At 41.6% G+C, this 72,089-nt stretch overlaps 1 protein-coding gene across 5 annotated transcripts; it reads left to right on the forward strand.

Moving 5' to 3' along the window:
* Positions 1–14,175: 14,175 nt before the first annotated feature.
* On the forward strand, positions 14,176–38,521 carry LOC147689627 (uncharacterized). 5 transcript variants are annotated; one of them, XM_086937062.1, is made up of 8 exons: positions 14,847–15,036; positions 15,153–15,201; positions 15,512–18,817; positions 20,599–20,669; positions 26,651–26,717; positions 34,995–35,432; positions 36,699–36,914; positions 37,351–38,521. In XM_086937062.1, exons 6-8 carry the CDS (start codon positions 34,995–34,997, stop codon positions 37,609–37,611), a joined length of 915 nt encoding a protein of 304 aa, XP_086793188.1. In that variant the 5' UTR covers positions 14,847–15,036; positions 15,153–15,201; positions 15,512–18,817; positions 20,599–20,669; positions 26,651–26,717; the 3' UTR covers positions 37,612–38,521. The 5 variants fall into 5 exon arrangements, with proteins under 5 accessions (XP_086793189.1, XP_086793185.1, XP_086793188.1 ...); XM_086937063.1 differs by having other exon boundaries at positions 14,176–16,228; positions 18,748–18,817; XM_086937061.1 differs by having other exon boundaries at positions 14,847–15,201.
* Positions 38,522–72,089: the final 33,568 nt, after the last annotated feature.

Here is a 72,089-nt window from a genome sequence, read left to right on the forward strand (position 1 = left end):
TCATGGCTCTTACTGGGTCATTTTAACCAGTAGCCTTTCCAAACATCTAAATTGTACTAAAAGAAGACATTTTCCAAATATTTCTTCCTGTAAAACTTCTGGAATCTGTGGGGAGCCACACATTCCCTACCACCCAGCATTCACCTAAGTCTTCAGATGCCAATGTTACCTCGCTTGTGTGGGTGGGCCTATTAACTAGACACATCACATTTTATGCTTAAAAAGAACCCCTGGCGAGGGCTCCTACTGAACTTGGTTTAATCAGTTAGTAGGCACTCGGCCCAGCCACACTAGTAGGGCAGCATTTTCCTATTGGCACAAATAGGGTAATAATGGTTGGTAGGCAGTTTCCAACACAGAACATGAAGGAAAATACATAATTTCATCCAGAGTTTGAGGTTTTCAGGGCATTGTGAGTAAGAAAACCTCCTGAGATTCATGCAAGGCACACCACCCTGGACTCCCCTGGTTGTCTAGTATTAAAACATTTCTGTGGTTCATAGGTTTGCATGGGTGGTGCCACAGCATGGCCCCAAATACATCAGCTACCCCTATGGCTTATCTCTCAACGTAGCGCTTTAGGGTCTTTTTTGTCGTTGTCTCTTTTCCCACCCACACAAGTGGGTTAACGTTCTTGTTGAACCTCCGGTGGTGGGAAATTTGTGCCTCCCTCCAGATTACAGAATTTTTCGTCTAAGAAATGTGAGGAAAATGTGAGTTTATTACCAAAATCGTTTGCAAAAGCTGTGTAAAATTATCTGGTGAGATACATGAAAGTCACGCACTCTTTTACTCCCATGGCTGTCTAGTTTTCAAAAATGTGCAAGTTTGTTATGTTTGCTTAGGTGCCGGCTGAGTTAGGGCTCATAATCCACAGCCACCCATATTGCAAAAAAAGGTGCATTTTCACTGCAGAAATGTGATGCTTCTCTGTTACAATTGTACCATTTTCCAATCATGTGTGATAGGACGACCCACAAAAATTGGGTTTAGTTTTTATGTGGAGATACATGGGAACACTGGTTGGTTGTCAGTTTGTGGATCTCCACAGATTACAGACATTTCCATCACAAAATGTAAATGCATGAGTAATCTTAGTCATGTACGTACTATCAAGTTTTGTACTGCATTATTGGAAAGTGAGCAGAATCAATGTAAGTTACAACATGCTGGACAAGTCTGGGTGTTTATATTGTGGAGAAATAAAAGGAGCTCTTAGTAAGGGCCAGATTTACATTTTGGCTGATAGAGAAAACTCTGTTGCCCTGTCGGAGTGCTTAATGTCTGCCTTGCTGAGGCTACTCTGCCAGCCAAATAGAGAAATGACCACCAAGCTGGTGGTAAATTCAAAAACATTGACAGTAGGCGCTGTCATTGTGGTTCCTGTCACTTTCTTTTTATGTTTGATGCACTGCTCCATCATCATGACTGAGCCATCCATCAATTTTTATTTTTAACGTTTCAAAAACAAAATCCTGAATCGGGGTTTTCTTTTTGAAAAAAAAAATGCCCTCTCACCATGGAAGTTATCGCCTGTGGCAAGTCGGGGGTTAGACAGTTTTAACTCCCCCTTACTGCCATGGTTTTCCAGGTGGTGGCGAGCAGTGAAAACTGGCAGGTATATCCCCACATCTAAATTAGGAGGGCGGACATAGAGGTCATCTGCAGATGGCCCTTACCCATTCTGGATGCGGGCGGGGTGCAACCATACCACAGATGAAGTAGTCTTTCCCAGAGTTACACCAATGGTCGGTTCGCATGTATAGCGGGCGGCCAGACCATAATCTTTATGGTAAGGATACTCTGTCATCGCTGTGACGGTGTATCCTTACCGCCACAGATATAAATTTGGTACTAATTTTTTTAACTGAATACACCACTTACACTGATTGGTTTTAGAAAATACAAAAAACTGTAGCTTTAAAACCCAAATACTTCTTACAGTATCTGAATATTGATACCAAGACTACTGAAGATGAGCCATAAAGCCACGTCAAGGCACCAACCGCTTTATGGTCCATTCGCATACCATTCATTCACCACACACACAACTTTCCTACTGACAGCCACTGGCACAATCCAACAGATCAGAGCACTCACATCAACATACCACCACCATTTAAGGACCCATCACATATGTATGCCACATGATGGAATCCCCATTGAAGACAATCTCTCAACCAGTCATCAACCAAATTGCACACAAACACACCACACACAAACCTCTATAAACACATATGTCCAGACATGTTGATGGTTGGTGCATCCAAAACCTTCATACATTAATAAGCAGTTAGCCTATAATTTAACCACCTGTCAAGTAATCACCTCTATTCTGAAAATTACCTAATGCATGCCTAGTGAACCTCTACTAATATGACAGCCACATGTGCCTCAGGAAGACATGCGTCTTTAGCGCACTCATTGTGATAAATCCATCACCTTCAAGTTTGATGATGCGAGTTGGGAGTGTCCTGGAATGCCTTCCGAGGCCTATGTTTCTCGAACTGAGTGAGCATGTCTATCTTTGAAATGAAGGTAAACGTGCTGGGGAGTACTGCCTAAGTTCCCTAAAGAACATGTTATAAACTATGATGAACATTAGTTTTTGACACACAAGGTAGTTTGGGAAAAACGTAGCATATGTCTTGTTCACTACTATGCACAGTGCTATGACTGTAATGCACTTGGAGGGTTGGAGAAAAGGCACAGGCTCCAATGCACCATCTGAGTGGCAAGCGAGGCCACTCACACCAATCCTGGCACTGCTCTCATGTGAGAGCAGTGTCTGGATTGGGTGTGGAGCCTGTGCCCTAAGGCCTATCCCCTTCCTGCCCGAAGGCGACAATAGGAGCAGAGATTATTGTAGACAGAGGGGTCCCCAACAGATATGGAGTAGGTAAGAGACGGGGAAAGTCAAAAATAATTTTCAAACAATTTAAACAGAACGTAATCAATCAAAGATGTAGTTAAAATGCAGTGTTTTATTCACCATGCATTCTTTTCATCACAGTTGAATTTATTCAATAAAGAGCAAAATACATACGTAATTGTGAATTGGTTCATGTGCCCAAGTAGAAAGAGGGAGGAAAAGGGGAAGGTAGTAAAGTTTACACGAAAGATGTGACTCACTTTTCATTCATTAGAAACAGAAAACATACATTAAAGATTCTAGTATGAATTCAAAAAGATCCCTATCCAATCAGGGTCTTATGCAGTAACAGGAAAATCTGGGAATTTTTCAAAAAAAGTTCAAGCTCCTATGAAGCCGTACAAATCGCGCCGGTGATAGGAGTTGATGAAGGGTAGATAAACAGTCTACGTTTCGACCCAATTGATCGTAGGGTGATTGAACCTTTCAGTGCGGGTCTTCTTCAGGACAAGCGGGGATGGGGGGGTGGGCAAACCTCCTAGGGTTGAACAGAAAATGAAGGTCAGAAATTAATTATCACAGGGCAATTGGTCCCTATCTAAACCGTAGCGGGGGGTACCGCCCGGGAACATAGTTAAAAAGTATATACACTGAGGGCTACACATGAGGACAAATGTGTCTATGAGGACTTTACCTGCTGAAAGTTGCAGGTCAGGGGGTGATCAGATTGCTAGTAATTGATATCCGAGTAAAATTGAGATAATGGGCGTCCCAGACGGAGCTGCTAATTGACAAGACCAATCTGTGTCGGGAAAGGAAAACTCAGTTAGAGCGTCCCGAAAAACGGGTACCTCTTTAACAATGATGGTATTTATACAGGCTCAATACTCCTACCTTGTTTGTGAGAATAACTGCAATATAATGAGGCTCTAGAAGGAGAGGTACCTTTTGAGTCAAAAAGACGGCTGGACTGGTGTCAGAACTCCGTATCTGAAGGAGAGACACGGTGGACAGTTTTAGAAAAATTACAAGTTATTTGAAAACGCACGTCTCTAAAAGAACGGTGTTAGGTGTGTCAATGAGCTTACCCATAGTTATCTGTACTGCCTCATTTATTAATGAATTCTCAAATTAGGTGGAAGGCTGCCTTGTGAGTCCGAAACGGCTAGGCTCGTGTCAGAAATCCGTATCTGCAGGGGAGACACGGTAGATAGTTTGTAAGGAATTATCTAAAAATAAGCACGTCCCTAAGTGAGCAGTGTTGGGCGTGTAGGTGAGCTTACCCAAAGTCATCAAAGTTGACTCGTAAATGAATTCTCAAAAGGCGGGCGTTTCAGGGATCCGGGAAAAGGCCTGGGGTGAAGTCACGCTGAAAGGATTTTCAGTCCGTGTCTGGGGAGGGAAGATCGTAGTGCCTGTGAGTAAAGCGTCCTAAAGGATGGACGAATACCGAATTGTTGTAGGAGGAACCGGCTTACCCGTGAGCGCAGTGCTGCTGTGCGCTTGCCGGGACGTCTCGCGGTGAAGAAGCGTCTCCCGTAACCAGGAAGTGTCCTGGAAGGGGGCGTGGTGAGCCTTAAGTACGCGGCTCAAAGAGATTGAGAAAGGACTCCAGCGTGGTAACCAGGCAACAGACCTGGTAAACAGATATGCGTGCTAGTTGTCTGGATTGAAAAACGGAGCATCTCGGCCGATTGCCACGGCGAAAAATTATTCCACATGAAATGCAATAAAAATTGAGAAAATGATAAATCTAGAAAGCCTAGAATACATCTAGAACATTGGCATACATTTCAAATTACATATGTTAAAGTCAATAGTCAGATTGGTATCAGCAGGAACCTGCCCACACAGCGGTTAACTGCTTAAAGGCTACACCCAAATAAAACATTTTACACTATGCAGATTAACGTAGACAGTGTGAAAATTAGGTGATCGGCATGAACCTGCCAACAAGGCGGTTAAATGCACCACACCGGCACAGTTATATACTGGATGTGTAAAGTAATGTTTGGAAAACAGATTGGGAGTTACAAATTGGCAAGTTGGGCAAACGTATTCTCAGACTCATTAAGGCCATTTTTTACAGAGTCGAAGGAATTGATCCATTTCAGTTCCCTGACATTCAGGATAGGGGTTAGGCTCCCACCCCTAGGGCCCAGTGTGACCTGTTCTAAAATGACCCATCTCAGGCTGTCAGGTACGTGGTTTTTTTCAATACAGTGTTCTACCATTGGGGCGCCTGGTACCTTACATTTAATTCTACTACAATGTTGGAGAAATCTGACCTTTGCACGTTGCTGTGTCTGTCCAATGTAAGGTAGATCACATGGGCATATGATGCAATATATCACATTAGTGGTATTGCAGTTGGTATGTGATTTTAGAGTGACTCTCAATTGTTTGTAAATAAACTCTCTAGTCTGTATCGTTGCAGGACAGGCTTTACAGGAGCCACATCTGTAATGTCCCACAATAGGTGGGAGATTCCACATTGAGGTAATAGTAGGTTCTTTAGTGGTTTCAAGGAGTGAGCAAACCACATGGTCCCGTATATTCTTGGCCTTTTTAAAGGAGTGCAGTGGTAGGTCTTTGCTGTCCAGGTCTTCGGAGATCAGGTTCCAATGTTTATTAATGACTTTCTTTATAGAGTTACTCTGAGTGGAAAAAGTCGTTACACAAATCAGGCGTTCTTCCATTCTCCTTTTTTGTTCATTGGGCTGTAACAGGATGTCTCGATGGTTAAACCATGCTCTTTTTCTGGCTTTTGTGGTTAGGCGTTTGGGGTAACCGCGTTCCACCAGGCGTACTTTGAGGATTTCAGATTGTTCCATGTAGTCCTCTTTTTTACTACAATTCCGGCGTATTCGCAGGAATTGCCCGAAGGGCAGATTGTCCCTCAGACCAGTAATTTTTCTAAAACTGTCCACCGTGTCTCTCCTTCAGATACGGAGTTCTGACACCAGTCCAGCCGTCTTTTTGACTCAAAAGGCACCTCTCCTTCTAGAGCCTCATATTGCAGTTATTCTCACAAACAAGGTAGGAGTATTGAGCCTGTATAAATACCATCAATGTTAAAGAGGTACCCGTTTTTCGGGACGCTCTAACTGAGTTTTCCTTTCCCGACACAGATTGGTCTTGCCAATTAGCAGCTCCGTCTGGGACGCCCATTATCTCAATTTTACTCGGATATCAATTACTAGCAATCTGATCACCCCCTGACCTGCAACTTTCAGCAGGTAAAGTCCTCATAGACACATTTGTCCTCATGTGTAGCCCTCAGTGTATATATTTTTTAACTATGTTCCCGGGCGGTACCCCCCGCTACGGTTTAGATAGGGACCAATTGCCCTGTGATAATTAATTTCTGACCTTCATTTTCTGTTCAACCCTAGGAGGTTTGCCCACCCCCCCATCCCCGCTTGTCCTGAAGAAGACCCGCACTGTAAGGTTCAATCACCCTACGATCAATTGGGTCGAAACGTAGACTGTTTATCTACCCTTCATCAACTCCTATCACCGGCGCGATTTGTACGGCTTCATAGGAGCTTGAACTTTTTTTGAAAAATTCCCAGATTTTCCTGTTACTGCATAAGACCCTGATTGGATAAGGATCTTTTTGAATTCATACTAGAATCTTTAATGTATGTTTTCTGTTTCTAATGAATGAAAAGTGAGTCACATCTTTCGTGTAAACTTTACTACCTTCCCCTTTTCCTCCCTCTTTCTACTTGGGCACATGAACCAATTCACAATTACGTATGTATTTTGCTCTTTATTGAATAAATTCAACTGTGATGAAAAGAATGCATGGTGAATAAAACACTGCATTTTAACTACATCTTTGATTGATTACGTTCTGTTTAAATTGTTTGAAAATTATTTTTGACTTTCCCCGTCTCTTACCTACTCCATATCTGTTGGGGACCCCTCTGTCTACAATACCTATATACCCAGGTCCCTTTGACTATTTGGGTTCAACCCTGTTTTGTAATATAATAGGAGCAGAGAGGCAGTTGTCAGCGGGAGCAGAGCGGCAGGTAAGTTTTCTTTTTTTAATTTTATATTATTAAGCCCCTCCTACCCCCACCCGACCCTCGTGGCTGCCCTGCCACTTAAGATAGGCAGCAGCCGCCACTGCCCCCATCACATTCTGCACTGAGGGCCCCGTCATTTTGTGTTACGCGACTGCGTAGTTCATCTGACAGCTGAGTCTCTCCCTAAAAGAGACGTTTGCTATGGAATGTTAAATGTTAAATTCTATCAGCAGGGCTCTAAGTGGGCCAGGTCCTGCCGGTGCTCAGAACCGGCAGTTCTAAAAAGCAAGTGGTGAGACAGGTTCCTATCAGGCCCTCCATTTTTGCCCTAACTCTCATGATAAAATCTTAACCATCCAACAGAACCACCTTTCACTGCCTCTGATGTAACTTCGAAGAGACTCGTTATAGTTCTTTCACAGTCTCATCATGTCAGAACAGAAGGTTCTAAACTATAGTTGCTTGTTTATCTTATGCAACTAACAACCACTTGCAAAGCCAACAGTCCTGACTTGTTGTAGGTGTAATTTTACTTGTTGATTATATATATGGATACAATGACAGAAACATAAAATTACCACACTATGCTAAGCACAGATGTTTAGCTTACTGTTTAAGCCAGGCCCTGAAAGTATCGGCCACGCCCCTTTGAGGGACCCCCAGTTTTAACATCCCACTTAAAGCAATGTCCACCGAGTCACAGCGAAAAACAAATATCAGAAATGGGTCCATATTTAAAAATTGAAAAGCAAAGGTGCTAGGGAGTGAGTCTACAAAAAAAGAGTGAATAACTCAGTGCTGCAAAGTGGCATCGGGGGGCTTTGCAAAGCATCCAAATGATTAAACTAACCCGTCTGGCAAACCTCTACTCAAAGGCAGAACAGAAAACTTGTGATAATTAAAAAATGAAAAACAACAGGCCGACGCGTGCCATAGAGCAAAACAAATATGGCAGCTGAAGCCCTGGCTTCTCCCCTGGGTGGCCATTTTAATGAGGCTTGCTGCTGTTATGTCAGTAAGAGAACATTAACAAAGCTAATTGTTTGAATGCGAGCTGTCGACAAATCAAACCCACGCCTTCTCCACAATACATGGTGTTGTTTGCTCCAAAGTGAACTGATGAGCACATGAAAGAGCAATTTCGATGATCAAATAATATCTGGAAGTTGTGCAATTCAGCACAAAATGTGACACCGAATCGAAAAGCTCATCTCAAACTGGTGAATGGCTACAAACTCAAAGAAAGGGTGTAACTTCCCACAGGAGAGGGCTACAAATATTTTGAGATAACTGTGTGCAGGTTCTTCTCCATCCCTGCTTTCTCCATGTGTCTTTGTTTTTTCCCCCTTTCTGTTTCTCCTCCTTTTGTGTTTTTCTCTCTCTTGCTTTGGATCAGTCTGTTTAAGTGAAATAAGTGCAGGTCCTTCTAAAGTGCGAATGCCCCATGGGCATGGGCCTTGCACCAAACCCTACATGGATTCTATCCTTAAAAGGACGGATGGCATTCTACATCCCTCCCCAAGTTAGTTCTCCCCTGGGTCCCCTTTTTAGGTTTCGCCTAGCGGAAGCTGCGCTCTGCGCAGCTTTTCCGCGCAGGCGAAATCCTGTTGAGAACGGTAGTGTGGCTTTTGTTCGGCCCTCGTCCTTGATTGGCTGGCTCCGTAAACGGAGCCTTGCCATTGGACGAGGGGCCTGTCCGTCAATGCCGGACCAGACACGGGGGCGTTCCCGACATTCTTTGGCTTTTGCCGACGTCACGGGACGCCGGGAACGCCCCCGTGTCTGGTCCGGCATTGCCGGGACCTGCCTTTGGTGACGTGTCGGGTTTCAGTGTTTGTGGCGGAACAAATGGCAGGTAAGCGATGATGTCTTTTCTAATCTAAATAAGTGTCTCTTTTGAATGCCCCAGCCGAAATGTTTAATGACTTTTTTTTTTGGTTTTTCTCTGCAGGTTGCCGGGACCTGCCTTTACTGACGTGTCGGGTTTCTTTGTCTGTGGCGGAACAAATTGCAGGTAAGCGATGGTGTCTTTTGTATTATAAATGACTTTATTTTTTGAATGCACCATCCGAAATGTTTAATCGCGTTTTTTTTTTTGTTTTTCTCTGCAGGTTGCGACGGCCCGGCGGGGGGAACAATTTCCGGTCGGGATCATTGGCTCGCTGTCTGTCTCCGTCTCCGTGCTCCAAGGGATTTCTTGCAGGTAAGCGATCGTGTCTTTTGTTTTCTCTGCAGGTTGCGACGGCCCGGCGGGGGGAACAATTTCTGGTCGGGATCCTTGGCTCGCTTTCTGTCTCCGTCTCCGTGCTCCAAGGGATTTCTTGCAGGTAAGCGATGGTGTCTTTTGTTTTCTCTGCAGGTTGCGACGGCCCGGCGGGGGGAACAATTTCCAGTCGGGATCCTTGGCTTGCTGTCTGTCTCCGTCTTCGTGCTCCAAGGGATTTCTTGCAGGTAAGCGATGGTGTCTTTTGTTTTCTCTGCAGGTTGCGACGGCCCGGCGGGGGGAACTATTTCCAGTCGGGATCCTTGGCTTGCTGTCTGTCTCCGTCTTCGTGCTCCAAGGGATTTCTTGCAGGTAAGCGATGGAGTCTTTTGTAATATAAATGACTGTATTTTTTGAATGCTCCATCCGAAATGTTTAATCGCGTTTTTTTTTTGTTTTTCGCTGCAGGTTGCGACGGCCCGGCGGGGGGAACAATTTCCAGTCGGGATCCTTGGCTTGCTGTCTGTCTCCGTCATCGTGCTCCAAGGGATTTCTTGCAGGTAAGCGATGGTGTCTTTTGTTTTCTCTGCAGGTTGCGACGGCCCGTTGGGGGGAACAATTTCCAGTTGGGATCCTTGGCTTGCTGTCTGTCTCCGTCTTCGTGCTCCAAGGGATTTCTTGCAGGTAAGCGATGGAGTCTTTTGTAATATAAATGACTGTATTTTTTGAATGCTCCATCCGAAATGTTTAATCGCGTTTTTTTTTTGTTTTTCGCTGCAGGTTGCGACGGCCCGGCGGGGGGAACAATTTCCGGTCGGGATCCTTGGCTCGCTGTCTGTCTCCGTCTCCGTGCTCCAAGGGATTTCTTGCAGGTAAGCGATGGTGTCTTTTGTTTTCTCTGCAGGTTGCGACGGCCCGTTGGGGGGGACAATTTCCAGTCGGGATCCTTGGCTTGCTGTCTGTCTCCGTCTTCGTGCTCCAAGGGATTTCTTGCAGGTAAGCGATGGAGTCTTTTGTAATATAAATGACTGTATTTTTTGAATGCTCCATCCGAAATGTTTAATCGCGTTTTTTTTTGGGTTTTTCGCTGCAGGTTGCGACGGCCCGGCGGGGGGAACAATTTCCGGTCGGGATCCTTGGCTCGCTGTAAGGTAAGCGATGGTGTGTGTTGTAATTAATAAATGACTGTCTCTTTTTAATGACTGAGTTTTTGTAAGTTTGTAAAGCTTTTTTTAGAATTAATTTATCTCACTTCTTTTGCAGGTTTTTTTTTTGCGTCGCTGCGTGGTTCCGGGATGTGGGCGTGGTCGCGGTTTCCGGTCGCCATTTTGGACAAGGTGTCTGGCTTCGTGGGACGATGGATTTCAGGTACGCGGTTTAAATTTGTATGTTATTGTAATTTGTTTTATATGTATTCTGTATTTTTGGTTTATATTGTAATGTATATTTATTTTTGGGGTCTGTTAGTCTTTTGTAATATAAATGACTGTATTTTTTGAATGCTCCATCCGAAATGTTTAATCGCGTTTTTTTTTTGTTTTTCGCTGCAGGTTGCGACGGCCCGGCGGGGGGAACAATTTCCGGTCGGGATCCTTGGCTCGCTGTCTGTCTCCGTCTCCGTGCTCCAAGGGATTTCTTGCAGGTAAGCGATGGTGTCTTTTGTTTTCTCTGCAGGTTGCGACGGCCCGTTGGGGGGGACAATTTCCAGTCGGGATCCTTGGCTTGCTGTCTGTCTCCGTCTTCGTGCTCCAAGGGATTTCTTGCAGGTAAGCGATGGAGTCTTTTGTAATATAAATGACTGTATTTTTTGAATGCTCCATCCGAAATGTTTAATCGCGTTTTTTTTTGGGTTTTTCGCTGCAGGTTGCGACGGCCCGGCGGGGGGAACAATTTCCGGTCGGGATCCTTGGCTCGCTGTAAGGTAAGCGATGGTGTGTGTTGTAATTAATAAATGACTGTCTCTTTTTAATGACTGAGTTTTTGTAAGTTTGTAAAGCTTTTTTTAGAATTAATTTATCTCACTTCTTTTGCAGGTTTTTTTTTTGCGTCGCTGCGTGGTTCCGGGATGTGGGCGTGGTCGCGGTTTCCGGTCGCCATTTTGGACAAGGTGTCTGGCTTCGTGGGACGATGGATTTCAGGTACGCGGTTTAAATTTGTATGTTATTGTAATTTGTTTTATATGTATTCTGTATTTTTGGTTTATATTGTAATGTATATTTATTTTTGGGGTCTGTTCTCTCTAATGTTTCTGTGTCGGCTCTCCTTCGTGGCGTCTTGCAGGTAAGCGATGGTGTGTGTTGTAATTAATAAATGACTGTCTCTTTTTAATGACTGTGACTTTTTGTAACTTTGTAAAGCTTTTTTTAGAATTAATTTATCTCACTTCTTTTGCAGGTTTTTTTTTTGCGTCGCTGCGTGGTCCCGGGATCTGGGCGTGGTCGCGGTTTCCGGTCGCCATTTTGCGCTCGGTGTCTGGCTTCGTGGGACGATGGATTTCAGGTACGCTGTTTAAATTTGTATGTTATTGTAATTTGTTTTCTATGTATTCTGTCTTTTTTGGTTTATATTGTAATGTATATTTATTTATGGGGCCTGTTCTCTCTAATTTTTCTGTGTCGGGTCTCCTTCGTGGTGTGACGACTTGCAGGTAAGCGATGGTGTGTGCTGTAATTAATAAATGACTGTCTCTTTTCTTTTTAATGACTGAGTTTTTGTAACTTTGTAAAGCTTTTTTAGAATTAATTTATCTCACTTCTTTTGCAGGTTTTTTTTGGCGTCGCTGCGTGGTCCCGGGATGTGGGCGTGGTCGCGGTTTCCGGTCGCCATTTTGGACAAGGTGTCTGGCTTCGTGGGACGATGGATTTCAGGTACGCGATTTAAATTTGTATGTTATTGTAATTTCTTTTATATGTATTCTGTCTTTTTGGTTTATATTGTAATGTATATTTATTTTTGGGGTCTGTTCTCTCTAATGTTTCTGTGTCGGGTCTCCTTCGTGGCGTGACGACTTGCAGGTAAGCGATGGTGTGTGCTGTAATTAATAAATGACTGTCTCTTTTCTTTTTAATGACTGAGTTTTTGTAACTTTGTAAAGCTTTTTTAGAATTAATTTATCTCACTTCTTTTGCAGGCTTTTTTTTTGCGTCGCTGCGTGGTCCCGGGATCTGGGCGTGGTCGCGGTTTCCGGTCGCCATTTTGCGCTCGGTGTCTGGCTTCGTGGGACGATGGATTTCAGGTACGCGATTTAAATTTGTATATTATTGTAATTTGTTTTATATGTATTCTGTCTTTTTGGTTTATATTGTAATGTATATTTATTTATGGGGCCTGTTCTCTCTAATTTTTCTGTGTCGGGTCTCCTTCGTGGTGTGACGACTTGCAGGTAAGCGATGGTGTGTGCTGTAATTAATAAATGACTGTCTCTTTTCTTTTTAATGACTGAGTTTTTGTAACTTTTTAAAGCTTTTTTAGAATTAATTTATCTCACTTCTTTTGCAGGTTTTTTTTTTGCGTCGCTGCGTGGTCCCGGGATGTGGGCGTGGTCGCGGTTTCCGGTCGCCATTTTGCGCTCGGTGTCTGGCTTCGTGGGCCGATGGATTTCAGGTACGCGGTTTAAATTTGTATGTTATTGTAATTTCTTTTATATGTATTCTGTCTTTTTGGTTTATATTGTAATGTATATTTATTTTTGGGGTCTGTTCTCTCTAATGTTTCTGTGTCGGGTCTCCTTCGTGGCGTGACGACTTGCAGGTAAGCGATGGTGTGTGTTGTAATTAATAAATGACTCTCTTTTTAATGACTGTGACTTTTTGTAACTTTGTAAAGCTTTTTTTTGGATTAATTTATCTCACTTCTTTTGCAGGTTTTTTTTTGCGTCGCTGCGTGGTTCCGGGATGTGGGCGTGGTCGCGGTTTCCGGTCGCCATTTTGCGCTCGGTGTCTGGCTTCGTGGGACGATGGATTTCAGGTACGCGATTTAAATTTGTATATTATTGTAATTTGTTTTATATGTATTCTGTCTTTTTGGTTTATATGTAATGTATATTTATTTTTGGGGCCTGTTCTCTCTAATTTTTCTGTGTCGGGTCTCCTTCGTGGTGTGACGACTTGCAGGTAAGCGATGGTGTGTGCTGTAATTAATAAATGACTGTCTCTTTTCTTTTTAATGACTGAGTTTTTGTAACTTTGTAAAGCTTTTTTAGAATTAATTTATCTCACTTCTTTTGCAGGTTTTTTTTGGCGTCGCTGCGTGGTCCCGGGATGTGGGCGTGGTCGCGGTTTCCGGTCGCCATTTTGCGCTCGGTGTCTGGCTTCGTGGGACGATGGATTTCAGGTACGCGATTTAAATTTGTATATTATTGTAATTTGTTTTATATGTATTCTGTCTTTTTGGTTTATATTGTAATGTATATTTATGGGGCCTGTTCTCTCTAATTTTTCTGTGTCGGGTCTCCTTCGTGGTGTGACGACTTGCAGGTAAGCGATGGTGTGTGCTGTAATTAATAAATGACTGTCTCTTTTCTTTTTAATGACTGAGTTTTTGTAACTTTGTAAAGCTTTTTTAGAATTAATTTATCTCACTTCTTTTGCAGGTTTTTTTTTTGCATCGCTGCGTGGTCCCGGGATCTGGGCGTGGTCGCGGTTTCCGGTCGCCATTTTGCGCTCGGTGTCTGGCTTCGTGGGACGATGGATTTCAGGTACGCGGTTTAAATTTGTATGTTATTGTAATTTGTTTTATATGTATTCTGTCTTTTTGGTTTATATTGTAATGTATATTTATTTTTGGGGTCTGTTCTCTCTAATTTTTCTGTGTCGGGTCTCCTTCGTGGCGTGACGACTTGCAGGTAAGCGATGGTGTGTGTTGTAATTAATAAATGACTGTCTCTTTTTAATGACTGTGACTTTTTTGTAACTTTGTAAAGCTTTTTTTAGAATTAATTTATCTCACTTCTTTTGCAGGTTTTTTTCTGCGTCGCTGCGTGGTCCCGGGATGTGGGCGTGGTCGCGGTTTCCGGTCGCCATTTTGCGCTCGGTGTCTGGCTTCGTGGGACGATGGATTTCAGGTACGCGTTTAATTTTTATATAATTGTAATTTGTTTTATGTGTTTTACAGTCTTTAGCCTATTTGTTTTATATATTTTGCGCTTGTTCTCTCTAATGTTTCCGTGTCGGGTCTCCTCCGTGGCGTGACGACTTGCAGGTAAGCGATGGTGTGTTTTTTAATTTACATTTTTATGTCGCTGTAATTTCTTTTATGTGTTCAGCCTATTATGTTTTTATTGTAATGTATTTATTTTTGGGGCCTGTTCTCTATACTGTTTCCGGGTTGGGTCGCCTTCGTGGCGTGACGACTTGCAGGTAAGCGATGGTGTGTGTTGTAATTAATAAATGGCTGTCTCTTTTTAATGACTGTGAGTTTTTGTAACTTTGTAAAGCTTTTTTTAGAATTAATTTATATCACTTTCGTTGCAGGTTTTTTTCCGCGTTGCTGCGTGGTCCCGGGATCTGGGCGTGGTCGCGGTTTCCGCTCGCCATTTTGCGCTCGGTGTCTGGCTTCGTGGGACGATGGATTTCAGGTACGCTGTTTAAATTTGTATGTCATTGTAATTTCTTTTAGGTGTTCGGCCTGTTTTGTTTATATTGTAATGTATTTCTTTTTTGGGACTGTTCTCTTTTGTGTTTTTGTGTAGGGGCTCATTCGTGGCATGACGACTTGAAGGTAAGCCATGTTGTGTTTTGTAACAAATGTCTGTCCCTTTTCAATGCCCGTGAGTTTTTTGACATGGAAAAGGTATTTTTGAGTTTATGTATATTCCTTTCTTTGCAGTAATTGAACGGCGGCGGCGTGCGAACGATTTCCGGTCGCCATTTTGTCATGGGATCTTTGGCTGTCTGTCTCCGTCTCCTTGGTCCAAGGAATTTCAGGTACGCGATTTAAATTGTAATGTAATTAGTATTTCTTTTACAGGTGTTCAGCCTTTTTGGTTTATATTCTTTTAATGTTTCTTTTTTGGGCTGTTCTCTCTATTGTTTCTGTGTAGCCTGCCGTGACGTGTCGGGTTTCCTTCTCCGTGGACGAACAACTTTAAGGTAAGCGCTGTTGTCATGTCTTAGTGCGACTCGGTGTAGATAGATTCAAATGTAATTTGTATTTTATTACAGGTGTTGTAGATTTAACGTAACAGGTGTTCGGGCTATTTTGTTTATGTTCTTCTGATCTTTCTTCGTGGACGAACAACTTTAAGGTAAGCGCTGTTGTCATGTCTTAGTGCGACTCGGTGTAGATAGATTCAAATGTAATTTGTATTTTATTACAGGTGTTGTAGATTTAACGTAACAGGTGTTCGGGCTATTTTGTTTATGTTCTTCTGATGTTTCTTTTTTGGCCTGTTCTCTCTAGTGTTTCCGTGTCGGGTCTCATCCGTGGCGTGACGACTTGCAGGTAAGCGATGTTTTTGGTAACTAAAGAATTACTGTCACTTTCGAATACCCGGAGTGTTTTGTTACGTTTCAAAAGTAATTTCTAACTTCATTTCTTTCCCTTTATTTGCAGGAATATGTCGGCGGCGTGGTGTCGTAATTCTATTATGCTTACTTTAATAGTTATTTTATATCGTGTGCTTTCTGTGTAGGGAATTATTGGAAAGAGCTATCGTGTTTTTCTACTTTAACAAAATGATATTCACCAGCACTTCTTTTTGTATTTGCAGGCAGCGTGGCGCCAACTCGTCTACCACTAAGCTTTGATATTCAAGATCGGCAAAAGTCGCACATTGCCACTAAGTACTCTAACGAGTCACAGCATCCATGACCTTTTCATTCGGCCAGACAGCCTCCTATCGGCAATTTACATATGTCGAGACAGCAACATCCTAAACAACATCTCACCTACATGTTCTTAACAACAAACTTTGCAAGTCTTTTGTTATTTAATGAACTAACTGCCGTTTTTTTTGTCTTCCACAGTATGTAAAGGACTACAGCCACGGAAAGAAACATTTCTTCGAGCGAGCTCAGAAGGTATACTTCGTGACAGTGGACTGGAGCCTCTCGATTTCTCGACCGATCTCAGGAGGTATACTTCGAGACAGCGGACTGGAGCCTTTCGACATAAACTGTAAGTTCCTTCCTGTCTGTGAAAGTAATTTGTCCTTTTGAGCTGCGGTATTACGACCACAATTTTCAGTTTTACACGCGCAACAAAGTAGTAATAATATGAATCACTTTAGAATTAAATTTTGTTGCCTTTACGTTTGTCCAATTTCACCATGTTTTTGTTTAATGCGTTTGAGTTCTTTTTGGTACATTGGCAATAGGTACATTTACGATATAAATGTTGTCGGATGTCTCCTTTATTCATGAACTTTTTGGATGCCTTGTTTGTGCGATGCCACATTTTATTTAATATGCATAAATCGTGGGGCTGAGTTAGCTGACCACAAGCATGTATTTGTCGCAACACTAGATTTAGTCAAAGCACGAAGGCCTGTTACATTTACTGAGAGCATAAAGAACAGTTAGGATAAGGTGAGACCGACGACTTTCAGTGCAAAGTTATACATCGGCAAACTGTGCATGTAGGAGGAAAATGTAGGTAGATTTACGATATAAATGTTTGCGCATGTCTACTTTATTGATGGCCTTTGAAAATTCGAACACATGCTTACTTTGTAAGGCCTTGCTGTTTAATGCAATTCGTCATTATGTACATTTGGGATGCCTTCTTTGTGCGATGCCAGATTTTATTTCATATGCTCAAATTGTTGAGCTGAGTTAACTGAACACAAGCATGTGTTTGTCGCAACACTCGATTTAGTCACAGCATGAAGGCCCGTTACATTTACTGACAGCATAAAGAACAGTTAGGATAAGGTGAGACACGACGACTTTCAGGGCTAACTAATACATCGGCAAACTGCATTTAGGAGGAAAATGTTTGCGCAGGTAAGTTTAGCCCTTTCTGTGAAAATAATTTGTCCCCTTTTTTTTAGTTCATATGCTCAAATCGTAGGGCTGAGAGTTAGATGAGCACAAGCATGTGTTTGTCGCAACACTAGATTTAGTCAGAGCATGAAGGCCCGTTACATTTACTGAGAGCATAAAGAACAGTTAGGATAAGGTGAGACACGACGACTTTGAGTGCAAAGTTATACATCGGCAAACTGCATTTAGGAGGAAAATGTTTGCGCATGTAAGTTTCTACCTTTCTGTGAAAGTCATTTGTCCCAGATTTTATACTGAGAGCATAAAGAAGTTAGGATAAGGTGAGACCGACGAGTTTCAATGCAAAGTTGTACATCGGAAAACTGCATTTAGGAGAAAAATGTAGGTAGATTTACGATTTCAATGTTTGCGCATGTCTACTTTATTCATGGCCTTTACACATGCTTACTTTGTAAGGCCTTGCTGTTTAATGCAATTCGTCATTATGTACATTTTGGGTGCCTTGTTTGTGCGATGCCAGATTGTATTTCATATGCTCAAATCGTAGGGCTGAGAGTTAGATGGGCACAAGCATGTGTTTGTCGCAACACTAAATTTAGTCATTGCATCAAGGCCCGTTACATTTACTGAGAGCATAAAGAACAGTTAGGATAAGGTGAGACACGACGACTTTCAGTGCAAAGTTATACATTGGCAAACTGCATAAAGGAGGAAAATGTTTGCGCATGTAAGTTTAGCCCTTTCTGTGAAAGTAATTTGTCCCCTTTTTTTATTTAATATGCTCAAATCGTAGGGCTGAGAGTTAGATGAGCACAAGCATGTGTTTGTCGCAACACTAGATTTAGTCAGAGCATGAAGGCACGTTACATTTACTTAGAACATAAAGAACAGTTAGGATAATGTGAGACACGACGACTTTCAGTACAAAGTTATACATCGGCAAACTGCATTTAGGAGGAAAATGTTTGCGCATGTAAGTTCAGGCCTTTCTGTGAAAGTAATCTGTTCTTTTGAGCAGCGGTATTACGAGCACATTTTACAGTTTTTATACGTGCAAACAAATCAGTAATAATACGTATTACTTTAGATTTAAATTGTCTTGCATATACATATTCCCAATTTCCCCATGTTTTTGTTTAATGCCTTTGAGTTCTTTTTCATACATCGCCAATAGGTACATTTACGATATAAATGTTTGCAAACTGTGCATTTAGGATGAAAATGTTTGCGCATGTAAGTATGCCTTTCTGTAAAACTAATTTGCAGTAAGAATACGTATCACTTTACAATTCAATTGTGTTGTATATACATTTGGCCAATTTCACCATGTTTTTTGTTAATCCATTTCACTGATTTAGGTAAGACTAATCTTTCACACACACATATATATATATGTTCAGTTACAACTTTAGTTCACAAACTGCTTTGCACGATGCGAGAAATTAAATAAAACACTGACAACATTCCTTCTTTTTTTTTTCACAACGTGCATGCGCGGATTTCTATATTTTTAAAGGCACATACAAACCAGTAACGTGACGCAAATAATTGCCATACTATTACATTAGAACGCATTAATTGCTAGTACGCAAAGCTTTGGCTAAGATTCAATTTGCACAGTTTGAATGAGAAAATCACTGCTTTTTTGGCCTGCACTCATAATATTTTGCTAATGCTATTTTTGTTTTGTAGGATAAAAAAGTACACGTTTGTTGCAACTGACCCATCGACTACACAATTTGAAATTCGTTATATAAACACGGTATGTTAATACTTTATTTATTTTACTTAATACATTTCGTTTTTTAATAATTGCTGTTTGTACTAAGCATTCTTTGCTGTATACTTATACACAAAATTTCGCTCATAAAGCACATCTTATGCTTTTGTACAAGAGCGCCACTGGTAAAGTTGGAATCAACAGAGAAGTAAAACTTATAACAAACACTTTTTGGAAAGGTCCCTGTAGGGAATGCTTTGACTCATTTACCACACGCAATATACATAGATCTCTTTATTTCCTGCCTTCCCTTTCAATTTCTTTCTTGCCTTTCCTTATGTCTCTCTTCTGCATTTACTCTGCATCTCCTTCACAATTTTACATTCAATGTCCTTTCTTTCACTCTCGCATTATTCTTCTCTCCTTTTCTCCGACTTTCTCTTTCTTTTGCTCTCCTTCTCTCTCCTGCATTCTCACTCTTCTGCCCTCACCCTATATATTCATCCCCACCTTCTTTACAGGTCCCGGCAGCAAATGCTTACATACTAAGCTAGCACATGCAACATACATACATTTCACTCTCTTGACTTACAATTCAATTTTGCATTTTTGCCTTTATCTCTTTTGCATTTACTCTGCATCTCCTTTCCCATTTTGCCATCAGTCTTTCTCTTTAATTTACTCCTGCTCTATTCTTCCCTCACTATTACACCTACTTTCTTTCTTCTTCTCTTTTCCCTCTTTTTTTCATGCCCTCTCTTATACCTTCTCTCTCCTGTTTTAATCTTCTTCCCTTCTATCATGCACACTTTCTTTTACTCCATCTCTATTCAGCTCTCACTTTTACCCATCCTTTTCTTCTCTCTCGTGCTCTCTATTTTTTGCGTCCTCCCCCTTCTGCTTGCTATCTCCCGACTTATCTATTATGCTTATCTCTTTTACCTTCTCTTTTCCTATTCCTTCTATCTTTATTTCTCTCACTCTCTTGCACACTTTCTTTTACTCCATCTCTATTCAGCTCTCACTTTTACCCATCCTTTTCTTCTCTCTCGTGCTCTCTATTTTTTGCGTCCTCCCCCTTCTGCTTGCTATCTCCCGACTTATCTATTATGCTTATCTCTTTTACCTTCTCTTTTCCTATTCCTTCTATCTTTATTTCTCTCACTCTCTTGATATCTTAACCTTTTGCCCCTCTCTTCTTCCAGACACTTTCCACCACTCCTTCTTTCTCTCCTCCTTATATCTCGCTCTTTTGTATTCCTTCTTTATTTCTCGCAATTTTGCACACTCTACCTATCTTACTTTCACACTCTTGTGGTTTTCTTCTTTATATACCCTTTTTGACATTCTTTTGTCCAAAAAAGTTCCTCACGTTCTCTCTTGCACTCTCTCTTCCTTTTTTCAATTACCAGCTGCTCTCTCCTTCCTTCTTGCTCCCTCTCTATTATGCTTCACTCTTTATCTATCATACTTCAATTTCCTGCACTCTTACTTCTTTATTTTTGTCTTTATTTTTGTCGTCTTTTCACTTCTTTGCATTCTCTCCATATCAAGCTTCTTTTTAACTTGCGCTGTTCATCATCCTTCTCCTTTTTTATTTTCACTCCTTTTCTTTTTGCCTATCTTCCCCTCTTTCTATCCATCTCTCTCTTCTTCCTGACCTCTATCTCTTTCCACCTTGTTATTTTATAGTCTTTACTACTATACTAGTTACTCTATAATACATACTGCTTCTAATTCTCTATTTACAACTTCTAATATACTTCACACAAATGTCCTCACTCTTCTCAAACTTTTGCTAACGGTATATTTTGCTTTTACAGGACAAAAAATTTGCCATTTGGTGCAACTGCCCCATCGAGGACACATCTTTCAAATTCGTTCATTCAACACGGTACGTTAATACTTAAAACTTATTTTACTTTAGACATTTTTGGGTAGTACTTCCTGTCTGTACTGGGCATTCTTTGCTAGATAGTTATACACAAAAGTTTGCCTCATAAACAACATTTAATTTACTTTGGAGATGAAAGCAGCACTGGTGAGGTCGTAATCAGGAGAGAGGTCAAAGGTAAAGGAAAACTTATAACTAAGACTTTGTTCTTTCTGTCTGTACTGGGCATTCTTTGCTGGATATACACAAAAGTTTGCCTCATAAACAACATTTGATTTAGTTTGGAGATGAGCAAATGATTAGATACTGAGACAGCACATGCAACATATATACATCTTTCTCTTGCCTTCCCTTTCAATTTTGCATTCTTGCCTTTCCTCTCTCTTGCATTTACTCTGCATCTCATTCATGATTTTGCCAGCAGTCTTTCTATTTTATTTACTCCTGCTCTATTCTTTCCTCACTTTCTCCTACTTTCCTTCTTTTTTTTCCTCTCCCTCTTTTGCATCCTTTCTCTTCTACACTCTCTCCTGTATTCCCCTCTTCTCTTTCTTTCTATCATGCACTTTCTTTTACTCACTCTATTCTGCTCTCACTTTTACTCCTCCTTACCTTCTCTCTGATGCTCTTTCTAGCTTGCGTCTCAGCTTGCTCTCTCTACTTATGCTTGCTCTCTCCCTACTTATCTATTATGCTTATCTCTCCTTCCCTCTCTTTTCCTATTCCTTCTATCTTTATCTCTCTCCCTCTTGCTATCTTATCTTTTGACCCTCTTCTTCTTGCATACCCTTTCCATCTCTCTCCTTTCTTTCTCTACTTCCTAAATGTAGCTGTCTCTTGAATTTATTCTTTATCTCTCTATTTCCTGCATCCTTTCTCCTTTCTGCTTCCTCTCTCCCTTTTCTATCATGCTTATCTCTCCTGCCATCTCTTTTCCTATTCCTATCTTTATCTCTCTTTGCATGCTCTTACCTTTTGCCCCTACACTCTCTCCTGTATTCCCCTCTTCTCTTTCTTTCTATCATGCACTTTCTTTTACTCACTCTATTCTGCTCTCACTTTTACTCCTCCTTACCTTCTCTCTGATGCTCTTTCTAGCTTGCGTCTCAGCTTGCTCTCTCTACTTATGCTTGCTCTCTCCCTACTTATCTATTATGCTTATCTCTCCTTCCCTCTCTTTTCGTATTCCTTCTATCTTTATCTCTCTCCCTCTTGCTCTCTTACCTTTTGCCCCTCTTCTTCTTGCATACCCTTTCCATCTCTCTCCTTTCTTTCTCTACTTCCTAAATGTAGCTGTCTCTTGAATTCATTCTTTATCTCTCTATTTCCGGCGTTCTTTCTCCTTTCTGCTTCCTCTCTCCCTTTTCTATCATGCTTATCTCTCCTGCCATCTCTTTTCCTATTCCTATCTTTATCTCTCTCTCGCATGCTCTTACCCTTTGCCCCTCTCTTCTTCTTGCATACTCTTTCCATCTCTCTCCTTTCTTTCTCTCCTCCTTATGTTGCTATCTTGTATTCCTTCTTTATTTCTCTTTATTTTGCCCACTCCATCTTACATTCACAATCTTGTGCTTTTTTTCATCTATACTCACCTTCTTTCTTCCATCACAATCTGTTCCCTCCTGCTCTCTTTATTGCTCTCCTATATATATCTCTCCTTTCTGCTCTCTCCTTCTCCCTACTACCCCCTATTTCAACTGCTCTCTCTTTCCTTCTAGCTCCCACTCGATTATGCTTCTCTTTTTATCTCCCTCCTTTCTGCTCTTTTCTCTTTGTCATCAATATCCCTCTTGCACCCTCTTCCAACTGCTCCATTCTTACTTATTTCTTGCTCATGCCCTCCTTCCCACCCTCTCTTTACCTCATGCATTTTCTCTCTCCTTTGCTCTCCCTTTTGCCCTCTCTTTTACTTTCACTTTCTATCTCCTTCCCTATGTTGTTCTCCATTTCCATCTTGCACTCCTTCTCTTTCTTGTCCTCTGACTCCATTCTGCACTCTCTTCTCTCTCCTTTTTGCTCTTTTTTCTCTCTCCTGCACCCTATTCCATCTCCTCTCTCTCCTTCCTTCTTCCTCCCTCTCTATCATGATTCTTTTTGTATCTCCCTTCTGCTATTTTCCCTTTGCCATCACTCTCCCTCTTGCCCCCTCTTCCAACTGCTCCCTTCTTAATTCTTTCTTGCTCATGCACCTCCCTTTAACTCCTGCTTTCTCTTTTCCTTGCTCTTCCTTTTGCACTCTGTGACTTTCACTTCTATCTCCTTCCCTATCTTGTTCTGGCTTTCCATCTTGCACTCCTTCTATTTTTTGCCCTATGCCTCCATTCTGCAGTCTTTTCCCCTTTCTACGTTCTCTCTCATGATCTCCATTATCTTGCGTCCTCTTTACTTCCTTATCGATCATACTTCTATCTCCTGCACCCTCTTCCTCTTTCTCTATCTTCTTTTTACCTCCTCTCTGCGTACTCCGTTCTTTTTTTGCACTCTCTTCTTTTTTTAAATTACTTCTTTATTCTTTCTTCTCTATATATCTCTCCTTTCTGCTCTCTTCCTTCTTCTTCCTGCCCCCTATTCCATCTGCTCTCTCCTTTCTTCTTGCTCCTTTTCTATCTATCATGCTTCTCTGTCCTGCACTCTCCTTCTTTTCTAATACTCTCCGTGTTCCTCTTCCTCCCTATCTTTCATTCTTCTCTCTATCTCTTTTATGCTTTCTTTTCTCTCTACCATACCTCTCTCCTGCACCCTCTTCCATCTGCTCTCTCTCCCTCCCTGCTCATGCCCTACTTCTTACTCTTCCTTTACCTTCTGCCTTTCTTCTTACTCCTGCGTATTATCTCCTTCCTGCCTTCACTCTCCATCTCTGTCCTTAAAAGATACCATCTCTTACCTGCAAGAAATCCCTTGTACCATGGAGACGGAGACAGACAGCGAGCCAAGGATCCCGCCCGGAAATTGTTCCCCCCACCGGGCCGTCGCAAAATACCTGCAGAGAACAAAAAAAAAACGTGATTAAACATTTCGGATGGGGCATTCAAAAAATACAGTCATTTATATTACAAAAGACATCATCGCTTACCTGCAATTTGTTCCGCCACAGACAAAGAAACATGATACGTCATCAAAGGCAGGTCCCGGCAATGCCGGGCTAGAATCGGGGGCGTTCCCGGCGTCGTTTTGTCGGCAAAAGCCAAAGAATCTTGAACGCCCCTGAGTCTGCTTTAAATTGACGGACAGGCCCCTCGTCCAATGGCTAGGCTCAATTTATGGAGCCAGACAATGAATGACGAGGGCCGACCCAAACTCACACTACAGTTCTCATTAGGTTTTGGCTTGCGCAAAAAAGCTGCTCCCTTTGCGCCCTGCGTCCTTTCTCCTTTCTGCTTGCTCTCTCCATCCTTTTCTATCATGCTTATCTCTCCTGCCCTCTCTTCCTATTCCTTCGATCTTTATCTCTCTCCCTGTTGCTCTTACCTTTTGCCCCTCTCTTCTTCTTGCATACCCTTTCCATCTCTCTCCTTTCTTTCTCTGCTCCTTATGTTGCTATCTTGTATTCCTTCTTTATTTCTCTTTATTTTGGCCACTCCATCTTATATTCACACTCTTGTGCTTTTCTTCATCTACCCTCTCACCTTCTTTCTTCCATCCTTCTCTTTACATCATGCTTTTTCTCTCTCTCCCTTGCTCTCCCTTTTGCCCTCTCTCTTACTTTAACTTTCTATCTCCTTCCCCATATTGTGCTACATTTCCATCTTGCACTCCTTCTCTTTCTTGCCCTCTGACTCCATTCTGCACTCTCTTCTCTTTTCTCTCTCCTTTTTGCTCTCTTTCTTCTTACTCTTGACCCCTATTCCATCTGCTCTCTCTCCTTCCTTCTTCCTCACTCTCTATCATCATTCTTTTTTTATCTCCCTTCTGCTATTTTCCCTTTGCCATCACTCTCCCTCATGGACACCCTCCCTTTAACTCCTGCTTTCTCTCTTTCTTGCTCTTCCTTTTGCTCTCTATATCCTTCCCTATGTTGTTCTGCCTTTCCATCTTGCACTCCTTATATTTTTGGACCTCTGCCTCCATTCTGCAGTCTTTTGCCCATTTTACGTTCTCTCTCATGATCTCCATTTATCTTGCATCCTCTCTACTTTCTTATCTATCATACTTCTATCTCCGGCACTCTCTTCCTCTTTCTTACTTATCTTTCTCTAACTTCTTTTCACCTCCTCTCTGCATACTCCGTTCTTTCTTAGCACTCTCTCTTCCTTTTTTTAATTACTTCTTTATTCATTCTTCTCTATATATCTCTCCGTTATGCTCTCTTCCTTCTTCCTGCCCCCTATTACATCTGCTCTTTTCTTTTTTCTAGCTCCTTTTCTATCTATCATGCTTCTCTGTCCTGCACTCTCCTTTTTCTTTTTTTTCTCTTTCTAATACTCTCCATGTTCCTCTTCCTCCCTATCTATCATTCTTATCTCTATCTCCTTTATGCTTTCTTTTCTCTCTACCATCCCTCTCTCCTGCACCCTCTTCCCTCCCTTTTTCTCTCTCTCATGTCCTCTCTCCTTCCTGTCTTCACACTCTATCTACGTCTCCATCTTGTCTTCACTTTCTATCTTGCACTTTTTTTACTTGCTATCTTCTCACTCCATTCTGCACTTACTTCTCTTCTTGCTTTCTAGCCCTCTTGATCTCTTATGTGTCTCCTCTCTTCATCAACACTTTCTAGCTACTTTGTGTGCTTTACACACATTTTTCCACTTCACTAAGTTAGTGTGAGCATCCCTATAAGGCTATATAGATGATGTTAACTATAGTGTTTATTTAGGAACACTATGCAACAACTATAGAACACACTGGACAAACGCAATGACTTATATTTACAACTAATTGTGTGAAAGTTTTATGTTTGTCTGTTATTTCTTTTACAGGTGCACAAACACTTTTGGAATGAGCAATTGCTCTTCCCCTTTTTTTTATGCACTAAATCATTTTTTTGATATTTTCACTTTCACGCCCCCAGGTCAGGGTGGGCGATTAGAGAGTCCATACCGCCGGGGTATAATTCTGTCATTATAAATGCCTAAGGAAATGTAAACAACTGTAAAACATGAAACATGTTGACTGACTAATTAGTATTTTAAATTAACAAATCCATTACCTTGGGCATTAAATTCAGACACATAACTCTTTCATTTGTGTACTAAGCATCAAGAATTATAGATTTTTACTTACACATTAGGCAGTTTTAATTATAAAACTCACAACATGCCTTTTTCACAAAACCTGCTCCGCAGTCTTCTGGCGTCGTAGCACACCAAAGAGGCATTCGGCCTCTTTGGTGGGGCCCAATGATGAAGCATGACACTGACTAGGTCGGTGTGTGAGGGCTTTCTTTTCCACCTAAAGTGAGTGTGCAATTCCCCAGTTGCATCACTCAGTCTCTGTGGCAAATTCAGATGTATTTAACGTCTCTTCTATTGTTTATTTAGATTTAACAAGGGATTAAGTGTTCCTTAATCTCACTACCTCTCCTATTCCTTTGTACTTGCTTAAAATTACAAACAATGCATCTAATACACTCTTTACAACTTCTCATAAAAATCACTTCATGTAATTTACATTTCTATTTTTTTGTAGCTTACATTCTACACCTCTATATCCTCTCTTCCTTATCAGACTTCTCTCTTTCATTATCTTTCTCTTCATCTTTCCACTACTCTCAATATTGCCTAACCACCCCTCTTTATTAACATCTCTTCTTCCTGCCCTCCATCTCTCTCTATCTTGCTCACTTTATCCTCCTTACTACTATACATTACTAGTTACTCTATACTACATACACTTCTAATACTCGATTTACAACTACTAATATGCTTCACTCAGTCCACACACATACTACACATACAACTTCTACACATAGTCTTGAGTATCGAGCCGCTTTTATTATATTAATAAGTCAACTCAATATTAATGCTTGTTTCATTCTTCCTTAGATTGCCAATTGATTGAATAACATCAGACGTAATTCTTTGACACAACATCAGTGAAAACATCATCACGGTAAAAGTATCTATTTTGCTTCTTTATTGACTTGTAAGTATAGAAATAGCAAGGGAAAAAGCAAAACACATATCAACACACACCCATATATATATATATATATATATATATATATATATATATATATATATATATATATATATATATATATATATATATAGTATATACTTAGAATTCGAAAAGATCATATAGAAGATTTCCATAGGTAACATTAATCTTAAGAAAAAAAAATAGTTAACAAAAAAGTAAAAGTAATTGCTTTTTCTTTTGATAGCAGCTCCAACTATAAAACAAGTCCAAAACAACAATAGAGTGGATTTAGAGAAAAAAAACTAGACAATCAGATATATAATTAGTTATTAAAAAAATTATATATATATTTATATACTTAACATTGAAAATTATTTCTTTTATAAAGACAATTGCTAATTGTTTGGAAATATATACAATTAGAAGTATGTTTTTTAAATAAGCTATCAACCTGTAACTTGGAATATATTTAACAGTAAAATAACTATATATATATACATATATATATATCCAAATATATATATATATATATGCTAATAGTATAACTTATAGCTAGTACATCACTAAAATTGTAAACAAAATACATCTAAATCTGCTACCTAAAATACAATGCAAAAAAATAGTGTTCAATTAATTGCCTTGCATTATAGTTAAGTACAAAATAAAATATAAATTAGCAATAGATATATATATATATATATATATATATATATATATATATATATATATATATATAGAGATTAAATAAGAGAACGAAAATAGACTCGCGGATAACAAAAAAATCTAGCAATACTGTAGCGATATCAAATTATTTCATAAATTAGATTAGCTAACATGCAAATACTAGCAGCAGATTATCATCAAGGTCATGACAAATTTACATGCAATTCGAGAGGTTATCAATGCTTGCCAAATAGTACTTTTGCAATTATACACAACTATTACAAAGATGCACATACATGGACTAAAGAAGACTTGCATTACATTATGAAATTAGGTGATGCTTTATATATAGATATGCATTTACTTAATAGCGAACAACTTAGGCATCCAGATGAGTTACCTAATTTTATTGAACACAATACTACTATCTATTCTCTTAAACTTAAAGAACCTTATTATGGAGACATATTACAACAATGTGACCCTTCGTTTCCAAATCTCAACAAAATATTAAAACCTGCACTTGATTCCAACTCCGGTGTTATACTTTGCATGGAAATTTATGTTATTTCCATTTTTAAGAAAAATGATTCATACTTTGTATTTGACTCACATAGTCGTGATAAGACTGGAATGCCTCATCCAAATGGAACATGTATTACTATACAGTTCACATTTGAAAAACTTCTAGAGTACATCACTAATCTGGCACACTATCTTAAGAAACCAAACCTGAATTGTGTGCCGTATGAATTAACTCCAATACAAATAAGTACGATTACAAAAGAATCACTTCAAAAAGCAATGGTGCGTCATGAAAAAAATAAGAATGCAGTAGCACCGAAAAAATTTTATGTGTATTCTACTAAAGGTAGTGAAAATTTTTTCACACAAGCATTTGAAATGCGTATAGAAAATGCCAAAAAAATCATTCAGAGATGTCAATCTAAAAAAAAAACTTTTTGGAATAAGGAACAGCCATTAGCATTTTTAGATAATACTCCTAGTACTAGTACGTATTCCTGTGCAATTCTCACTACAACAGGGCCTAATAATCAATCTAAAGAGAACAGCAAGCAGATCAGCACAACACAATATACTAATACACCAGAAGAGACTACTCCTACTGACACATATGCAAGTATACTTAAGAAAACACTTAAGAGCAACACAGAAAGACAACATATTAATAGCACACACATAAATCTACAACAAACAATACCAGCAAGTAAGTTAAATACCAACACATATTCTACTAATGTAATTAATAACACACACATAAATGTACAACAAACAATAAACACAAGTAATGTACATACAAACACATATTCAAGTGATTACTATAATACATATAAACTTATTACTGGAAGTAATGACAGTTTACTTCATGATAATATACACAATAGCACATTGCAGAACAAGGAAAGTAGCACAAATAATACCAATATAGATTCACATATTTTAACACAAACACCACAAGAAATTCCCTTTTTACATAACACACATCCACAGGACAAAAATACACATAGTGATAAAACTAGTCACTATACACATTGTCTTCAAAATAGTATATTTGCTATTCTAAAGAACTACTGTAAACCAGCATATATTTGGGATAGTGTAGACTTGCACTGTATTATGAATCTTGGAGATGCTTTGTACACTGAAATGCACTCTGTCGGTGAACAAGATTGTATGCAACCTCTAAAGTTACCAAATTACATAGTTAGCAATGACATAATCTATTCTACAAAGCTCAAAAAATGCTTTAGCGAAGAACTAACAAAATCAGCACAAACTTTACATAGTAAATTTATATCTGCACTAACTTCTACAATTAATTCACAAACTGGTATATTGATCTCTATAGGTAGATATATAATTTCAGTCTTCAAAACTCTACATACATACTCTCTATTTGATTCACATAGCCAAAATGAAAATGCAATACAACATCCTAATGGAACATGTATTGCTATCAACCTTGACTCTATTAATCTTATTATAGAATACATCCTAAAATTAGGCAATAGAGAACAAATTACTAATTCTGAGAGTATTACTTTAGATTTAACTACAGTGAACATAACAACAATTAGCAAAAAAGGTTTACACCAAACACAACGGAATCATAGACAAGGAAATGTAAAGTCAAGAAAAAGCATATATGTTCATACAACACATATATCTATAAATGCATTAGGGGAAATTCCTTCGAATAACTTACAAGTAGAAAATACAATACTAAACACACAAAACAGCAATAGTCAGGACAATAGACTGCATGTAACAGAAGACAGTTATTTAGCTTCACACATAGCTCTTAACAATACTGAGATAATAAACACATTAACAGCTAATGTTGAATCACTAATTCAACCAACAAATATAGAAATTCTAGAAGTAAACAGTACTAGAAAAAGAAAACAGACACAAAACAAAGAGAATGAACTTAATCATAGACATATAACAGGTCAAACAACAAATGAGATAATTAGGATATTTCAGGAAGAAATAAGATATGGACCCGAGTACACATGCACTATTTGCAATCAACTCTGGCATAAGCAAAGTCTTCAAAATACACACAGTATTAGTAAGAGAGCTAAATTCATAGAATGTAATATTAGCAAATACAGAACAAATGAGATATGCAGAACATGTTACACATATATATCAAAAGACAAAATACCTCCATGTTCAGTATATAATGGGATGACATTTCCTGATATCCCACCAGTCTTACAGTTGCATAACTTAGAAGAAAGATTAGTATCGCCAAGAATACCTTTTTTACAAATTAGAACATTACCACGTGGATTCCAAAAATCTCTATCAGGTGCAGTAGTAAATGTCCCTGCAGACGTTATGACAACAGTAACTGTTTTACCAAGGCAAATTAATGATAACATGACAATTCCAATAAAATTAAAAAGGAAATTAAGTTATAAATCTTATACCCATTATGAAAATGTTAGACCAAACAAAGTTAAACGTGCAGCTTTATATTTAGCCACTACAAGCACTTTGTTTCAAGAATATGGAATCACTATTAATGAAGATTGGGATTATACAACACAAGATATACATTCTTGTGATGAGACTTCAGATACAAGTAATACGTCAGATTCCTCAGACAACATTCCAGCAGGAAATTTAGATACTATGTTAGATAATGAAACTATTACTACAGAAACAAATAATATTTTAAGTTTAGCACCTGCAGAATATAACACACCAAGAGGCCTGTATGAAGACAAAGATTCTGAATATTTGGCATTCCCAACTATATTTGGCGGGAAACGAAGGCCGACTAATGAAGAAAGGCATGTCCCAATACATTACAGCACAATCTGTCAATCAGAAGTAAGAAGTAATGATCTAAGAGTAGCAAAGTGTGTTACTAATCTTTTCTTTAAATTAAAAACATTACACATTAAACAATTACAGAGCAAAATATTTATATCTCTTAGGAAATACTTTAATAATGGAAACATTATAACTGCCAAAGACATAAAGAATAAATTAGATACAATTTTGCAGTATAATGAAGGATACAAAATACTTAAAACTATCCGTAGTTCACCACCATATTGGGAGCAATGCAAAAAAGACCTCTTTGCTATGATTAGACAATTAGGATTACCAACATTTTTTTTAACGTTATCTGCTGCAGAAACGAAATGGTATCACTTAATTAACATATTATTACGTACAGAAAAGAGACCAGAATGCACAAAAGAAGAATTTAACAATATGTCATGGGAAACAAAATGCAAATTAATACAGCAGAATCCCATTACATGTGCAAGACATTTTGACTTTCAAGTTCGGAAATTATTTAATTCTGTTTTATTGCATGAAAGTAATCCAATTGGCAAAATTATTGATTACTTTTATAGAGTGGAATTCCAACAACGGGGATCACCACATATACATGCTATAATATGGATAGAAAATGCTCCACTATATGAAACTTCTGATAGAGATGAAGTCACTACTTTCATAAATAAGTATGTTACATGTGCAAAAACAGAAGAACCAGATATAGAGTCTTTACTACCTCTACAAAGACACGGCCATACCAAGAACTGCCGTATCAAACATAAAAGAACATGCAAATATCATTATCCCAGATATCCAATGCCTGAAACTTTTATACTAGAACCAATAGAGCTAGACAAAACAAATAACGAGCTCTTACAGCAAATTGAACTAATACATCTAACTATAAATAGCCAAGAATTTTCAAATTATACTTTTGAACAGTTTTTGCATTCAATGAACATAGATCTAAAACAATATACTTTATGTATACAATCTATTATACAAAAAAATACTATTTTCTTGAAAAGAACACCAGCTGAATGCTTTATAAATAACTACAATCCAACTATTTTGAAAGCATGGCAAGCAAACATAGATATACAATACATCTTAGATGCATATGCATGTGCTGTGTATATTGTTTCATACATTAGTAAATCACAGCGAGGAATGAGCAAACTAATTGCCCAAGCTGCTAAAGAAGTACATGCTAATCCAAGTATTAAGGAACAACTTAAGCATATAGGGAACAAATTCTTAAACTGTACAGAAATAAGTGCACAAGAAGCAGCATATCTAATACTACAAATTCCTTTACGGAAAAGTTCAAGATCTTTTGTATTTATCAATACAAGTCCTAATGAAAAGCGTACATACTTATTAAAAGACATCGAAACTATCAATTCTTTACCAGATGAGTCTTGTAAAATACAATATGATAATATTATAGTCAGGTATAGTAAACGCCCTGTAAAATTAGAAACATGTACATTAGCTGACTATGCATCTATGTATAATGAAAAGAAAAAATGTAAAGGAAAAGAAGAAACAGGCCATGACAATTTCCTTATTGAAAATAACTTTCATAGCTCAGATGACGAAGAACTTGAGATAAATTTAGTAGACGAAACAAACTGCATAAAAAGAAAAAAAGCAAGAGTAATTCGCTATTGCAGATTTAACATCAAAAATGACTCAGAAAATTACTATAGAGAATTGCTCATGCTTTTTTACCCATGGCGAAATGAACATAATATAATTAATAACAAGGGAACTTATTATGAACGCTATCTAGAACTTAAAAATGCAGTTGATTCAAACCATAATAAATATAATAAACATAATAAACAACTAACAACTAATAGCAATGAAACTAGTATATTAGATACATTGCTACCACCAATAGATACAGAAGAAGATAACACCATATGCCATGAAGTGCAAAATAATGAAAACCCATTGTATGACCTATCATTTGATTTAGGGATTAGAAGTACAAGTAGAGAAGAATCAATAAGCAATAACATAATGCCAAAAGAACAATATGATAGTATAATGCAAAATCTAACAGAAGAACAACTTAACTTTATATATCATCATTTGCATTGGGTTAAAACTAAAGAAACACCATGCTACACATTTTGTACAGGTGGTGCAGGAGTAGGCAAAAGTTTCCTTATAACAGCACTTTACCAAACATTAGTACGTTATTACAATACAAAAGCAGGAGAAAACCCAGATAACATATATGTATTGCTTACAGCTCCAACTGGCAAAGCAGCACATAACATTCAAGGACAAACACTACATAGTACTTTTAAAATACCTATTTCACAAACACTAACTCATAGACAGCTAACTCATGAGAATAGAAGCACACTACAAGGTCAGCTAATGCATCTTAAATTGCTAATAATTGATGAAATATCAATGGTAGGGGCTAATGTATTCAACTTTATACATAATAGATTGCAAGAGATAAAAATGTCTGATCTCCCTTTTGGCGGTATATCTATTTTAGCAATTGGAGACTTTTACCAATTGAAGCCAGTTTTTGACCCATACATATTTGACAACCCAAAACATTCATATAGGCCAGTAAGTACTAATTTATGGCAGACACATTTCAAGTTATTTGAGTTGACTAAAATAATGAGACAACAAAATGACTTGCCATTTGCTCAACTACTAAACAGATTAAGAGAAGGGAAACAAACAAATGAGGATATTATACAGATAAAAACACGAGAAATAGAGCCACCTGAAAACATTAGCAAAACGATCCCTTACATTATGGGAACTAACAATGAAGTCAATAGCGTAAATAATGCAGTTTTATTAGAACATATAACCCATTACCCAGTTTACACAGCTACAGCAATAGATACAGTTGCAGCAGACTTAAGTGAAGCAGTAAAAAAAAAAATACTAAAACAGTTGCCCACAGATTCTACTAAAACAATGAGCCTGCCATCAATATTACATATTGCATTGCAATTAAGATATGATTTAACTAACAATATAAATGTCAATGATGGTTTAACAAATGGTGCAACAGGTATAGTAGAATTTGTGGAAACTATCAATAACAGCCCAAATGTAATTTGGATTAATTTTGATAAAGAAACAGTAGGCAAATTAACAAGACAAGAAAACAAACACATATATCACAGTAATATTTTGCCTCATTGGACACCCATTCATGCTATTACACGGCATTTCCAATATACACAGAAATTTATAACTATTATACGCAAACAATTCCCATTGAGACAATCATCTGCAAGAACTATACATAGAACACAAGGAGAAACAATTGAGCCCATTTACATTCACTTTAACAACAGTAAAGTACATCATCTACATTATGTAGCTTTAAGCAGAGCTAAATCTTTAGACAACATATACATTAGAAACTTTCAGCAAGACAAAATAGCTGTACATCCAAAAGTGCATGAAGAAATGACACGTTTAAGAACACACATGCTATTACAAATATCAGTACCACAATTGCATAGCTATAGACAACAGTGTAATATAATTGTCCATAACATACGGTCCTTGCAAAGAAATTACACTGCTATGAAATCAGACAAAAATATCATGAACAGTGATATTATATGCCTTACTGAAATCAACACAACTAGAAAAGCAGATAAGAATACGTTCTTAATAGAACAATATCACCTACTATTATTTGATAAATTTCACAACCAGCACACTAAGCATGGTATTGCCATTTACTACAAAAAAAACATGCTTTTATCGCCAATATATCAAACACAACACGAAATTGACTTTTTAATTTTCACTCTGCATCTTAATGATTCTGAATACTTATTTATTATACTGTACAAACCACCACATGTACTTTTGCAGACATTATTACAAGCTTTAAGTAGCATAATTTACTTGTATCCAAATTCAAAATATGTCATCATGGGAGACTTCAATATAGATTTAACACAAATGTCACCAAACAGAACTTTGCTATTAGAATATATGCTGCAGCAATTTCAATGCCAGCAAAAAATAGAACAATACACAACAGACTACAATTCTACACTAGATCACATCTATACTAATGACAACATCATGCACTACGGTACATTAGAATCATATTACAGTGATCACAAAGCATTATGGGTGGCAGTTTAAAATGCAACAACTTCATTAACATGCTATTTTATTACAGGTAATAGCAAAAGGGGAAAAATGTATGCTCAGAATGTGTACTAACATTTTCTCTCATTTCAGATGATTTCCATAGAAGACCTCAAAAAAATGAAACATGAAGACAACAAACCTTACCAAAAAACAATCCGAGCCAACGTAATAAAATGTTCGACAAAAACAAACTATACAAATGCTAAACAAGAGCACAAAGTAATGTATCATCTAGCTCTAGCTGATGAAAGTAGTTGCATTAAAGCAACGTGCTACAATGAGCCATTTTACCAGCAAACGAAAGAAGGGAATGGAATTATGATTCGCAATTTCTTAGCCAAAAACAATGTGATTATCATCACAAAACAAACGAAACTATCACGCATGATGCCCTTATCTATACCTCAAGAAATAATACAGGAGGCACAATATATACTACAACCCCCTGCTCCACCAATATCACCGATAAAAACAGTAAAAGCAGCTTCACTACGCTCATTAATGAGCATTTCTGGGACTATTGCTGAGGTAAGCTTATACAAAAAAATTCACCCTTTTACACACACACTATATACCAAAAAGTCTTGCACACAATACTTACACCTTTGACAAACTCTCACTCTTTGACAAACTCTCGCTCTTTGATAGACTCTCTCTCTCTTTGACAGACTCTCTCTCTCTTTGACAGACACTCTCTCTTTGACAGACTCTCTCTTTCACTCCCTCTCTCTCTCTTTACAGACTCTCTCTCTTTAACAGACTCTCTCTCTCTTTGACAGACTCTCTCTCTCTCTTTGACTCTCTCTTTGACTCTCTCTTTGACTCTCTCTTTGACTCTCTCTTTGACTCTCTCTTTGACTCCCTCTCTCTCTCTTTCAAAGAGTCTCTCTCTCTTTGACAGACTCTCTCTCTTTGAGCAGACTCTCTCTCATTGACTCTCTTTGACTCCCTCTCTTTGACAGACTCTCTCTTTGACAGACTTTCTCTCTTTAACAGACTATCTCCCTCTTTGACACCATCTCTTTCTTTAACAGACTCTCTCTTTCTTTGACAGACTCTCTCTTTCTTTGACAGACTCTCTTTGACTATCTCTCTTTGACTCACTCTCTCCTTGACAGACTCTCTCTTTGACAGACTCTCTCTCTTTGACAGACTCTCTCTCTTTGACAGACTCTCTCTCTCTTTGACAGACTCTCTCTTTGACAGACCCTCTCTCTTTGACAGACCCTCTCTCTTTGACAGACTCTCTCTCTTTGACAGACTCCTCTCTTTGATGACTCTCTCTCTCTCTGACAGACTCTCTCTCTTTGACAGACTCCTCTCTCTCTTTGACAGACTCCTCTCTCTCTTTGACAGACTCTCTCTCTTTGACAGACTCCTCTCTCTTTGACAGACTCGCTCTCTCTTTGACAGACTCGCTCTCTCTTTGACAGACTCGCTCTCTCTTTGACAGACTCGCTCTCTCTTTGACAGACTCTCTCTCTTTAACAGACTCTCTCTCTCTTTGACAGACTCTCTCTCTCTTTGACAGACTCTCTCTCTCTTTGACAGACTATCCCTCTTTGACAGACTCTCCCTCTTTGACAGACTCTCTCTCTCTCTTTGACAGACTCTCTCTCTCTTTCACAAACTCTCTATTTGACAGACTCTCTCTTTCACAGACTCTCTTTCTCTTTGACAGACTCTCTATCTCTTTGACAGACTCTCTATCTCTTTGACAGACTCTCTCTCTCTTTGATAGACTATCTCTTTGACAGACTCTCTTTAATTTCTATTACCAATTTTATCTTACAGGAAGAAGAAATAAAAACAATTGTTATTGCCGGACAAGATACAAAACTTAAATCAATAACTGTGAAAGACACAACGGACTCAGTAAAAATAACTCTTTGGAGAGATGCCACAGACTTTCCCATTGAAATTGGATCCTACATTAAGATGACGCACTTGACAGTGCATGAATTTAACAACAATAAAATGTTAAACACAACAAGGAATACACAATTTCAAGTAAGTACAAATTATGAAAATATTAATAACTTGCTCTACTACTCAATCTATACTATCTACTTCTTCAAACACCATCAAACTCTATATTCACTAATTAAAATTCACTCAAACTATCGCTTCTAATACTCTCTATCTAAATGCATTAAGCTACACTATGTATTATACTAATCACTACTATAAAGCTAACTTATACTCTCCACTTTATGAAAACGTATTTTTACTAAAGTATCTATAACATTACAAAACAGTCTATAATCCTCTATTATACCTTTTCACTATACGTACTCACAAACTATCCTTTCTTAAACTATCTTCACTACTTATTAACATTATTTAAGACTGCATATATCAAAAAATTTGTCCGTAGGTCAACACAAGAAAAGAAATAAAATAACTTCATAAATATGAAATTAACTAAATTCTTTTTCCTTCACAGAAAATAGAACCGCCAGAAGAAGAAATAAATATGACTATATATAGCCTCGAAAATGCGAATCAGGAACACAGTACACTAAATGTACATATTGATAATGCAGAAAATTTACAATCAGTCGAAATAGATAACAATATTCTACTGGACTACTTCCAAATACCACCGGACATTGACGACATTCAGGAAGCACTAATGCCAATCTTGCCCAAAAATGTCAATGTAATATTACAAAATGGATACATACGGAAAATACATGAGTTGTGAAAAACAACACAATACTTGACTGTAAATCAATGTACAAAATGGGAGATATTCAAATTATGTTTCAGTAAAAAGGCTAAAAATACAGTATTTTAATTAAAGTTTCATTTGGTTGCAAACAATAACACTAAATATATATTTACTTAAAAAAAATTTTTAAAAGGTTTTTATCTTGTATTCTCTTTGACTAACTGTCTCTCTTTGACAGACTGTGTCTCTTTGACAGACTCTCTCTCTTTGACAGACTCTCTCTTTGACAGACTCTCTCTCTTTGACAGACTCTCCCTCTTTGACAGACTCTCCCTCTTTGACAGACTCTCCCTCTTTGACAGACTCTCCCCCTTTGACAGACTCTCCCTCTTTGACAGACTCTCCCTCTTTGACAGACTCTCCCTCTTTGACAGACTCTCCCTCTTTGACAGACTCTCCCTCTTTAACAGACTCTCTCTCTCTCTTTGACAGACTCTCTCTCTCTTTGACAGACTCTCTCTCTCTTTGACAGACTCTCTCTCTTTGACACTCTCTCTTTGACAGACTCTCTTTGACAGACTCTCTCTCTCTTTGACAGACTCTCTCTCTCTTTGACAGACTCTCTCTCTCTTTGACAGACTCTCTCTTTGACAGACTCTCTCTCTCAGACTCTCTCTCTCTTTGACAGACTCTCTCTCTCTTTGACAGACTCTCTATTTGACAGACTCTCTCTTTGACAGACTCTCTCTCTCTTTGACAGACTCTCTCTCTCTTTGACAAACTCTCTCTTTGACAGACTCTCTCTCTTTGACAGACTCTCTCTCTGTTTGATAGACTATCTCTTTGACAGACTCTCTTTAATTAAAAATGGGAGATATTCAAATTATGTTTCAGTTAAAAGGCTAAAAATACAGTATTTTAATTAAAGTTTAATTTGCTTGCAAACAATAATACTAAATATATATTTACTTAAATAAAACTTTTTAAAGCTTTTTATCTTGTATTTGCATTATTATTACAGAGTACATAAGATATGTTAATGGACAATTTTACTTGAAAAAGACTACAACAAATGTAATTATTCTATAGCAAATTGAGCTACATGCAAAAATGTTAATGTGTAAATTTTTTTTTACATAGCTTTTCACACATGCATCATACATCCATGCAACTTTAACTATCCATCCTTTCATTCTTCCACCCATCCTTCATACATCCTTCATACATCCATCATTTTATCTATACATCAATTCACCGACACTTTCATCCATCCACCCATCATTCATCACACAACCTTTTCACACATCCATCAATTAACTCACACTTTCATCCATCCACCCATCATTCATCACACCACCTTTTCACACATCCATACATCATTCATCCATGCAACATTTTATACATCCATCCACCTACATTTTCTTTTATACGTCCTTCCGTCCAACATTTCATCCATTCACACTTTCAACAATCCAACCTGCATCCATCCACACTTTCATCCTTCCATACATCCATCCATCCTTTACACATACACACACGTTTTCACACATCCATCAGTCATCCATGCAACATTTAACATCAATCTATGGATTCTTCAGAACTTATGGTTTTTTCAAACTAGTAAAGTCACTGTGCAATATTGTACTTATGCATCGTTCGGTGTGACATCCTCAAGTGCCTTATTGATGTTTTCCAACAATACATGCAATTGCATTCTAAAACCTTCACATCATTGTATATGTTCTTTAAAGAAGTTTGCAGGACCACAGCGAACTGTTCTTAATGTCATTGTGCTGTTTCTTTGTACTATTTATTGTGATCTCTTAATTCACCCTGGATGTTCACCTGGTAAACGTGTGAGCCTGGCAATGGCTGCCTTGAGGATTCATATGTTGGGTGCATTCTGCTGTGCGCTTTTGCATTCCATCAGTTGTTGATGACTGTTGGAGTCCATTCTAAACTTTGTAGGAAATATTTCTACTGTGGTGGTGCTGTCCGTCAGCTAAGATGAAAGTGAATTTTTATGCCCCTACATGCTGCTCAGCCCCAAAATATGTTAATTGTAAAGAATCATTTCAATGCTCATGCAAGTACTGATGCCTTTTTAGGAGATTTGAGAGCTAAGGTCTCAGATTGAGACTCATGCAGGTTGCTACTAGTTGCAATCCAAGAAGGAATTTCCTAATGTTAATAGAGACTATAGTCTAGACCTAGGTTGTTTTGTTTGATATCAGGGTCTGTTAAATGTTCTGGTTCTCAGAGCAACTTAACATTTAGTTCATGTTGTCTGGAATTTGAGGCTGATGTGCCAACAGGTGCTTATGCAACTGTTTGAGTCTCTGACCATCCATGACTCCTTTATGGTAGATACAAGAATGCTGCCAGCGGCATACAAACTCCTCAGAACTTTCCCAGTTATTACTATTTACATGGTGTGTACCTCTTGGGGATTTTATATGGCCTCCAAGGTGAAAAACATTGGAATTGTGATGAACTTCAACTTTGCCATAAACAGGAAGCTTTTCATAAGACTTGCCCTGTTATTTATCTCCGAGAGAAAGTCCTCTTTCCTTGCTCGCTATTCCCTTATACACAATATTTGCAACTCCCCGCACCCCAGTATATTTTGGACAACAAAGGGATGAAAAGATATGCACACTACAAATCCAAGGACTCTGGCAGAGCACGTTGCAGCTTTGGGGGCAAAACAGTTTTAGTACAACAGTTGTTCTGTAACATGCCTACCACAGGATTGCAGAAAACAGCAAGAACACATACATTTTAGCAACATTTTTAAAACGTTCCAGTTTAATGAAGCCTTTGACGTTCTATCTTAGGCCCCTTATCTCTCTCTTTATGGTACTTATTGGGTGCAATAAAGTCCAGCTTATGAATCATGCACCCCAAGATGAAAAATATCATAGCAACATTTTGATGTGGCATGTGTGCATCTTATTGTATTATTTTAACTTGTTTCTTGGTGCCTGTCTTTACCTAATGAATAGAGCATCAGGACGGGACAGGGCCTGCTCAAATCATTTTCTCAAACAAAAGTAAGGCTCACCTGCACCCTAAGCCAATGAAGACTTTTACACTGAAGGGCATCCTGAGGTTCTTTACTCCTCCCTTTAGTACATAGGCGATGATGCTGTTTTTACAGTCATTAACGAGTGACTGGGTGATGGTAACTTTAATTGCGACATGGAATATTTTATTTTTAGTATTTTAATTTTAGTTCCCTGCCCCCTCGCTGTGCTTGCTTCCCTGCCCCACTACTTCAAGAGAAAGCCCCAGGCTGCTGAAAGGCCGGTGTATGATGGAAAAAAAACAAATAGGGCTTAGAAAAACAAAAACGCCTCTCTGCGTGGCTTCCCGCCGGTGAGGGGCGAGGGCGCGTTTCGCCAGGGACCCCCATTGTCATGTGCCCTTGTTGCCTGCTTGTGCCCCTGTTGCCTGCTTGTGCCTCCGTGTGCCCCTGTTGCCTGCTTGTGCCTCCGTGTGCCCCTGTTGCCTGCTTGTGCCTCAGTGTGCCCCTGTTGCCTGCTTGTGCGTCCGTGTGCCCCTGTTGCCTGCTTGTGCCTCAGTGTGCCCCTGTTGCCTGCTTGTGCCATGTGGGTGTGTGTGGAGGGCTCTGTGTGGCTGTGTGTGTGGGGAGGTTTGTGTGGCTGTGTGTGTGGGGAGGTTTGTGTGGCTGTGTGTGTGGGGAGCTTTGTGTGGCTGCGTGTGGGGGGAGCTTTGTGCGGCTGTGTGTGTGGGGAGCTTTGTGCGGCTGTGTGTGTGGGGAGCTTTGTGTGGCTGTGTGTGTGGGGGGGGCTCTGTGTGTGTCATTTGCGAGAGATAAAGCTAGTGGCATTGTAAATGACAATGCCATTTATTTATGTTAAAAAATACATAAATAAAAATAATGTCAAGAGCAATGCCAATAGCTCTAACTTTAACAAAGGCGAAACCATTGCATTGTAAATGCTTGTTTGGGGAGGCTTTCAAATTCTTCCAAGTTCCACCCATAGTCCCGGAGGATCCTACGCTGTTCTGGATGAGGTCTCAGATGGTACAACAGTGTCGACCTCGTGCTCGACCCTTGAGTTCCTCCTTGACTCTCAGCAGGTTGGCCTCAAGGCGGATCACCGCCACTGATTCGGGAGGTGTGTTAGAAGTGGTATTGTCCTGTTCCTTACTGCTCTAGTTTGACATTTCCAAGTTGGATGACATTTCATCCACATGATTCCTCTCCTCGATGGGATGGGGTAAGGCTTCTGTGTCCGGACTTGATGCGCCATGCACCCTTTAGAACCGGGATACGTTTTCCTGGTCACAGTTTCTCCTTGGCAAACACAGTGATCATAGTATCTTGGATCCAGGTGATTCGCCAGGGGTCCCTCTCGAAGGGAGTTCTGAATTTGTTGCTTGGGTGGTGATCCTTGATGAACACCACTGCTCCATCATGGACGGTTGGTGCCCAGGCTCCCGGTCTTGTCTGGTCATTTCATTGGAATCGTTGCCAAATCTCAGCATCTTGTTGAAGATCGTCACGAACTGCTCGGCCTCCCCATTTGTAGGGTCCATTGCAGCGTGATCTTCCCTTGTTTCACTCACAGGTTTCTGAGGTAGTTCCCTAACTCATAGCTTTGAAACAGGGGGCTTTTGTCTCTTTTGACCACCTCAAGTAGCCCAAATAATGCAAATGTCATTTTCAGCCCTGTCTTATATCGCTCTGAACACCGTGGACGGTGGCCATTCAACCGTTGGGTATTTGGAGCGGTCGTCCATGATGGCAACAGTGAATCTCTCATTCAGGAAGCTACCAAAGTCTATACTTAAGTGGGTCTATGGATAGCAGGGATTGTCTTTGGCTTTGTAAGAGAGGGTGGTCCTCCTCCTCTGGTGACCTGACAGGGGACACACCTTCAGACAGCCTCATCCACAAGCACATCAATCCCTGGGAACCAAACTTTCCTCTGCAGCTGAGCTTTGGTCTTGGCCTTAATGAGTCTGTTACTGTCCTGATTGTTTGTGACTTTAGAGGAGGGGTGGAGATACATAAAAACTCTGCATCATTCCCCAGAGCTCCACCACAAGCAGGAATAGGCATGTTGCACTCCTTTCTCTGTGATTCATTGCCGTAAAGCGTTTCATGCTGAACAATCTGAGCGAACAGCAACACATGATGCACCAGAGGGTGCAGCTACTCGAGTTGATTTTGCTGCTGCTCGAGTAGATTTTCCACTTGCGGCCACCCATGTTAGAAAAATCTCGCTGGATGTCCTCCTAGCGACCGGAAATGGTACTAGGGGATGCCAAATCTCACTCGCCAACTTACCTTTCTAGAGCCAAGCGCAAGAATAGATTCCGCCACGTGGTAAATTTGGCTGGAACTCTGCTTTATAAGAGTAATGCAGTCGCCGAAGTCTACAGGTGGAAAAGAATATTCCACACACGCCTACTCTAGAGTCAGGATTGCACAATAGCACCTTGAGAAAGAAAGCAGAGCGAAGGTATCATACCTTCTTGCAGGCATGACGCAGGAGGCCAGTGACGGAGTCTGTCATCTGATCAGGTAAGTTGTTGTCACAATAGTAGGCATCGGTGGCACTGGCCACTACAATATATAGATAAGCATGTCTCCTAATCTAATTTTACTTTCTACTTGGTGTTTAGCTTGTTGTTTTTACATGCAGTGTGCTGTGTTTTGCACAAGGGCTTACTTGGTTTGCTAACTTAAGATTTCGGACTGCAAGTCAGAGTGCTGCATGTGTCTATTTGACAGTTAATGATTTTGAGTTGCCATCATTTAGTTGCAGTTATGCAGCTGCTGACTTCTTATTAAGCTGGGCTTTCTAATGAAGGTGCATGCAGAGTTATTCCCTCGGACTATTACAGTACTTTTAAGGTTAGCTAATGTACTGGTTTTGGGTAGATGGAGGGGGCACGCTATTATCTTCATTGTTCTTCAGCTGTTTAAATAGCTCTTTTCTTAGCTTTCTGCAGTCTCTGCATCACTTTACAAACACCAATTTAAACAAGCATTGGAAATGCAATAGGTCTCACATTTGTTTAAGTTAGAATATACTATGGAGTGTATGTATGCGGTGTGTAGTGGAATTGTGTGGGTTAGATTGGAATTGTTAGTTGTGGAATTGTGTGTGACATGGAATTGTGTGGTTTTGAGTGGATTTGTGCAGTGGTATTGTGGCATTGTGTACAATGGAATGATGTTGATAGTCATTAGATGGCATTGAGTGTCCTGGAATTATGTGAGGTGGGATAGTGTGTAATGGAGTGTAATTATGTGGAATGGTATTTCGTGTTGTGGTGGTGTGTAGTGGAGTTTATGTGGTGTGCTGTTGAATATTGTGGCATGATGTGGGATTCTGTGGTGTGTTGCTGAACTTAATGGCACTCATTTATCAATATCAGAAAATATAAGTGAACCCTCAGAGATTCCAACCTGTGAGCAGAGTGTCAAACAGAGATCCCTGCAGTGTGTGCATTAGCCCACTTAGCCTGGCACTGCTGATCATTTCACTAAGGGGCATGTTGATTTCTTTTTGACATTAGCACTAGGATTCTTTAAAACACAATAGCGTGTGTGTGAGCTGCACTCAGCAGTGTGACATCCACCCGTGAACCGAGTCTCGGTTTCTGATTTACATGTGAAGCTGTACAGAGTTAGAAATAATTCTTTTTTTTCAGAGTTCTTTATTGTTTCTCCCAACAACATTGTGTTACTGTCCTGTTGCACCAGACAGCCAACTGGTGAGCTGCCCTCAGGCCCACTGCGATTCCTAGCTAGTTTGTTTGATATTTGCTTACACTGCCATGATGTGGCAGGATATTTTTGTTTCTTTAAGCCCCTAGTAAGTTTATTTTTATACGTAAGAAGTGGGTGTGTGCATAAACTCAGGTATTCAATGCATTCCTTAATCCATTATTTGCCTGTGCCTACAAAGCCAGTCATTCTATCACTTCTTAAAGTGTTTGTCATACTGTAGGATATGATAAGTCTTTAAAACACTTCTATTTCCAGTTCTAATCTGCAACAAACTACTAGACTCCCCTAAACTGGTGCGATATCTCCATCTTGGTAAAGCAACAGACTATAAAGCCTATATTTACATGTTCTATTTAAAAAACAAAGCACATTTCGTTCTTTGAGGGGCATCTCAAAGAACGTCAGAATGGTTCCCATCGCTCTATTAGGGTCAAAGCATACGTCATTCACAGTGACAAATGTAAATGGTCTAGGTAGCCAACCTCACCGAAATCTGAACCCTTCACAGAAGCCAAAAGGCGTGTGATGGTTGTGGCTGTTTCACTCCAAGGCTGACCTGGTCTGTATGTTTTGCGTGAAATCTGATGCCATTTGTTGTCTGGAGGTGCATGTTGCAGCATCTCTATGTGATTGTCACCATATTTGTGCCTGTGGTTGAGTAATAACTTCACTTCCCAAATAAATGTAAAATGTCTCTTTCGCAGCTTGTTGCCAGTATTCCTAGGGAACGCAGGATTTTTTTCCAATATCCTTTGTTGTCTATAAGTTAAATGAAATGAAATACCAGTATTTGTAAAGCGCACAGCTACCTTCGAAGTGGCGTCCCAGCGCTGGGGGCCATCAGAAGATTAAGCGAGCTATTGCCCAGAGTCACATGGTGCTGGGCTGACCTGCTGCCGGTGATCGAACCGTGAGCCTCAGATTCCAGCGTCAGTCGCCCTGGCCGCTGCGCCACACCTCTTCCACAAGTTAGTAAGGAGGGTTTTCTTTACACAGCAATCTCGAGAGGTGTCGGCAAACATTTTTTGGGGCTTGTTGCATTTTAACATTTTGTTTTCTTCAAATGTGCATAGAATGTCTTTTGCCATGTGTTATTGCCATGTGTTATGGCTCACCCATTGGAAACACATTATTTACTTGTGAGGGGACTGCCCTTCTTGGCAAGCAAAATCATATACAATTTAATTACGAAGCAGCTACACAAAAACAGGATAAAGTACTAGGACATTTAAAGGGCAACAACTCCCCAAGAAAAGCATGTTGTGAGTAAAAATATGACTTAAAAACTCCTTTTATTATTGGTGAAAGGCAACTCTGTAGTTCTGCATTTTATAACATTCCGAGTGCAAGGCTGGAAAAGAAGAATGAAGACGACAGGGGCAGAAACTAAGGGCCTCTTTAGAATAATTTGTGTGAGATTTCAGATGGCACAGTGATAAATGGGGCAAACAAATGGCATGGTTGAGCTGTAGGGAAGGCGCCCTTAGACGTAGAGGCTTCGACCACCAAGCTCGCAGGGGTAGGGTGATGGGAGAGGAAAGTGGGGTCGCCGGGAATGGGCGGTGGCGTCGGTCAACCATCCTATCCACAGGTGCCCCTGTGTTGGGCCTGGACCAGGTGCCCAAAAGGATGTCCGTAAGGGCTTCACTGAACGGCAGCAAGGGCGCTGAAGAGCTCGCTGCCGGCTGACGCACCTCTATCAGGAGGTTAGTCCTGACTGCCACCGTAGGAAGCTCGAGGTGGAGAGCCTCGGCCACCCTACGCAACACCACTGCATATGACGCTCCCTCCTCCATAGCCACAGTAGGAGGTGTCAACACGCCTAGGTCTGGAGAGTTATCCAAACCACTGGCATCCCACAGTTCCTCTCTCCAGTCCGGCTCATACTCTAGCTAGGCAGTTAAAGGGTCCTCAGACCCCTCCCAGTCTTCCTCACCCTCCTCTGGCTGCCAAAATGGCCAATGTGGAATGCAGGCACAAAAGTACCCATCGGCATCGGATCCGGCTCCATATCCACATCTGTGTGGAAGCCGGGTCGATGTCGGCTGGAGGTCCAGCCGGCACTGGCTGCGGACGTGGTGCCGGTGGAGGTGTCATGAGGTCGACTGGCGTCGATCCAGATCCAGGCCTGGACCCAAGGAGGCCCTGGGGAGCCGATGCTGGAGGCACCGGCGTCGAAGGCCTAAGGCCCCCAAATAAGTCTGTTGGGCCCAAAGGCGCACCGGCAGAGTCGGGCTGCCCAAAGATGGCATACATCGCTTTGTAAAATTGACAAAGCTGGCCAGGGGTCGCTCCTGGTCCCGGGAAGGCCGGAGTCGACACTGAAGGCTCCACATGCAGAGTTGCTGGAGTGGCACCACCCGCACCCTTCGTTGCCTCAGCCAACGGACAAGGTGAAGTCGAAGAGTGACGATGCTTCTTCGACTTCTTTTTGTGCTTCAACTTACCTGACCCCAAGTGCGAAGACTTCGACGATGAGTGATGATGGTTCTGCGATCGGTGTTGTGACCTCCCACGCGACCGGGACCTCGAACGACGCAGCGCCGAATGCCGGGCCTCAAGGAGCTGTCGGGACTGCTCCCGCAAAGACTTCCGGGCCATGGTCCGGCAGTCGGAGCACGACTTGGCCTCATGGTCGCTCTCCAGGCAGTAGAGGCACAGACGTTGCGGATCCGTTACAGACATCAGTCAGTTACGGTAATCGCAGGCCTTGAAGCCAGGCATGCCTCGTGCACCAGGAGTCGATGTAAGACTCGAAAAGAAGTCGACAAAAAGTTGCGAGGGCAATGCCTAAGTAACCTCTGCAATCTTTCAAACAAGACAGGAGTATAACCCATAGACCAAGTCAGGACTGGGTCGGTAACATGCAATTATAAAACAATGTCCTGAAAGGTAAAAGTCAATAGACAATTATTCATAGCATGCACAAAGCATTACTTCGGTGGACAAGAAGGAGATAACTCGTAATTTTTGTCAAAAGGTACTTATTCAGTTTTATGTGGAATCATCCATTTCAAGGTCGGATATATACAGTTAGAAAACAGCACTGCATAAATTGTAATGACAACCACATGGGACTTGGTGCAACAAATGTGAATAAATAGTGCAGGTGGCGACGCAAGTGAAAGAAGACAGCGAAAACGGCGCACTGTGCAATCAGCGCGACCGTCCGTGTGCCAGTTTCCACTGGCACACGGACGGTCGCGCTGATTTATTGAGCGCCGACCGACAACGCGGTCAATCAATTTCAGGCCGGCTGAAATGCAGACTCTGCCACAAGTCCATTAGCGGAGCAAGGCTAATCCACAGGGCCAAAGAACAGTGTTTCTGCGGCAGCGAGCTTGGCCCACTTACTAAAGACCCTAATTACCACATGGCCCAGCAGCGATGACACCAACTTACTGGTGACTCACCAAACTGCCATATACCAAAGCTACCTTTAACCACCTCATTCTACCAAACCTTAAGGATAATCTGTGGGATCCTTCAAAGCACCTCCTAATTCAGACAACCAGTCCGGATGATGATCCTAAATCCTCTGGATCGAAACGCCGTTGACCCAACAGCCTGACTCATGGGCGCACTTTTTCTTAGTGGCTTGAGACCTGAACCAAAATTAACTGTGCCCACTGTGATATCACAATGTCACATGCGCCGTTCTAGCCACCCACTGTAAATAGCTTGCACTATATGCACAGTGCGCCGTTTTCGCTGTCTTCTTTCACTTGCGTCGCCACCTGCACTATTTATTCACGTTTGTTGCACCAAGTCCCACGTGGTTGTCATTACAATTTATGCAGTGCGGTTTTCTAACTGTATATATCTGACCTTGAAATGGATGATTCCACATAAAGCTGAATAAGTACCTTTTGACAAAAATTACGAGTTATCTCCTTCTTGTCCACCGAAGTAATGCTTTGTGCATGCTATGAATAATTGTCTATTGACTTTTACCTTTCAGGACATTGTTTTATAATTGCATGTAAGTAACCTCTGCGGCGTCATCCTGGCGACCACAATGCAAACGACGGACGCTGAGTCGACCGACACCACCTACTGATGAGCAGGGGTACTGCTGTGCTGCTGACAGAAAAACTTTCCGGATCCAGTCTGACGACTGGGGGATATTCTAAGGTAAGGAATCTATAACTAACTGTTTCTTTCAGATTGTTGATATATTTTGAAATATATGTACAGTTTTTTGAAAGCATTTATTACAATTTACTGTGCTACAAATGTGTTTTAATAATGCATCCTTTTCCTCAGTTTCACACCTCCTTTTGCACACACAGCAATATTGTCACACATTTGTTTCCCATTACAAAATCCTTTTGCTTTGCAGTTAGAGCAAACATCAATGTCAATCAGAAGCAAAAAGCAGCAATTTGTTAGAAGACACTGCCTGACATTTCACCTCTGTCTTTCGACCCCCAGCAAATCATGTCCATGTGACAAGATAAAGACAAAATGTAAAGGCCTCCTTACTGCATATTCCCTTGAACTCCACCATGGTTATTTTTGCCTAACATGTATTTGCCAACACTGAAATACTAAGGAGCCTCCTCAGTCATTTTACTCGTATGTTATTTTCCCAGCATACAATGAATTAACTTATGTGAGGTATTCAGCATTGTTATCTCAAAGTCTGTTATGAAGTTCAGTGGTTATATTGAATAAGCAGCTACTAAGTCATTATCAAATGAAGTCTCTTTATTGATTTATTAACCTTCTTGCTTTCTCAAATATGCTTGAAAATGCACCATTTGTCCACTGTTTTATCAAAATTTTGATGGTATGGCTCGCCCGCTGTGTGGTCGCTCGCCACAGGACGCTTATTACGAACATTTACACTCACCACTTTCAAATGTCACCAGCCGCCACTGGCAATGCATCACTGTGCCATGGTGTCCTGTATTGTAAATACTGTTCTAATACACAAGGGAACCCAAGGAAGCAGTATGCTAGGGTCCTTAGGGAATTACGTTTTTTACACAGGACAGTGGTCCCTAGACAAGAGAATATTTTACGAAATAAATATAGACTAGATAGCAACTATATTCAATCTCCAGCCGAACAGTATTTAGTTTCTGATAAATGAATATATAAAAGGAATTAGTGTGATACAAGCAGGACACCAGCCAATGCCCAACTAACACACTTAGGAAGGGACAAACAGGAATTTACAGGCAATTCAAAAAGTCTGTGTATCACAATTCACAGTCAGACAATACAGTTAGCACACTATTGCTTGCGTACATTAGCATAATTTGTATGCATATAGCGTGACAAGGTCGACGACGTTTCGAACCTTATACTTATTCAAGGTACATCTTCAGGACAAACATTGCATGCCTTATTATTTGAATAGTCAAGATTAACTTAATAGCCCAAATTACGGGCACCAATTACCACAACTGCAGGGCCAATATGAAAGGCCAAGACAAAAATATATGCCCTGATGGTCCGCCGAATATATGGCAGAACAGCAATTCCCGTAATAGGGGCAGTACGGCAAGGCAAACAAGAACGGGAAGTAAATACGGTCCGCATTCGGTGGGTGAATTTTCCCCGAATGTGGACCGTATTAATGGTCAATTGTGCAGAATGTAGCTGAAAGGGTAACTAACATAAGTGTACACACTTGACCTTTGTCCAATGAGATGAGCAACTCTTCTCTGATGTTTAGGATAGCTATTTCCTTTCCACTGCAAGGGGCAAAATCTGGACTGTAAGTCACTCAGCAAGATGCAAGGACAATTGAGAAGTAACCACTGATTATATTTAACAATACAGGCGAGACCATAAATGGGTTTGCTTTGCAGATATCTGCGACTGAAGGGCATATTAAAAAAAGACCAGGTTCTTGGTAGTGTCAAGACTCTGCAATCAAGATGAATGTTGGGAATGGAGAAGGGAGTCTATTGATGGAAGGACTTGCAGGGAAGGAAGGCGGTAATTTACTATTATTTCTGACTGTGATGATGTTATTATCCTATCAGTGAAGAAGGACTAGAAGATTATTACAGGGAGTTTTGGAATGGAGAGATGTGGAAATTGCTAGGACTATGAACAGTTCTTTGTAAGAATTTAGCACTTTTTGACTTGGGTTTTTAGACTTTCCTGTAGGCAGCCTTGCAGTTCTGTGTGTGTATCCTGCACAGCAGGGATGCTGAATTTGGTCCACTGTCTTGGTCCAGAGCTCTACCTCGACGGTATCATTAAATCATCCGTTCAAGGATGAAAAAAATGTAAAAATAAAAACAAATGATCTTAACGCTGCCAGATCCCGCCGCATTGCACTCTTCCTGCATCTGGGCACAGGCTCCCAGACTGCACTGCGGCCAGTCCTGACGCTGCATGAAAGCAGCGTCGGGATTGGCTTGAGTGCTGGCAACTTGTGCTCCCAGGCAGACTGGGAGCCTGTGCCTGCTCTCTCCAGCAATGAAGCTGTGGCTGGAGAGAGCTTCACTGCGCATGAGGGTTTGGCCAGCATAAGACAGCTGGCCAAACTCTCATGCACAGTGAAGGGAGTGCACTACAACTCCTCCACAAGCACTGCCATCCCTGGACCCGCCCCCAACACTCTTCAAAGTCCTGGAGGCAGGCCCAGGGGATTAAAATGGAATGGGTTTAAAACCAGTTTTATTATCGTTTTGAGGGTGGTGATCATCCACACGAATGGAGGAGCCGCCACTGCTTCTAACTAGATGAACCCAAACAAATTACAATCATTGTTTTCTCTCCGCCTCCTGCCATCTTACCTGTATTATATTCTATCATCTCACAGCTCCTGCTACTATATTTGGTCATTCAGTAGCAGAGCTTACCTTTCATATAGACTGCATTTTTGCAAGGGGCTAAAATCTTGTATTTTCTTTTAGGATGTGTGAGGTAAACTAGGAGTTGTTGTTTTTTCTGACTTTTTGTTATGAGAGCCCTGGCTGTTTCTACCTTCATTGTTTCCTTTTTATTTATGTTTTTTATTATCACTAAGAAGTCTCTGGTGTATGTTCACTTAATAAAAAAATAATCCATAGACTTTGTTGATGCCAAGCTTCCACTTTACGGCCAGTTTATTATTTGGGTGGGTGACTGAACACTCCCCGCCACTAAATCCTCAGATTTCTGTATCACTTCAGGGTTTCATTTGATCTTTCCCACTTTTGACTTCAAATCCAAAACGTATCCTCTTCCTCTTGTTTTGTCTGATAATCTGGCCATACTGCTCTCTGCCTTTCTCTTCTCCGCCTTTCTCCCTGATGGATACAATGAGACCTTCACCTCAATAAGATAGACCTACACTTGAATATTTATACCTTTGTCAGTTTTTCCTTAATGTTTCTTAACTTCACATTTTAGTATCACAGGTCATGTGAATCAAATAGTTCACAATGTATATCCACTCCTCATGTTTTAGATATGGACATTTCAAGTATGGGGTCTGGATCAGCACATTTTATTGGAAGAAACATTCCATTTGGGGTGGCAATAAAAATATAATAACGTGGGCTCTGCTTCTGAATTTGGTGAGCCATGAAGAAGCAAATGAGAACATTGTGAAAAACTTGTAGCTTGCAATAACAGTGTCAGATACTGAAAATCCAGCATTCTGCTACACTATTCTTTGTACAATGAGTATTAATAATTTACATTCTATACATTGCAGTTTTTTAAAAAGTTTCTTGTGTTCACTTCTCTGTATTTAAGAAGATGTAACTAAATACTGAAAAGTAAGAAGGTATTGTTTAATTTGAGTTCGCTCTTCGGTGACTAAAGTTCATTTAGGGTACCATGTTATGACACTACACAGCAGACCATGGCATACGAGTGGGAGCCGAGTCAAGTATTTGGATGAGATCTTGATCTGTCGAAGCAAGATGCATAAAGATACACTAGGGAATGGGGTTGGATAGCCGTATGCAAGGATGGGCACATCCACAGAGAGGAAAGAGAAGTACATCCAGATGAGAAGTGGTATCTGGAAAGGTAGGCTAAGAAGAAGTTGATCCAGTTGTGGTAGGAAGAATAGGCATAATTGGAGAGAAGGAGCACGAGGGGAACAGGGAGAGTCTGCAAACCTATGGAAAGGATGACCATAATAAGGCAAATGGAGAAATGATAAGTACTGGGAAATGCTGATGAATTAGGGCCTAATTTATATTTCGTCGGATGGGTTACACTGCCACAATGGTAATGGATACCCCATCTGCCGAAATATAAATCCCATAGAATATAATGGAATTTATAATCGGCGGACGGAATATCCGTCACCGTAGTGATGTATTTACACGTCTGCCAAAATATAAATCAGACCCTTAATGTCACTCCCAGACACATGGGAAAAGGGGAATATTTGGGCTGAAAGGGAGGCTAAAAGAGAATACGGGTGCAAAAGAGACCAATTTTCAAGACTTGAAACGAGCATTTGCAAAGCAATTGGTCTTGCATTTGTAAAAGCTAGAGCTCTTAGTGTTGAAAATAACAATGTTTTTTACTTTTGCTTTTTGCTTTTGCTTTTTGTAGGCAGTTGAGTGATGATATTTGCGAAGCACTAGTGGCATTCGTGAGACCTCCAGGCACTGGAGAACCAGAAAAGGGAAATAGGTTATGAGGGAGGGGAGACGAGGGGAGACGAGTAATATGCCGGGTGGGAAAAAAGTAACAACATCCTGGAAATAGGAAATACTTATATGGAATGCAAGATTAAGTACAGCATGTGAAATGTAAGCAGGAACAACATAGTTACCTTAACTCTTTTACACTTATTATTTAGAAATCATTCACTGTTTTTGCCTGAAAAGTTAAGTACATAACTACAGGGCTGGAAGGGACCTATTTCAATGTCCATTGCTTATATCCTCATAAAACATAAGCAGTATGGTTTAACAAGACTACATCCCTGAAACCAAAGTACACATTTTATAAACTAAAATAAGGGAAAACGCTGATAAGTATCACATTGCACGTTTTCCAGTTTACGCATCAACCATGTTTTGGAGTACATCCAGGATTGGTGCACTTTCCCAACCAGGGAAAACAATGCTGTTCTAAGAAAGAGGAGTAAACGAAAGTAGCACTTTGAAGTAATTGGATGGAGATGTTCTGAATTAAAAATAAGTTTATTGCAGGAAACAGCTTATACATCCACAGTGCACAGAAGCAACTCTCTCTCTGTCCAACTCCCACATATAGAATGTTCAGAGGCAGAGAAAACATAACAAGTCAGAAGAGTATTCCAAATGAGAATACTACACACCTTCCCCCCTAAATAAAAACACAAAAAATAAGATTAACGAATAAAATCCTGTAATTTAAAAGGAGAATGTCTGATACGAGAACTTTTCCTTAAACAAACAACATTGCCAGAATCAACACAAACATAACCAAATCACTGACATTGTCACAGGGTAAACAGGAAAGAGAATCAGTATTCGTAGAACCAGAAACAGTAGTGTCAAGGGTTTAATTACCAGACTTAGTAGAGACAGAAATAGAGGAATCACAACCAAATGTGTCTAGCAAAGCAGCATAATTATCATGATTGTCAAAAGGTTTAGATGAAACAGAACGTGGGACCATTTTCGAACTTTCTGTTCTACATATGGAAATACGTCTAAAATTCCAAACTTTACCGCCCTCTACTCTTACTGCTTTACTAAACACTTCCAACACTTTGCATGGATCAGACCATTTAGCCCACTTGTTACCATGAACACCACCAAATTTAACACAAAGAAAATCTCTTACCTTAATCTTTGTACCATTAGCAGAAGACCATAGAGAATTACCTCTCATCTTATTCTGATACTCCAAAACTTTATCTCTAACTTGAGAAGAGTCAAATGAAGAGTCATATGGAATCTTAATTTTGATCCACCAAGGTAACAGTTTGGATCCAGGCTTCCTTCCACGCAACATCTCAAAAGGGGATAAACCAGTAACAGAATTGGGAGAGGTGCGATACAACAACAAAGTTGCACGTAGTGCCTTTTTCCAATCTAAACCACTTCTAACAGCCAATTGAATGGATCCTTTAATGACCCTGTTAAAGCGTTCTGTTTGACCATTGGCTTGAGGGTTATAATTAGATACTCTCTTATGTACTATTCCACACCTGTCAAGAAAAGCAACAAACTCTCTACTGATAAACTGAGGACCCTTGTCAGAAACAATTTCAGCAGGAATGCCCTCCCTACAAAAAATTTCATCCAAAAACTCAATCACTTGTGTTGCCCCAATTTTATCAACAAGCTTTAACTCTGGCCATTTAGAGAAATAATCAATTAATACCAAAGCAAAAACATCCTTATTAGCAGACAAATTGAGTGGACCAATGATATCAATCCCAAGTTTTTTCCAAGGACTTGTAACAAATTCAACAGGAGAAACACCAACAACCATTGGCTTGGCCGATTTGTCACTATTGAAACAAGGAGAACATGATCTGACCCATTTGTCAACCATACCATCAACTCCTGGCCACCAATAGAACTCCCTAATGCGTCTTTTGGTGCTTGACATACCCAAGTGCCCCTCATGGGCATTGGAAACAATTTTCCCTCTCAGCTTTAATGGAGGGACTATTTTATCACCACGAGTTAAAAAACCCTGATCAAACATTAATTCATCTTTTATTTTCCAAAACGTTGAAAGATCACCAGATAACTTGCGTTCTTCAGGCCAACCCAATTGCATAAACTTCACAATATCAGACAAAATACAGTCTTCACGCATGGCTGCTTTCCATTCGGTTTCAGAAATAGAATCAGACCAAGCTCCAGATTCTTCACAATTAACATCTTCAATAGAAAAAACAACATCTGTTTCCAAACCAACCATGGAAATGTCAGAGGCATCTGACAGTGGTAAACAAGACATACAATCAGCATGCACATTGAAACGGCCAGGAACATATTCAACTTCACACTGAAACTCTTGCAATTTTGCAGCCAAGCGTGCCAACCGAGCAGTTAAAGTTCTGCCCCCACCAGCAGCCAACATGTTGATTAATGGCTTATGATCAGTTCTCAAACGAAATTTGGTACCCCACAAAAATTGCCGAAAGTGTTGGACAGCCCAAGTGCACGCCAACAATTCCTTCTCGATGGTGGAATAATTAAATTCAGCACCTCGTAGAGTTCTTGATGCATAGGAAACTACATATTCTTCCCTCGAATTCCTCTGCATCAAAACTGATCCTAAATCAACATTGCTGGCATCCACTGACACAATACAATCTTTGCCAACATCAAAAGGTCTCAAGAACGGGGCATTGATAATTTCTTTCTTGAGCAAATCAAAAGCACATTGTTGCTCTTTGTTCCACACAATCTTTACATTTTTTTTCAACAAGGATCTTAAAGGATGAACTTTAGAGGAGTAATCTTGCACAAATTTGCTATAAAATTCTGTGAGACCTAAAAATGATACAAGTTGTTCCATAGTAAGTGGAGCAGGGGCGTTAGAGATGCTCTGTATATGATTGAATTTAGGTTGAATACCTTGCGATGAGATTTCATGGCCAAGATACTCCACCTTACTTTGTCTGAACTTACACTTTGAAACCTTCAGAGATAAACCTTTTTCTTGTACACGTTGTAATACCTTCTCTAAATTTTTATCATGATGTTCAAAGTCCTTTCCAAAAATTAGGATGTCATCTTGGAAAGCAATTGCACCATCACAACCCTCCAGAACTTCCTTCATAAGTCTCTGGAAAACAGATGCCGCACTAGCTAAACCAAACGGCATGCGACAATATTGAAACATGCCCTCTGGTGTGATAAACGTTGTTAGAAACTTAGATTCATCATGTAAAAGCACCTGGTGATAAGCACTAGCTAAGTCTATTGTGGAGAAAACACAAGCCCCAGAAAGTGTTGAAATTAGCTCGTGAATATGAGGCAAAGGATGCCTGTCGATCCAAATTTCCTTGTTTAAACTGCGAAGGTCCACACATAGACGAAGTTCGCCATTGCTTTTAAGCGATAAAACCACTGGCGAAACCCAAGGAGAAGATTCTACGGGTTCAATTATTTTCTTAGATACTAAATCAGATAGAATAAATTTCAATTTCTCACGATAAGCTAAAGGTACATTCCTAACTCTGTGTCGGATAGGAACAGCACCCTCCTTGAGGACAATCTTGTGCTTAAAATTAACAAACTCTCCCAAATTATCGGTAAAAATTAAAGGGAATTTAGTTCTTATTTTACTAACGAACTCATCGTCCTCAGGAGATACAACATAGACAGGAGGAGAAGCATTAGGATCAAGTTTGATGCCCATTTCTTGCTGATGAGGCCAACCAAGAATTGATGCCCCTTTAGTTGCAACATAAACCTTCCCTCTAGTTGTCCTGTCTTTAAACTTAAGATCAGCCCACATAAATCCATCAAGATTAATTCTGTAACCAGAATTGCCACCTGGTTGTATATCCGGTGGGAGAAGTTTCGTTGTATTCCAAAACTCATCAAAAACATTCCTGCCGATGATACTGTACCAAGCACATGAATCAATTAGCATAGAGATTTCCTTCCCATTAACCAAAATGTTATCACTAGGAAAGCCCTTGCATTTAGTATCACCGACACACAACAAACTTTATTTCAGAAATTTGTCCTTGATTCTCTTCATTCTCCTCAAATGACACCAAATGTACTCTTTGGAAGGATCTGCACATTTTGCTAAAATAACCAGATTTTTTACATTTAACGCATATTTTATTCCAAGTGGGACACCCCCTGTAACTTCCTACATGGTCAGTGCCACCACACCTGTAGCAAACTACTTGAGTTTTTTTTACGAACAACTTATTTTCTTTTCCAAAGCCCCCCTTTTTAGAAAAAACAAAAGGAGGCTTCCTAGAATTAGAATCCTTAACTATTGCTACTTCAGGAATAATTTCCTTATTTTTAACCACCTGTCCCCTGATCTCACTGACAAAAATTTCTGACTGTTCAATCCCTTTAGCGATATTCAATACTGCACTTAGGGAAGATTCTGTCCCCATCCATAAACGTTCCTGAATCTTTTTACTTTTGGTTTTCATCATAATCTGATCTCTCAACACTTGTTCAAAATTAATTGTTTCAAACGCACAGGAACTAGCTAAAGTGCGTAAAGCAGCTACATAATTCTCAATAGACTCATCCTCTTTCTGAGCCCTTGAGTAAAACTTGAACCTTTCCATGACGGTTTTAATTTTCCTACCAAACCTGATGCTCATTTGTTTAACAGTAACCTCAAAGACATTGATGTCACCTGAACCATCTATAGGAGGTAGATTTGCTAACTCTTTCAAACCTGCCCCCCCCCCCAAACAATTCTTCAAAAGTGCCAACTTTCTTTTGGGAGAACAACCATCTTCCTCCAAAACGTCAACGTACGCCAAAAACATTGGGTACCATAAGTCCCATTCCATTTTTGGCTCACCAGCAGCTGGTAGACAGTCCTGCCAAGCGTCACGCAACAGGTGTGACGCTCACGCATTCCAGTGCAGTGATCCGCATCACCGCACTGGAATGCATTGTCACGCATAATTGCCACCTGCCTGCCAGGCGTGCCACCGACGACACCAGGCTGTGCCCAGGCTCGCTCTGCTGCTCTGAGAGAGGTGAGCCTGCTTCGAATTCCAAACAGTTAACAAGACTGCTCTCCGCTCTGTGGCTGAGAGCGCTACAATGTTTCTCTCTGACTCTCTGCACTCTGCCAGGAGTCCGTGTTGCCCTGGAAACAAGATACGCAAATCATGGTGCTGCGCCAGCGCGGCGCGCGGCTCTCAGACTTAGCATCACTGCAGGGGGGCGGGCTGCCCTCTCACGCACTGCTTGATATTAACAAACAATGGTCCGGGACCTATAACTTAGTACAAGAGCAATGAATCAAACCTTAATTAATTAGAGAGCATATATTATTTGCCACAGCTCAACCCAATTAATGAAAAACATAAGAAACTGGCAACAACAACAAGGTCCAAAATTATATGCAATATTTTAATCTATTGTCAAATGCAAAATTTGTATCACAATTCACAAATTTTTATGTATTTTTTATATACGTCTAGAATTATAATTGCCCCGTATATAGCGTGCAGTATAAAAAGGGTGTCAAAGAAAGTGCAAGTGATAGGGTGAAAGGGAAAAGAAATCACACACAATTTATAAAAAACATTTTCTATTATTTCAAAGGAATGCCAGCCAATAAATGCTGGACCAGAAAACCTGACCACATTCAAATAGTCCAAGAGGACTTCTTAATCTTGTTATCAGACATAAGATGTAATAATTATCTGCACTATATCACAGAGGAGGGGGGATATAGGTGGTGGTCCAGGTATTAAATAAAATGTCGCCCCGTCCAATATGTCCTGAAGAAGACTTGCATGGCCCAGGCATAACTGACCGCAAGGCCGCAAGACGAGTCGAAACGTCGACATTTTATTTAATACCTGGACCACCACCTATATCCCCCCTCCTCTGTGATATAGTGCAGATAATTGTTACATCTTATGTCTGATAACAAGATTAAGAAGTCCTCTTGGACTATTTGAATGTGGTCAGGTTTTCTGGTCCAGCATTTATTGGCTGGCATTCCTTTGAAATAATAGAAAATGTTTTTTATAAATTGTGTGTGATTTCTTTTCCCTTTCACCCTATCACTTGCACTTTCTTTGACACCCTTTTTATACTGCACGCTATATACGGGGCAATTATAATTCTAGACGTATATAAAAAATACATAAAAATTTGTGAATTGTGATACAAATTTTGCATTTGACAATAGATTAAAATATTGCATATAATTTTGGACCTTGTTGTTGTTGCCAGTTTCTTATGTTTTTCATTAATTGGGTTGAGCTGTGGCAAATAATATATGCTCTCTAATTAATTAAGGTTTGATTCATTGCTCTTGTACTAAGTTATAGGTCCCGGACCATTGTTTGTTAATATCAATTTGATACCCAGGTCCAGTACTTTTGGGTTACCCCATTTCTTTAATGGCTCTCACGCACTGCAGCTGTCAATCACTGACCGGTGTGGCACCAGGGGGCCGGGAATAAATCCAGCCGGATGTGCGGCTGTTAGAGTGCCATCACGTCCGGAGAAACAGAAAGTAAGCAGAAGTGGCGGGGGAATCCGAGAGACTGCAGGCTGCTCACAGTCTCTCTCTCATGCCATGGACGCCCGGTTAAACACCGCCGTTCACGCTGTAATTTATGTTGGTGCGCCGCCGCGCGGCTGAAAGGTATTATATAAATGCTTCTTGATAGGTAATTTCTTAGCTTGAGGCTGGCGTGCGTTTTGGAAAACTTTGTATTTCGAAGTCTGTTAGAGATACTCTGTGCATCAATGGAAATTAATATGTCAGTGTGCTTTTTTAAAAAACGTGTCTGTCTTCCTCCTGGGTTTTAGATCAGGACAGTTGAATAGGTGATTTGGAGATCTGTTTACAAAGGTCGGTGTTGTAGTGTGCTTTCCAGCTATGATGAAGCAGCTGTTCTGTTCCCGCATGATAGCGTGTTTCATAATATAATTTTTTTCCTGCATAATATGTTAATGTTTTGCGAGCATGTCGTATTTAGAAAAACATGTTTCTAAGCCATTCTGCTCATGGATACAAACAGTTTTGTACAAATTACCATACATACGTGGTAACAACTTTAAAATATGTATTGTTTGCATTAATGAATATAATACAAACTTTAATTGTACACCGTATTAAACAGACATAATTTGCTGTTAAACTTGAAAGGCACTCTGGGCCTTGACGAAAGTGCATTATAGCTGGATATCCGCCACCCTCAGCCTGTGTCCGAGTCTGGGCCCCAATAATTGTTGTTGTAGCCTGACAACACTAGAGCTCGCCTTCCACACGTGCACGAGTCCGGGAGAGGCTGAGCAGGTGGTGTTTAGGGCAGGCCCACGGCCCGCCTCCAACATTAGCAATAGCCGAGCAGGACCACTGTGACCCGTTCTGCATTGAGAGCTCCTCACCTCCAGCGTCGTGACTGGGGACAGACAGACTGATTGGCTGCTGTACAGCAAGCAGCTGAGTGTATGCAGGCGGCTTAGCCAGTGAGTGTAACAGACACAGACACACTAACTTCTAGGACATCGGCAGCTGTATTATTTTTTCCCCATCTAGTCGCATCAGTGTAGTGGTGTGACTATTAGACACAAGGTATTATTAAATTAAGGCTACCACAATAATGTCACACTGAGGAGGGTTAAATATCCCTGTTAAAAGTACTGGACTGTAACAATGATGCAACGCATATTCACAAAACTACCATTCGTTTACAGGGGGACTAGGTTAGTTCTCTTGGATTTCTGGTGATGTGCGGCAGGTTTTTCTTACGAGTTTCCTTTTGCTCAAATGAGTGTAATTTCTGATATTTATATGTTTTCCACGTCTTTACTGCTTGGTTTTGCTTGCGAAAAAGTGTCACTCATAGTAGTTGAAATGTCACTCATAATTACACAGAGTTTAAGAAAGTGTCACACATAGCAACCTGAAACCTTGGCAGCTATGGGTAGAAAGTGTGGGGGAGCAGTAATATTGGACATATTAAACTTTAAAACGAAATTGACATTGAGGAATTGGAATAATAAACATTGGTTATACACATTGAATGATATGGAACAAAATAATAAGCTATAATAAAAGATGAAGTCACCGATGTCACAATAGTAATGCTGGAAATACACACTAATTAAAATAATCTAAAGAAAAAAAACGTAGTCACCGATGTCAAAATGGTCCCAAAAGAATGTTTGAAAGTCATAAAGTTGGCTGGAAACAGAACGATAGTCAATGAGTCTGGAAATCGTCTTGCAGATGAGAAGAAGTGGTTGCCGTCGAGACAGACCCAATAAAATGGCTGCGAGAGGATTACGTCCTGCGTCCTACGTTGTATTGCGTCTTAACGCGATGTAATCATCAAAGCAGCATGACTCACTCTGCAACGATGAACGCGTCAGAATAGACACAGCGCGATGACACACAGAATCTCTTTGACGTCGCGTTGCCAGGAGTCTTCAAGCTCGAGGTAAGGCTGTTATTCTTTAATAAGTTAACAGTTTTGTTGCAGCGCTCGAGCACACAGTTTAATTAGATGAGGCTGGAAGAAATAAAGATAGTATTCCAAGGCTTCACCTTCTGGAGAGTTAAACTGTCAAACCAAAGCGATTAATCATTTTGTTCCCTTCACACTTAGAAGCTCGAAATTGCACAGTTTAGCTTTCAGCTACAGAATACCACTGTTTCAGTGCCATAAAATAGTAGGATACTTCCGTGTATGACAGTACACAGAAAAGAAATCACACAGTCGTTTTTCAAATCTCTGCTTTCGAGATAACGTAGTCACGCACAAATGTACTCACGATGGAAAATAGGTTGATAATTCCAAGGGCAGCAGGTCGTGAACTGCTTACTAACGAGTGATGAGGATGTCAGTGGCACAATTATTTCCACAGTGCAAATCCAATAAATCACGTAACTCCTGGATATTACGATGAGCTTCAATGAAGAACAACTAATTCTATGTCAGGATGGAGGCAAGGATTATGCAGTCCTTTCTTCTCTTTATTTAAAACAGCAAATTTAAAGTGGACCAATCAGAAAACTTTATAAAAACTTCAACTCCCATGAACACATGGGCCACAGTGTCCATAACAGCCGCCATCCAATCACGATGCCGTCCACTGTATAACTGGTCCTGACGTCCCTTCCTCTTCCTCTTTCTTCTCTGCTCGTCAGATAAGTTTATTTTTATTTATTTATTTTTAGAGTTTTCTATAGCGCGAACTTGAACCGATTAGGTTATCAGAGCGCTTTACATAGCACCAGTTCCGTTACATGTTATCACAGCAGTTTACATAGAATCAGTTACGTTGCACATTTCAGGATCATGAACCGATTAGGTTATCAGTGCGCTTTACATAAGACAGCATTCGATGTCCAGTGCCCTCCTCCGCCGTGTAGCGGGGGACCTCTTCCAACCCTCCGAAGTCGTCGAGCTGTCGGGACTAGGCTCCTGGAATGTCAGCTGCCCCTTTACAAGGCACTTTACATAGAATCAGTTACGTTACACATTTCAGGAACACATTTCTTTTTGCTCTAGTGAGTAGGGTTATCTCTTCACACGGGGAAAGGGGAACACCTGGCTATATTCCAACAGTTCGACAGGCGATTAATCGTTAAAGCTATAGTTCTAAACACAGGGAGGGGATACACATGGATACAATCTAATAATCACATAGGATACTAGTCGTTAGAGTTGTCTTCTATCCTGACAGGAGGGATGTGACTGGAAACACTCTAAGGGTAATATATAGGGGTGGTAGAGAGTACAAAGGACCACTGCAAACACTACACTAGTACCAGCATAGAGGAGGGGTGGGTGGGATGCAAGGGTCTGGAGGGAAAGGCTAGAGTCCAGCGAAAACTGTCCGAACAAACAGCAGCATTCACAGCATAGATGAAGGGTGGGTAGGATGCAGGGTATGGAGGGAGGGTCTAGACCACGAGAAAAGTCCTCCAGAGACCACCAGGGCACTATCCTCTGCGTTCGTGTTCCCGGAGCCTGTGTCTGCCGGTCAGAGAAAGCGTGTCTCCCAGGGCGCCATCTTAAAGTCAGGCACCGGCTACACAGCGTGGTCAGCAAGGGGGAAGGGGGGGCAAGAGTCTCGGCGGGCGACAGCGGGTGGCAGCGGGGGCCTACATACCGCTCAGGTGATCAGCGCCTGTCCGACTCGCCCCCGGTCTCCGCTCTCCTCCCTGCCGTTCTTCAGCCCGGGCTGGCAGCGGGCGTCCGCCATGTTGGGTCCCCGGCAGCAACGAGGTGGCAGCGGGGGACGCGGCAGGAGCCCCACACACGGCTCGGGTGCACAGCGCCCATCCGACTCGCCCCCGGTCTCCGCTCCTCCTCCCCGCTGCTCTACAGCCCGAGCTGGCAACGGGCGGCCGCCATGTTGGGTCCTCGGCGGGGATCAGGAGCACTCAGCAATCGCCGCTCCACCGGCACCAGCAGCGATCTGGGTAGCCCTGCAGGTGCCCCACACCCTCCGCCACAATTATGAAGCGTGTACGTCGCGGGGGGCCTCCCAGGGATGCTGGGCTCCAGGCCGGAGCAGCGCGCTGGCCGGGAGCCGAGACGGTCCACGTCCTTCCCGTCTCGGCTCCGCCCCCTCTAGTCAATTTCATATCTTTCTGACTCCTGTGGTATTTTATTGTTAGAGATTTGTTCAGCGATTTGTGCTTATGCTTTACTGATCGTTTCTTGAAGTGTACTTACTAGAGCTTTTGACTCGACAGATTTCATATCTTTCTGACTTCTGTGCTATGTTATTGTTAGAGATTCGTTAAGCGATTTGTGCTTGTGCTTTGACTGACTTCTGTAATATGTTAATGTTAGAGATTCGTTAAGCGATTTGTGCTTGTGCTTTTCTGATTGCTTCTTGAAGTGTGCTTACTAGCACTGTTGAGTCGGCAGAATGACGTGCGCCAGGCGCTGCTTGCGCCGTTATTGCCGCTTCCATCGCGGACCGTGTGAGGCGCGCCTTCGCGTTTTCCCGGCTCTGTGGGGCGCCGTGGTGTGAGGAGACGCTGCGCTCGCGGTCTTCTCCTCACTTAGCGGCGCGCTGAGGCGATATACCCTTCGCCTCACCAACCTTCGCCTGACACCCTTTGAGGTGATTCTTACCCACGCTTTGCGGCGCAACGCCATCTGGTGGCGGAAACAGGTACTGCACCTGCATTTTTTTTTTTGACAGTTAAGCTGCGAAAGCATCGGCGAGGGGGCTGCCCTATTGTATTTTAGGATAAGGGCGTTTGGTGCTCACACCCTCACATTATGCTAACCTCAGAGCAGGTAAACCCCACTCAGGAGGCGGACAATTTCTGCATCTCCCAGCCCTGGCCGCCGGAGGTGGGTCGCGCGCTTTCACAGGCTCTGTCACGGTGCTGGCGCCCTGACGGGAAAGAGTGGTCGCTCTTGCCCACAGTTTTCCCGGGGTGTTTGGTACCGCAGTGCCCGTCGATCGCGGACCTAGAGGCGCGCAGGGTGAGGGACGAAAATCTGCTAAACGTCACGCGGGGCACCTGGAGGAGTTGACCGCTTGAGGGACTCCTTCAGTAGGAGTGCGCGGACGTTCACACATGTACCCTGCCGGGAGGGGTCCTTCCCTGGAGAGAACGGCAACGAGGTCGCCCCGGAAACGGACCAGGAGGATGGTTTCCCCGTGGAGGGAGAGGGTGTTATTGATGAGGACTTCTCAGAGGATGAGGAGGAGTATTCCGGTCGGCCATTAGAGGGCCCAGGAGGGTGACGATAAGACCTCTGACATGTTGACCCGACAAGGGATTTACCACCCTAGATCGTCGGAATGGCCCTGACCCTAAGATGGCGGCGTATGTCGCGGGTAAAGTTTGCCAACCCCTGGTTAGGGAGGTTTGGACGCTCATGCGGGGTGAATGCCCTCGCCCAAATGACGAAGAGCTCTGCGCGTTCTTTGCGAAGTTCATGAAGGATCCTAAGAAGGGCTTAGGTCGTTCATGGCGCAACTGTTAGGATAAGCTCGCTGTGGGCCCCGTGACTTAGATCATCCAGTTGGCCGAGAGGGCCAAGGAGTCGGGGACGGCGATATCCACAGAGGTCGTGACAGGTTGGGCACAGCAAGCCCTGTGCTTCTTGGGTAATGAGAACTACGCATTAGCGGTCACTCCTCAAAAAGATTGACCCTAAGCCGGTGACCTAGCCACTTCAGAAGCAGGGCCTATTGCACAGGGCAAGCTGTTTGGCGAACCCTTTATCAAGGAATTAAATAAGTTCGTCACTATTTTTTCCGCCTTAGACAGGGCTCAGACGTCGATTAAAAAGGTTTTTCCATACTGAGGGGGAGGTTACAGAACCACTTTCACAACTGGTGCAGGATCACTTCAGACCCTTGGGTTCTCCAGACAGTACGAGGGTTCCGGATTGAGTTCTACGGTAGAATTGAAACTTTCCGTTACGATAGCTAGGAAATTTTTCATTCTATGGCAGGACAGGAGGCTCAGATTATGCTTTCTCGATTTCTTTACTACCAACAGCAGCCAATAGGAACATAGTAAAGAAAACACAAACTACAACTCCCATGAGCCCTTAGGCAACCATAGAGTCTACATACTATATAAACCACCATAGAGGACAACACTTCCTCTTTCTTTGCTGCTTCGCAGCCAATTAAGTAAATTTCTCTTACTTACAACTTGCATGTCTGTTTTTTGCATTGTGTTGTATATTGGTTAATGCGTTTACTCACGCGTTGTGTGCCGCTTTTCAGCTGCTACTTGTGTTTGTTGCCATTTTCGCCGTGTGGTTTCTCGCCTTTGGCGGTCGGTTTTCGGCATTTGTAGCCTGTGTGCGTTTCGCTTTTGAGAGCGCGTGTCGCCTCTCTGGAACTACGGGCGCTTTGTGCCCGTGTGTCCTCTGTTGTTGTGGAGCAGGACGGGGCTCAGGAGCTCGCGCGCTACTGTCGCGCGTCGCTCCTCTTCCGGACTGTCAGGCACGCCTTCGCGCATGCGCGTTGGCTCTGTTTACGTTCCGTGTGTGTCACGGAGACCAGACACGCTCGGAGGCAGCGTAGCTTTTACCGCCTCAGCCCACTGCCTGCCGGAGAGAGCCCCTCAGACGCCTTTTTCCCTCAGGATAGGGTTCTGGGCTGTATAATATTTAGAGGCGTTGCCTAGGGTGGCTACTGTGCAAGCCTGTCCCACCACTTTTGATTTTGCCTGTTTTTTGGTCGAGTTAGTTGCTCTACCTGTTAGGCTTGCTTGGGGCTTTCACCCCCCCTGACTGGGTCGCTTGGTCCCCGCCTTGACCCTTTTTGCTTATTACTTTGTGGGCTTATTGGTACATATATATTTATATATATATTCCTCATTGGTGTGTATTTTTCTTTTTTCTTCCACCATGGCTGAATATGAGGACGCTGATGAATATTTTTATGATGAGGAGCCAGAGGAGTCTTTTGAGTACGACTTGGTCGATGCCCTTGACCAGGGGGTCCGTCATTCAGTCAATACTGCGCTAGTCCACGCAATAGGACCTCTGAAGCGCCATTTGACGGATTACGCTCAGCAGCAGGGCTGGATCCCATCCTCTTCTACCAAACACTCCTCTAAGTCCCCTAAGAACCCTCATAAATCAGACTTTATGAAATTGGCTCAATCCTTATCTGCCCCTACTGTATCTAAAAGATCCCATGCTCCTCCCCCGGACACGGAGGACACTTCATCCTCTTCATCTTCAGGTCCCTCTGGTCTTCCCCCTGCTAAAAGGTCACACAAAGAACATTTTGTTGACGCCTCTTCCCATCCCCCGGTCCTGACCTTTGAGCCTACGGATATCATCCATCCGAATTCCAAAACTTGGTCCCCTGCGCCAGAGGTTGCTGATTACATACAGGCTCACATCCGTGATTCCTTTGACCAGGAGGTGCGCTCTAGGTTGCGTTCCGAGTGCCCTCGCCCGGAATTGGATGATAAATTAGCTGACACCCCGGAGGTCGATCCCACTATCTTGACATACCTCAAGAAATTCACCAAAGACCCGAAAAAAGGGATTGATCGCTCTTGGCGCCTGTGTCAGGATAAACTTCTTGATCTTCTTGGCCCCCTAACCAAAATCCTGGATTTGGGTTATCAAGCACAAGGGTCGGCGTCCGGCATCGACCCGGATGAACTTATTGGTTGGGCCCAATGGGCTATATGTTTCCTGGGAAACGCGAACTGTGCCCTGTCCACCGAATGTCGTGTTCCATATTATTGAAAATGGATCCCCGGTTGTCTGAATTGGCGACATCTGAGTCTGGCCCCTTGGCCCAGGGTCTCCTGTTTGGCCAACCATTGTTGAAAGAACTAACGAAGTTCGTTGCCACCTTTAGTGGCCTCGACAAGGCGCAGTCTTCCTTGCGCAGGGCCTTCCGCCCGGTTTTTGCCAGGGCCGGACGTTCTGGGGGACGTTTGTTCGGCCGAGGTTCTGGTCAGCAGCGTGGCCAGCAGTCCCACCAGGGAGGAGGCGGACAGCGTCAACAGCAACAGTCCTCCTACTCCGGATCCAAGACGACCTTCTACCCCTCCCGTAAAGGTCGTGGTCAAGGCAACAAGGGAGGCTACGGTGGAAACCAGGGAGGTCGCCAGGATTTCTCCTCAACAGGTGAGCTTGATTCCTTACGACAGTGTTGTTCTGGGGGGCAGAGTGCAATTTTTTTCTACAGAATTGGCGCACGATCTCCAACGATGCATGGATCTTGCAGACAGTTCAAGGGTACCACATCGAATTTTATCACCCACCCCTTCAGGGTCCCATCCCTTTACCCCTTGTTTTTTCCCAACGAGATCGGGAGGTGATCTCTGAGGAAATCGATTCTCTTCTTCTCAAAGGGGCCATTGTGCGCACGACCCTACATCCACAGGGGTTCGTCAGCAATGTGTTTCTGGTGGAGAAGAAAGGGGGAGGGTCTCGCCTTGTGCTCAATCTCAAGGAGTTTAACAACGGGGTGGTCTATCGCCACTTCAAGATGGAAGGCATCCATCTTCTCAGGGATCTTCTTCGCAAGGACGACTGGATGGTTCGCCTAGATTTGAAGGACGCTTACTTGTCCGTTCCCATCTTTCCGCCTCATCGCCGCTTTTTGCAGTTCCACTGGTCGGGGGAGTGGTTCGAGTACACGGTTCTCCCGTTCGGCCTCTCGTCCGCCCCATGGTGCTTCACGAAGCTCCTGAGACCAGTCATGGAATCGCTGCGTGCTCGGGGAGTGCGGCTAATCGTGTATCTGGACGACATTCTTTTGATGGCTCAGTGCCCGCTGCAACTTCGTTCCCATTTATCATGGACAATCGATCTGCTTCAGTCTCTCGGATTTCTAGTGAATCCTCAGAAATCTCATTTACAACCCACTCAATCGATAGAGTTTCTGGGTTTCCTTGTGGACTCGGTCTCTTGCCAACTTCTCTTGCCTGCCCAGAAGGTCAGGTCTATCAAGAGGGAATTGAAGTCACTGTTGTCTGCACCGAACGTATCGTTGCGGTCGATCGCTCGGATTGTCGGACTATTGGCCTCTTCCATTCAGGCGATCTTTCCGGGTCCCTTACATTATCGGGCCCTGCAGCGTCTCAAGATCCGACACTTGCAGAAGGGTCTTCGTTATTCCGACCTTGTTCCTCTGTCACAGGACGCGAAGTCGGAGATGATGTGGTGGCTCCATCATATGGAAGCCTGGAACGGGAAAGCCCTGTTCGGTTCCACTCCGGACTTGGTGTTGGAGTCGGATGCGAGTCTATGGGGTTGGGGAGCCCGTTGCGGGGACTTGACGACGGGCGGCCGTTGGTCTCCGGACGAATTAGCCCTTCACATCAATTGCCTGGAACTTCTGGCGGGATCGTTTGCGATCCGCAGCCTTGCTCCACAGGCCACAAGCTGTTGCATTTTGCTCCGCATGGACAACATCTCAGCGGTGAGGTATGTGAACAAACTGGGGGGGACACGGTTGAGAATGTTAGCAGAGATTGCGAAGGATTTCTGGCATTTCTGCCTTCAGAGGAAGATCACTCTTATTGCAGAGTATCTCCCGGGTCGCCAGAATCAGGTAGCCGACTGGAACTCTCGCCATCTGCTGGACTTCAGCGACTGGCGCCTTCACCCACGGGTCTTTCGAACTCTGTCTCGCCTTTGGGGTCGACCTTGGATCGATCTCTTCGCCTCTTGCCTCAATGCTCAACTGCCCAAGTTTTACAGCTGGCGTCCGGATCCGGAGGCTCTTGCCACGGATACCTTTCTCCAGACTTGGCCTCCTCAGCTTTGCTATGCTTTTCCCCCGTTCGCGATGATTCCGCGAGTCTTGGCCAGAACGACGCAGTTTCTATCGGCGCTCATTCTGATCACTCCTCTTTGGAGAGCTCAAGCGTGGTTTCCGGACCTTCTGGAAATGAGTTGCTCGACTCCATTCCTGCTTCCAACGAAGTGGAACTTGCTGTTGGATCCTCTGCTCCTTCCACATCCTCTAATTCTGTCGGGCCAGCTCCGTCTGGTGGCGTGGCGTCTTTCGGGGAACGCTGGAAAGTCCCTGGCTTATCGGGAGACGCTGAGAGATTTATCAATGAAGCTTGGGCCCCCAACACGCGCAAGCGTTATGCGTCAGCTTGGCGTCGGTGGTGTGATTGGTAATCTGAACGAAATCTGGATCCCGCTTCAGCAGATGTCTCTCTAGTTGTTAATTTTCTTGCTTCCATCGCTTCTTCTGGTTCTGCTTACAGGACTGTCAATTCTTTTCGCTCCGCTCTCTCTGCGGGCCATGACTTTGTCGACGGGAAGCCTATTGGAGAACATCATCTAATTTCTACCTTGCTTCGTGGAATTCGGATGGCTAAGCCGCCATGTCCGAAATATGTAGCTCTTTGGGATGTCACCGTTGTGTTACGTTTTCTGGAAGCATGGCCTCCCAACGCTTCTCTATCTCGTAAGCAATTATCTGCGAAATTGACAATGCTTTTATGCTTGATATCTTGTAAACGTGTCTCGGATGTCCGCGCATTAGACCTCGCGGGTCGTTCTTTTTCCCCGGAAGGCGTTACTTTTACGGTTTCCAGACGTACGAAGACTAATCTGTCCACTGTCACTTATCCAGCTTTTCCTCATAACCCACAGTTGTGTGTGGTCCGTTGCATAAAAGATTATGAGGTGAGTACTGCTCCTTTTCGTCAGGATTTATCTGGCCAGTTATTAATTCCTTTGCAAAAGCCTTTTAACCCTGTGGCGCCAGCTACTCTGGCTCGTTGGGTACGCTGGCTTATGTCAGAGGCTGGAATTGATGTCTCCATTTTTGGAGCTCATTCCGCGAGGGGTGCCATGGCCTCTAAGGCTTTTCATGTTGGTGTGAGTTTGCAAGACATTGTGAAGACGGCTGATTGGTCTTCTGATACTGTGTTTAAGACATATTATTTCAAACCTATTGTGGATATTGCCTCTGTTGTGGTGGATAAGCTTTGAACAAGCATAATCTGAGCCTCCTGTCCTGCCATAGAATTAAACATTTGCAAACATTCGTGACAAGAATTTTCAATTCTATTAAGGACACGGAGGCGAGGATTATCCCACCCATTGTATTCTACTGCATTGTTAATGTTGCATTTTGCTTTGCTATGCTCTGCAATGTTTCTTGCATCGATTTTTTTTCCCCACCCTATGTGATGCTGCCTTTACAAGGTTTTAGGGTTGTATATTACGGCTCTGTTTTTCTTTCAGATTCGGACCAGAAGTAATCCTTCGTCATGGTCTCTCCTGCACTGTTTTCCGATCCCTTGGATGCTGGATCTGCTGTGTTTCCTGCGACTTCTTCGCTTTTGGATGGTTACCTGTTTCCGGTTGATCTCTTTGGTGGTTGCCTTCGGACTTTTCCTTCAGGATGGTCGGCGGTACTTCTTCAATGACTTTTGACTGTTTATGATTTCCTGGACAAAGAAAGAGGAAGTGTTGTCCTCTATGGTGGTTTATATAGTATGTAGACTCTATGGTTGCCTAAGGGCTCATGGGAGTTGTAGTTTGTGTTTTCTTTACTATGTTCCTATTGGCTGCTGTTGGTAGTAAAGAAATCGAGAAAGCATAATCCTCGCCTCCGTGTCCTTAATAGAATTGAAAATTCTTGTCACGAATGTTTGCAAATTTTTAATTATCCAAAAACATTAAAAACAAATAGTTACACGGAGAGAAGTGAACGCTTTTCCATAGACAAGAAAAATCTCCTTTGTAAATCCTTTTTAAAACTCCAAATTGTAGGTCCTTTTTGAAACTCCCAAACGTCGCCAAAATTGTGAAGTAATTGGATGGAGATGTTCTGAATGAAAAATAAGTTTATTGCAGGAAACAGCTTATACATCCACAGTGCACAGAAGCAACTCTCTCTCTGTCGAACTTCCACATATAGAATGTTCAGAGGCAGAGAAAACATAACAAGTCAGAAGAGTATTCCAAATGAGAATACTACACACTTCACTGGCAAACTCTGTAAAGTGGCGCTAAAGTACAAGTTACTAACCTTCAGTAACGATGTATCTGGCACAGACGTTGTCTAGCCCCAGATTGTTTAACTTAGAATATCCCCAGTCGTCAGACTGGATCTGGAATTTTTTTTGCAGCAGCACCTCTGCACGCCGGGGACGGCGCCACACGACCCCGCCCTGACGTCGTCCCCGATGTGACATCAGCGAGGTAATATAAGTCCCTCCCGGTGCACAGACGTCAGTTTTCTTTGGAGAAACTTTTCCACGGCAGAACGCAGAGCCACCCACAAAACTGTGAAAGTATGGGAACAGTGTGCAAAAGATGAAAAATCTGTAAAATAAAGAAGGCGGATGGTGCAAAACACCATCATAAAAGACAGTATCAGACACTGTCTATATATAAGTGAAGAAGTAAAGGCAGAGCAAAGCTCTGAGAAAGAACCTTGCAAGCGAAGCGTTGACCCTCCCCAAAGGCTGAGTAACAGGGGGAGAATAGACTGTTATTACCACATAGAATCGTGCCGGCCAACAAGGACGGAGAACAGGAAGAACAACAATCTACTGTGGGAAGGTATGAAAAGAATGGCCCTTCCCTTATAGTATTGTTAGGCCGAAACACAACCCAACAGATCCCCAAAGAAGACTACTATAGAGGAGACAAGAGCCCTGAGTCAATGGAGAAGGCCGGAGGGAGGGA

Source organism: Lissotriton vulgaris, chromosome 9, assembly GCF_964263255.1.
Source record: "Lissotriton vulgaris chromosome 9, aLisVul1.2, whole genome shotgun sequence".
NCBI classification, from domain to species: domain Eukaryota; kingdom Metazoa; phylum Chordata; class Amphibia; order Caudata; family Salamandridae; genus Lissotriton; species Lissotriton vulgaris.

What these genes read in the sequence shown, in the direction of transcription:
- LOC147689627 (XM_086937059.1), top strand. Translation starts at nt 34,995, where the DNA reads ATGATTTCCATAGAAGACCTCAAAAAAATGAAACATGAAGACAACAAA. An exon ending in TTTCTGGGACTATTGCTGAG is followed by an intron (nt 35,433 to 36,698) that starts GTAAGCTTATAC and finishes TTTATCTTACAG; the next exon opens with GAAGAAGAAATAAAAACAAT. An exon ending in CAAGGAATACACAATTTCAA is followed by an intron (nt 36,915 to 37,350) that starts GTAAGTACAAAT and finishes TTTCCTTCACAG; the next exon opens with AAAATAGAACCGCCAGAAGA.